Source organism: Amphibalanus amphitrite, unplaced genomic scaffold, assembly GCF_019059575.1.
Source record: "Amphibalanus amphitrite isolate SeventyFive unplaced genomic scaffold, NRLGWU_Aamphi_draft 000117F_arrow, whole genome shotgun sequence".
Lineage (NCBI taxonomy): Eukaryota > Metazoa > Arthropoda > Thecostraca > Balanomorpha > Balanidae > Amphibalanus > Amphibalanus amphitrite.
In genome coordinates this window covers 997,733-1,069,821 of record NW_024881612.1, presented here as the reverse complement: position 1 = coordinate 1,069,821, position 72,089 = coordinate 997,733, and the positions used below count along the sequence as shown (strand labels likewise).

General features: G+C 50.2%; 2 protein-coding genes across 2 annotated transcripts; one reads left to right on the top strand and one right to left on the bottom strand.

The window, feature by feature from the left end:
• Positions 1-37,420: 37,420 nt before the first annotated feature.
• LOC122381283 (branchpoint-bridging protein-like) lies at positions 37,421-39,317 on the bottom strand. The gene is made up of 2 exons (XM_043365274.1): positions 38,080-39,317; positions 37,421-37,884 (listed from the first exon to the last, which is right to left on the bottom strand). Exons 1-2 carry the CDS (start codon positions 39,251-39,253, stop codon positions 37,421-37,423), a joined length of 1,638 nt encoding a protein of 545 aa, XP_043221209.1. The 5' UTR covers positions 39,254-39,317.
• Positions 39,318-63,965: 24,648 nt separating this feature from the next.
• LOC122381298 (gastrula zinc finger protein XlCGF57.1-like) lies at positions 63,966-66,047 on the top strand. Its single transcript, XM_043365302.1, has one exon. The coding sequence runs from the start codon at positions 63,967-63,969 to the stop codon at positions 65,671-65,673; it is 1,707 nt and encodes a 568-aa protein (XP_043221237.1). The 5' UTR covers position 63,966; the 3' UTR covers positions 65,674-66,047.
• The last annotated feature ends 6,042 nt before the right edge of the window (positions 66,048-72,089 follow it).

Here is a 72,089-nt window from a genome sequence, read left to right as displayed (position 1 = left end):
TCGGCAACCACTGGGCTGATACACGTGCGGTTTTTTGTGTTGGGTAGCTTTTTTCCTTCTTTCACATAGTGTGCTACTCTCGATGCATATGGGTGACCCCTAACGCACGTTCCACGTGCAAAGCCAAGAGGTGCCTGTTTTGTAATAAGTGCAATAGCTCGCGGTAATTACTGGGCCGATTGCGCTAAAACTTGGCATGGAGGTAGACACATTCCAGGCGATGCATTTCCACGTGTCTTGGTAGGTAACCGCAGGTTGTTTGAAAAGACAAACACTATTCGTTAGAATTGTGTTTTTCTATTGAAAAACAACCGGAGCGGTCCTTCTCCGGGCTATGTTTTGCATGTCTGGCAGCGAATCGAGACAAGTTGAGCCTCTCCTAAACGAATCGCTCAATCTTCGTAAAAATTTCAGGGTATGGGCTCCCGCAGGCGAGCTACCTGATGGCACCGGTCGCTACTCGCTTTAAACCTCGTGGCACGTGGCACGTGCGATTTCATTTTCCCCATGTTAAGTCAATGGGGTTTTGGACACTTTTTTGCGCGATCGCCAATAGCGGGAAAACGAGCCAAGAAGCAGGTGGTTTTCTTCCTAGAATTTTATGGCAAACACGTTTGGGTACACGCTAGTGTGCGCCGTACTATACCCCTCAGAATTTCGTAACGTGTCTTTGCACGAGGTCAAAGTTGAACTTTTTTCGCTCCCCATGTTAATTAAGTCAATGGGCGTTTTTGCAGAGACATTTTCATTCGTTCATTGTACAAAATTATATGATACGATTTTGTTTAAACTTTCAGAACTTGTTGAGAAAAGACCATAGAACATGTTGTTATGTTTCGTTAAGCTGTCAGAATTCGTTTGTTGTCTTTAGGCTTCTTTACAAATGAAAAAATTTAACATGGAAAGTCAATGGGAGCGTCTTTGTTGCTTAATAACTTTTTACATTTGAGATATATTTAAGTGAAAAGTTGATAGGTTATACAACTTTTGATGCTCTTTCCAATGATATATAGAACGTTATTGCACGTCGTGCCGTTTTTGAGGAATTAAGTAAAAAAGCACGACATTACCGAGATTTGAGCTCAAACCTATATATGGTCTTGACTCAGACAGTATACGAACAGGTGACGGGGATACCTCCCATAGAAGGATGCGACACGAATTTAATGCTGAATATTAGCGGCCGGCAGCCGTGAGGACGTTTTTGTACGACCTATCTCCGCAACCGCTGGACCGATACACTTGCGGTTTTTTGTATGGGGTTGCGTATACCCTTCCGGAGAAGTATTTTACTATGGACGAAGCATGCGGGTGACCCCTACTGCACGTGACACGTGTAAAACGGAGAGGGGTCACTTTTGTTGTGATGACAATAACACGGTAATTACTGGTGAGATTCTGCTGAAACTACATACACAAGGATGTAGGCACCCGCCGGACCATGCCTTTCCATGTGCTACGGCTGGGGTGCAACTGCACGTGCGCACGTGCAGGGTGACGCTTCCAGATCTCGAGAACGGCCGGGCCGATTGTGCTTAGATTTGGCACACCGCTAGAGACCGCGCAGTATGGTGCCTTCCACAGGTCAGCTGGGCCCCAAGTTGCACGTGCGCACGTGCAGGGTGACGTTTCCAGATCTCAGGAACGGCTTGGCCGATTGCATTCAAGTTCGGCACACCTTTAGAGACTGGTTAGTAGGGTGCTGTGCACAAGTCAGTTAGTATGTATATTCATGTGTCACGGTTGGGGTGCAACTGCACGTGCGCACTTGTAGGGGTCGCTTCCGGATCTTGAAAACGGCTGGGCCGATTGAGCTTAAATTCGGTACACCGCTAGAGACCGGCAACTAGAGTGCCGTGCACAAGTCAGTTGGGACCCAGCTTGCACGTGCGCACGTGAAGGGTGCCGCTTCAATATCTCGAAAATGGCCGGGCCGATTGCACTCAAATTTTGCACACCGCTAGAGTGGTTAGTAGAGTGTCCTGTTCGTCAGTTCGTAGCACACCCACTCCGGTCTGCACGTGCCAATCTCATCCTCTCGTTTGGCGGCGGGTAACCGCAGGTTGTTTCTTCATTAGACAAACACCATTCGTTAGAATTGTGCTTTTCTATTGAAAAAAACAACCGGAGCAGTCCTTCACCGGGCTATGTTTTGCATGGTTGGCCGCGAATCGAAATGTGTTTGTGATTGCAGTAGAAGACTCGAACAGGGAACAATCGGCGAGTTTGCTACCAAAACACATTAACCTCCGCCCGAGTGGGGCGAAGGTGTTTTTAGCCACACCTATTAGCTTTTTTGCGTTTGTTAAGAAAATCACTACGCGCATTGTTATAAAGCTTTGTATGATAGATCAATTTCAGCGGCATGGTTGGACCTCTATGTAGGCACACACCGGCGAGAACGGCTGCGCCAATTGCGCTTAAATCTTCATCCATGCGGCTGCATACAGAAGAGGTGGCACTCCGGCGCAACATGCTTTCAGGCGTTTGACACTTCTGCGTCATCTAGCGAGTAAAACGGAATGTTTGGCTAAAATGCCAGACGCATTTACCATACTCGATAATCGTCCTCAAAAGCTCCAGTCTCGTGCGAGTCATCAGTTCTAAAGAGATAGTGGTTTTCCCGGATCCCTCATTACTCCGCCATTTATTTAGGCGGTTATATACAATAGAGCCGGCATTGCGGCACAGCATACATTCAGGCGTTTGACGCTTCTGCCATCTAGCGAGTAAAAAGGAATGTAAGGTGTTTTCGACTGATATACAGATCCGTTGAAGCATCAATCTTAAACTTGATATTCGGCACAATTCAATGACTCTGATTCGAATGGTGACGTCGACGGCGACCGTGACGTCACCATTGCGTCAATATTGATTAACCCTCGCCGGCAGAGGGGCAGCACCCGCCTCTTCCCATAGGGTTTTTCGTGATAGCTCGGGACACGCCGGAGACAAAAGTGCTGAAACTTGGAATACCTAACCTATGATTTAAGCCGGATCTTATGACTTCGACCACATTTTCTGGTTACGTAAGGTCACTGACCTATGACGTCATAAGTGAACTTCTGCACTGTCCTCAGAGGTCGCAACTTCGCACCGCCCTCAGTACCAGAGGAACTTTCACAGAAAGATGAAACTTACAGGACGTAGTAGCCTCCCAGGATGTCCAACTTGTATAACTCGTATTTTTCAAAGGTCACATGAGGTCAGGTCGGTCATGTGACCTCACTATTATAAGTCAATGGGGAAATATGAAAACTGGTATTTTGGCGCTGGAAATGATCTAAAACTATCTCAAGCGCATGAAATCGTGATTTCATGCATTCCTTGCAAGGTCCAATGTTCTATTTTTAATTGTTGACATTGCGTAACGTCATTTATGACGTCACTATAGTCAAAGGAGTTTTCTGTCAATAACTCCTGCTAAAATTGAGCTAGGGAGTCGAAAAAGCTACAAATGGACTCTGAAAGACCTGCCGAATCAAATGGTATGCGATATGACCTCCTTCGACCAGCCTCATGACCTGAGGGGCTCTGACCTGCCCTTGACCCGAGGTCAATACCTTAGGTTGACCTAAACCAAACAAAAAAAATATCATTCGACGCGCCTTAGCAAGGTAAGCACGATGATAGCGGTTAGTAGTGTCGTGCACGTCGGTTCGTAGCACACCCACTCGGGTCTGCACGTGCAAGGCTCGTCCTCCGTTTGGCGGCGGGCGTTTTTGCTGCGTGCACGGGTGAGTGGGTTACAGAGGTTAGAGTGCAGTGCACGTCAGTTCGTAGCACACCCACTCTGGTCTGCACGTGCAAGGCTCATCCTCTCGTTTGGCGGCGGGTGTTTTGGCGGCGTTACAGAGGTGCTTGCTCAAACAACCTGCGGTCCCGCGATGCGGAGCCCAGCATCGCAGATGCTTAACCGCAGGTTGTTTGAAAAGACAAACACTATTCGTTAGAATTGTGTTTTTCTATTGAAAAACAACCGGAGCGGTCGTTCTCCGGGCTATGTTTTGCAAGTCTGGCCGCGAATCAGTACAACTTGGTCGCAGCCTAGACGAATCGCTCAATCTCCGTAAAAATTTCAGTGTATGGGCTCTCGGGGGCGATCTACCTGATGGCATTAGTCGCTACTCGCTTAAAATCTCGTGGCACGTGGCACGTGCGATTCCATTTTTTCCATAGTAAGTCAATGGGGTTTTGGGGCACTTTTTGTGCGATCGCGAATAGCGGGAAAACGAGCCAAGGGAGAGGTGGTTTTCTTCCCAGCATTTTATGGGAAACACGTTCCGGTACACGCCAGTGTGCGCCGTACACCCCTTAGAAGTTCGTAACGTGTCTTTGCTCGAGGTCAAAGTTGAACTTTTTTCGCTCCCCATGTTAAGTCAATGGGCGCTTTTGCAGAGACATTTTCATTTGTTCATTGTACAAAACTATATGATACGATTTTGTTTAAACTGTCAGGACCTGTTGAGAAACGACCATAGAACATGTTGTTATGCTTCGTTAAGCTCTCAGAATTCGTTTGGTCTTTTTAAGCTCGTTTAGAAATGAAAAATTTTAACATGGAAAGTCAATGGGGGCGTCTTTGGTGCTTAATAACTTTGTACGTTGAAGATATATTTAAGTGAAAAGTTGATAGGATATACAACTTTTGATGCTCTTTCCAATGATATATAGAGCATTATTGCACGTTGTGCCGTTTTTGATGAATTTAGTAAAAAAGCACGACATTACCGAGATTTGAGCTCACACCTATATATGGTCTTGCTCAGACAGTATACGAACAGGTGACGGGGATACCTCCCAATGAAGGATGCGATTTAATGCTAAATATTAGCGGCCGGCCTCCGTGGGGACGTTTTTGCACGACTTATATCTCCGCAAGCAGGGGACCGATACACTTGCAGTTTTTTTGTAAGGGGTAGCGTATACCCTTCTTACAAGTACTTCACTATGGACGATGCATGCGGGTGACCCCTATTGCACGTGACACGTGTAAAACGGAGAGGTGTCAGTTTTGTAATAAGTGCAATAACTCGGTAATTACTGGGCCGATTGCGCTGAAACTTGGTATGGAGGTAGTCACCTACTAGGCGATTCATTTTTATGTGCCACGGTAGGGGTGCCGCTGCACGTGCGCACGTGCAGGGTGACGCTTCCAGATCTCGTGACCGGCCGGGCCGATTGAGTTCAAATTTGGTACACCGCTAGAGACCGGTTAGTAGGGTGCCGTGCGGAGGTCAGTAAGGACCAATCTTGCACGTGCGCACGTGCAGGGTGAGGCTTTCAGATCTCAGGAACGGCCGGGACGATTGAACTCAAATTCGGCACACTTCTAGGGACCGATCAGTAGGGTGCCGTGCACAAGTCAGTTAGTATGTATTTCCATGTGCCCAGACTGGGGTGCAGCTGCACGTGCGCACGTGCAGGGTGACGTTTTCAGATCTCGAGAACGGCCAGGCCGGATGAGCTCAAATTTGGTACACCGCTAGAGACCGGCGAATAGGGTGCCGTGCAAAAGTCAATTGGGGCCTAGGCTGCACGTGCGCACGTGCAGGGTGTCGCTTCCAGATCTCGAAAACGGCCGGGTCGATTGCACTCAAATTTGGCACACCGCTATAGACCGACGAATAGGGTGCCGTGCACGTCAGTCCGTAGCACACCGACTGCGGTCTGCACGTGCAAGGCTCATCCTCTCGTTTGGTGGCGGGCGTTTTTGCTGCGTTTACAAAGGTGCTTGCTCAAACAACCTGCGGTCCCGCGATGCGGAGCCCGGCATCGCAGATGCCGGTAACCGCAGGTTGTTTGAAAAGACAAACACTATTCGCTAGAATTGTGTTTTTCTATTGAAAAACAACCGGAGCAGTCGTTCACCGGGCTATGTTTTGCAAAGTTGGCCTGAGATTGGGGCAACTTGAGCGGGGCCTAGACGAAATGTACAATCTTCGTAAAAAGTTCAGTGTATGGGCTCCCGGAGGCGATCTACCTTATGGCACCGGTCGCTACTCGCTTAAAACCTCGTGGCACGTGGCACGTGCGATTCCATTTTCCCCATGTTAAGTCAATGGGGTTTTGGACACTTTTTGCGCCATCGGGAATGGCGGAAAAACGAGCCAAGAAAGAGGTAGTTTTCTTCCCAGCATTTTATGGCAAACACGTTCCGGTACACGCCAGTGTGCGCCGTATACCCCTCAGAAGTTCGTAACGTGTCTTTGCTCGAGGTCAAAGTTGGAATTTTGCTGCGTCCCATGTTAAGTCAATGGACGGCGATGTCGAGTCTTTGCAGAGACATTTTCATTCGATCTTTGTACAAAATTTTAGAGATAGATTTCGCCCAAACTCTTATATCTTGTAGAGGAAAGAGCATAGTACTTGCTGGTATGCTTCGTTAAGGTGGCAAAACTCATTTTTTCTTTTAAAGTTAATTTGAAATTTAAAATTTTTAACATGGAAAGTCAATGGGAGCGTCTTTATTTCTCTATAACTTTTATCTTTAGTAAGATATATAGGTGAAAAGTTAATATAATATACAACTTTTGATGCTCTTTCCACTGATGCATAGGACGTCACTGCACGATGTGCCGTTTTTAAGAAAAGCTGTAAAAAATCAGGGCTCGACTGTGACTTGAACCCAACCACATTAGAGTATACGAACAGGTGACGGGGATACCTCCCGTGTGCGGATGCGACACTGACAGGGCATATTTTAAGGATTTTTCACTGCGTCCCAAAGGTGGCATAGGGCACACGCTTTGATCGAAAAGGGCACATTGCAAGCGAAATAGTATATAATGCAAGTGAGATAATGTCCGGATACATTGTGTACTGTGCTGGTGGAGGGGCACTGCAAGCGGGATGTTGGGAGCGGGCTGTGATTGCTTTTGGCCAGTCTCGAAATTCGCCCAGTCGTAGCGCGTTCTTTATCCGCATTCAAAGGGCGGACCGGCGATTTAAAATGACATTTACATTGTTGTTAGTCACTCGTTTTCCTGAACGGCGTTGGGCGTGTTTGACCTCCCTTGACGCACTAAATTGTACCTATGCTTAGAGAATAAAAATGAATATGCACATGATTAAAATGTGATACATACGTCTCTTCATGCGTTTTTCACCCTTCTTATCAATCGATTCAAAATAGAGGTTGACGTGTGAAACATGGCCAATTTGCATTGAAGATACTATGTATTTGAAATAATTAGATGACGTAAGGTCAAACAGTACCCACCTAAGTTGTGACAAAAAATCATCGGATTTTAAAGCTACATAAAAAAATCCATCATAGATTAATGCTTTGGATGAACGGATGCTTTGGATGCTTCGGATTTCGCTTCCTTACTGCCTATCATGTAATATAACCCAAACTTTTCCCAATGGAAGTTCCTTTGCTTAATTATTATGCCCAGAAATGTGTCGATTTTGTGCCATTTCCGGGCGCTTTGGGGGGGGGGAGCATGGCCCCGTGGTCCCCTCTATATCCTCCTATGGCCAGACGGCAATGACGGCCCTGATCTGACCGTATGCCATCAAATGTCAAACTTCGCAATGATGCGATATTTTTTTCGGAAAACGTGCCGGTATCTCAAAAACTATGATGGCTAGGAGGGCGCAATCGACAGGAGAAAAGCAATCGATATATCTTGAACAGCTCTTTCGTCAATATTTCGTCAGGATTGAGTTCAGATCAACGGTTAAGGCTCCATAGCCAAAAACGGGTAAAATTACAATTTTTGTCAATATAGGTTTCATGAAAAGCTTTTGAACTAAAAAAGGTAGAGAATTTTCGTTTGCACAATCGTTCTTCTCTCATTTTTACCTCGAAATGTCAAGGTCAGAAGAACTTGACCTCACATTAAGGTCATTTCGTGACCAAGATAGATCATGTCGCATATCAGTCGATGTGTTTCGATGAGGTACCTCAAAACAATGATACAATCCACTGTGCATGCCAAAGCCCTGTAGGGCCGGATTTTGGGCCAGGCTCCGGGCCTGCGGGCTCCAACTTGACATCTCTAAACAGGACTTTAGGGAAGGCAGGACACAGAGTCTGAGCCGTAAGGACAGGGCAGGCACAGGCCATGAAGCTAAGCTAAGACGGATACTTGAGGGCTGGGTAGGATGCAGGGTCCGAGGGCAAGGCAAGGCGCGGGTCTGAGGCTATCATTACACAAGGCTGGAGAGTAGTGCAAGACACAGGGCCTTAGAACACCTGATGATCAACACACCTGATGGCAGGGCAACACGCAAGATCTTAGAGCAGGGCAAGAAATAGTACCTAAAGGTAGAGCAAGACATAAGACACAGGTATGGCACAAGGCCCGAAACACCGCCCACGTCTTGTCATACCTTCGGGCCCCGAAGGTATGACAAGACGTGGGCGGTGCTTCACGGACGCTGCTATCAAATTCCGCGAGCTGACGTCATACTTGTGGTAGTGTTTGAGCAATGGGCCTGTTGATGTCTCCATGGAAACCCATTTGACACGTGTAATTGCAGCGTGCTGCTATCACCGGTGAAACAGGGCCAGGGTATGGGGCCTGAGGGCAGGGCAAGGCTCAGGGCATGGAGGCAGAACAAAGCACGGGTTCTGAGGACAGGTAAGGGCACGGGGCATGAGGACGGGAAACGGCACGGGACCTGAGGGCGGGAGACACCACAGGGCCTGATGACAGGGCAGGGCACAGCGCCTGAGAGCGGGCATGGGACACGAGACCTTAGGGCAATGCAGAATACAGGGCTTGAGGGCAGAGTAGGACACAGGGTCTGATGGCATGGGACGGCACAAGGCCTGACGACAGGGCAGAGCACAACAACTTAGGGCGAGGCAGGGCACGGGCCTGAGGGCGATACAACGCATAAGGCTTAATGGCAGAATAGGACACAGGGTCTAATGGCAGGGCAATGCACATGAGGCCTGGAAGCAGAACAGGACAGGACAGGGCCTGAGGCAGGGCAAGGCATTAGGCTCGAGGATGGGCGCGGGGCCGGGGCATGAGGACATGGGAAGGTACAAGGCCTGATGGCAGGGCAGGGCACAGTACCTGAAGACAAGGCAGCGGCACGGGGTCTGATGGCAGGACGTGTCACAAGGCTTGAGGGCAGAGAAGGGCAGGGGCCCCAAACTAGGGTAGGGCAGGGCACGGGGCCAAAAGACGGGAAGGCAGCGCATCAAATTTCCAGGCAGAATATATAAAGTATCGTGTTTGAGGGCAGGGCAGAGCGGGGCACAGGGCCTGAAGAAAGGGCAGGGCAAGGTACAAGACCTAAGGACAGGGCACTGGGCAGGGCACATATCCTAGGTATAGTAGGGAAGAACATAATAAGGTGTATGAACAAGGGTAGGGCAGGGCACAAGGACTGGAGAGGGCATGTATGTGCTTAGGTACATAGTAAATCAGGGCACAAAGCAATCGGAAAGCCAACATCTTTTACACAGTAAAAGACCGAGGCATGTTACTTATTTTTGCTCGCACTTTTCGGCTGAAACCGTGGCATTTCAGTGTGGGACGCAGTGGTCCAAATTTCGCGAGGGCTACGTCCCAAAGGCAGGGGGCTGCGTCCCAAAATGGGACGCAGTCAGTATGTTAAAATATGCCCTGGACACTGATTATTGCTAAATATTAGCATTCGGCCGCCTTGGGGGCGCCTTGCAAAGCTTCTATCTCCACAACTACATGACCAATTCACTCGCGGTCTTTTGTGTGGGATAGCTTCTTCCTTTCTTACACGTAGTGTGCTATTCTCGATGTGTATGGGTGACCCCTAATGCACGTGCCACGTGCAAAACGATGAGAAGTCAGTTCAGTAACAAGTCTAATAACTCTGTAGTTAGTTTGCCGATTACGCTGGTACTTTGCATGGATGTTGGCACGCACCCGGCAATGCATTTCCATGTGTCACGGTTGGGGTGCCGCTGCACGTGCGCACGGGCAGGGTGACGCTTCCAGATCTCGAGAACGGCTGGGCCGATTGTGATCAAACTTGGCACACCGCTAGAGGCTGGTTAGTAGGGTGCCGTGCACAAGTCAGATGGGACCCGTTATGCACGTGCGCACGTGCAGGCTGACGCTTCCAGATCTCAAGAACGGCTGGGCCGACTGTGCTCAAAATTGGCATACCGCTAGAGACTGGTTAGTAGTGTGCCGTGCACAAGTCAGTTAGTATGTATTTTCATGTGCCACGGTTGGGGTGCAGCTGCACGTGCGCACGGGTAGGGGTCGTTTCCCGATCTTGGAAACGGCTGGGCCGATTCAGATTAAATTTGGTACATCGCTAGAAACCGGCGAATAGAGTGCCTTGCACAAGTCAATTGGGACCCAGGTTGCACGTGCGCACGTGCAGGGTGTCACTTCCAGATCTCGAAAACGGCCGGGTCGATTGCACTCAAATTTGGCAAACCGCTAGAGACCGGTTAGTAGAGTGCAGTGCACGTCAGTTCGTGACACACCCGCTCCGGGCTGCACGTGCAAGGCTCATCCTCTCGTTTGGCGGCGGGCGTTTTTGCGGCGTTACAGAGGTGCTTGCTCAAACAACCTGCGGTCCCGCGATGCGGAGCCCAGCATCGCAGATGCTGGTAACCGAAGGTTTGTTGTCAATAGTTAAAACACTATTCTTTAGAATTGTGTTTTTCTATTGAAAAACAAATCTGAGTTCCCTGACAATTTGGCAAAAGCTGCCTGAGATCAGTACAACTTGATGCTCTTGAAAACGGCTGCTCCAAAAATTCTGATTTTTTCAGGATTTCTAGTGGGCCAGGTGATCTACGTTCTGGTATGGGTCTCCCCTCCGCGGACCATCTGGTGCACGAGCCACGTGACTTTGAAAATTCCCGTGTTAAGCCAATGGGCAAAATGAAAAAATGCGTTCCACGGCAGATTGCTCGAAAACGATCCAAACGACCCCCCATTTTCTTCCATGCAGATCAACCACCATTCGGTGCACTACCCATGGGTATGTCGCAAAGTGGCCGGAAAAGTCCAGAACCACGTGCCACGTGCCGTTGAAAATGACCCTGCACACCGGAAATTGGGACTTTTGGTCATTTCGGCGCACCCATGATGCATACTATGGCGTGGGTGACCAAACAATGGGTGTCATCCGGTCGGCAACTGTTTAAGGTGTCGTCCAGTGGGCCAAAGTGGTAGCTTCAAACTTTTGGGATCCACCATTCTGGGGATTCTTTTTGACAATATACTTGCGTTTCTTGGCGCAATGTTCATTCCACCCAGCCGGTCGTCAATGCGTTAGGTGACCCAAATGACGATTGACCTGAAGGAAGTTGGGGGCGAGGAACACGCACGTGCCATCCGTTTTTTAATCGGGCGCTTTCATCTAGGAGATTTTTTGCAGATATCTTTTTGATTTGTGAAAATGACCAGCCTGGCGGTATGCCAGTCGTTGATAAATTATTATCTTGCTGCGGCCGGGCGCTTATTTGCGGTGTTTGCGTTTGGCGGCTGGCGGGCGACTTTTAGTCGTTTTCGGTTAGCAGTTAGCGTCGGTACGGTGCGGGCGGTTTTATTTTTTCGGCGTTTCGGCGTTTTTTTCTGTGTGGTTTGCGGCGGTCGGGCGATTTTTTTTGCCGTTTGCGTTGGCTTTTCGGGCGTGCGTTTTACACGTTTTGCGGTGTTTACGTTTTGCGGCGGGCGGGCATTTTTTGTTTTTGCGCTGTTTGTCTTTGGTGGCGGGCGGGCGGGCGGGCGATGCGGGCGGTTTTCTTTTTTTTTTGCGTCGTTTGCGGTGTTAAATTTGTTTGCGGTTGGCGGCCGCTTTTTCGTTTTTTTGCGGTGTTTTTTTTTGGCGGCGGGCGGGCGATTTTTATGCGTTTTCGGTTGGCGGTTAGCGGGCGTGCGATGCGGGCGGTTTTATTGTTTTGCGGCGTTTTGCGTTTTTTATTTGCGGTTTGCGGCGGGCGGGCGTTTGTTTATTTTTTGCGACCTTTGCGTTGGCGTTTCGGGCGTGCGTTTTGCGCGTTTTGCGGTGTTTGCGTTTTGCGGCGGGCGGGCGTTTTTCACAATTCAAAGTTCAAACCTTCGGGCCACAGCGCTCCTTGAAAAGCGCTGCCCTCGAGTAAACACAAAATTGTGATTGCCGCGTTTCCTGCGTCGGCCGATCCCGCCGCAGCGGGTGACATATTCTTTGCAGGCTTATAAATGTCATACTGATTGTTGAATTAATTAGAAACTTATCATACATACTCTGAAATGTCTGCTCTTTCATAAAGTGAAAGAAATCAGAAAATTGGCTCGTAACTTTTTGAGTTATCTGCGTGTAAACGCAAAACTGTCGCTAATATGGCAATTTCGATCACATTGGACCTCAGCTTACCTTGAAGATAATGACCTAGGTTCATGAAACTCACACACAACAGAGTTCCCCATGGCGTCTTCCTACCCTCCAAATGTCGTCTTTCTAGCTTCAGTGGGTGCTGAGATCTTAGGGTGGAGGCGACATTCCCCCCCTCATTCCACTGGACTTAGTACTCACAACCCTTCACCTACCGCTAAAACCGTGACCTGTACGTTCCATTCTCAAAAGACACATTCGAAAACACCAAGGTAGCGCTCGTACGCATGCTCAATCTGCCCTGCACAGTTGACTTCACGATCGCTGATCAACAGACACATGTGGACTCAGAGACAATGTGGACTACAAACAACGACCCACACGAGGGAGCAGGACATGTCTGCGGAGCGACATACATCTTTGCATCTTTTGAGCCTTAAATGTTAACATTTTTTTTACTGATTTCTTGTAGTTCAGTTATATGTACCCAACTTGCTGGCTGCTGCAATATACATTGTTGTTCAGGATCAGTTTTTGTTGTTCTCGTTGTTGTTACGATATTTGGGCGCCGTCTCTGAGTGCGCCTCCGATTTTCTGACCTACTCCAACTCCGCCTCTGGGAGCTGGTGGGAAATTGCATTATTAAAGGTTTAAAACACTGCATTCACAATGTGTTGACTGCTCTAAGTGTCGCAATTACGGAGCGTGTGTATCTTGAGGCTTGCAACATGGTATTTAATGTGTGAATGCCATTTTTATCCCAGGTACATTTTGTCACCAGACGCTTACATCTACTTCCCTAAATTAGCTTCGGAGTTCGGACGACACCTACGCTACGGTTACAGGACAATTTACCGAACTGCGTTTGGCAGAATGCTTATTCGCCGAATGTCAATATGTCGAATGCATTTTGCCGACGTGTCAGAAAGGCGAAGTGCTAAAAGTCGAAATGAAATTTGCGCACATGCCTTTTTGCCGACGTGCAAAAAGTCTAATTACATTTCGACTAATCGACATTTCAGCAAGCTGCCAATTCGGCAGATTGACATTTCGGCAAACTTACATTTCTACTAATTGACATTTCGACTAATGGGTAAATCGCATTTCGGCAAATTTACATTTCGGCTAATAAGCATTTCGGCAAATTGGCATTTCGGAAGAAAAGGCATGTCGGGAAATGGCATTTTGACATTTTGACACGTCGGCAAAAAGCACATCGGCAAAATGACGTTCGGCAAAATGACATTCGGCAAATCGCCTTTCGGGAATTTGTCCGGACACCTGCGCTACTGGCAACCAGTAGCGGCGGAACACCTTCAATTAAGGGGGGGGGGGGGGCACTGCTGACTTTTGGTCCCATTTTTCCATGCAACGCCCATAGGGCTAATGTTAGAATGCCAAAATCAAAGGGTCTTTCACGCTAGTGACAAAAGAGAGCACGGTTCGGCCAATGCTGAAGCGGACCGGAAGTAGTTTTGCTTTCAGTGACACACGTAGGTAAGTGAGAGCATTTGGCCGGGTTTAGAGTGATGTGCCAAGCCTGGGACCAGGGGCCCGGGAACGATTTTCAAGTTGGGGAGGGGGCGAGCCTAAAATGCCTGACATGATGCATTGAAACAGTGACGTAGCTAGGGGTCTAAGGAGACACGTACTCCCCCCCCCCCCCAATCGGGATAAAAGGGACCCTCGGGACCGAGGGGCCCTGCGGCGCCATTTGACCGCTGAGGGTTAACGATGGCCATATTTCTACTCAGAAGGGCCCCATGGGGCTCGTTAGAGCACCCCATGGGCCCTAAATAGCCAAACTAAGATCTCCATGAGGGACCCACGCCAGCTTCTGAGGGCCTCTTGCGGCTTTTAAGGGCACCTCGGTTGTCTCCAAAGGCCCGTTACTGGCCTCTGAGAGGTCTTACCGGCTTATGAGGGGCCAGTTCTAGGGGCATTTCCCGCCTGTGATGGTCCCACACTTATTTTTCTGAGGGCCCCATAACGGCAACTATGGGGCCCTCGTCGGCGCCTATGAGGGCCCACACCGGTGTCTATGAGGGTTTCACACCCCCAACTCTGAGTGCCTACACCAGTACCTATTAAAGCCCTATATCGGCGGTTCTGAGGACCCAACCAACACCTGCGCATCTAAAGGTCACCCACTGGTGACTTTTGAGGGCCCCACACCGGTGACTCTGAGGGCCCCACCGGCGTCCGACAGTACCATGCCGGTCTCTTAGGACCCCACAGGACTTCTTCTGCCGGCCTAACGACACCTTGCCGGCCACTGAGACCCCCTGCCGGCTTGTAGAGAGTTCGCGTCAGCAGCTCTAAAGGCCCAACACCCGTCTGTGACGGCTCCACACCAGCGTCTATGAGGGCCCAAAGCTACGCCTGTAAGGACCCTCATCGGCGCCTCTGAGAGAATCACACTAGCACCTCTGAGCGCCCACACCGGCACCTGCATGGGGGCCCCACACCGGTGCCTCTAAAGGCCCCTTACTCGACGGCTCTGAGGGCCCTACGCCGGTGATTCTGAGGGTGCTACCGATAACCCAAGGCACCACAGGGGCATTCCACGTCAAGTGGGACAAAAAATGATCATTTTGAACCTCACCTCCTCCGATTTTTGCGAAACTTTGTGAAACTACTCATCTATATGTGAAAAGAAAGGGGACATATTTTTGTCAAGATATGACGTCACGTTTCCGAGATACACGTCATCAAACATTGACTTAGGCAAGGCACATTATCATCTTTAAAGCGTCATAAGTATAACCATTGAAGTTTTCGACATATCACCACGAGACAAAGTGTGAAATGGAGGGAATAGGTCAGGCTTTAATTTGAGGATAACAATATTGACGTAATTAACTAATTAGTGAACTTAATTAAAATTCAAAAAATAAATTTTAATTTTCTGAAAAATGGGTACCCTTCGATTTCGCTGATTTTTACATATTTTATTCTCCTATACATTAGCTACATCATATAAAAAATCCAGAATGGGCCGACGTCTACGTAACTGTCTTTTGGACTTCGTAATGTCTGGCACTCGCGTGTTTCGTTTTAGCAACCAAGTAGAGGCGCTACCTGGAGATGCTTCTTTTTACCTACCCCAAACCAAAGCAAACCTAACCTGACCTGACGTGACCTGACCTAATCTAACATGCGTAAATATGTACAGCCCTCACGGCAGTTGCCGACTGGTCAAATGCTACCTAGATCCGAACATTAGCCCTCACAACTTTGCCGGCTGGCCAGATGCCACAAAAACAAAGGACGCCATTTAATTGCGTCCCAGAAAAGCTATTTCTGGCACCTAAAAGCTGACTCGCCCCAAAATTGGTCCTCAGCACCTATTTGGTGGATACCAGCACCAATCATGGAAAATGACCTTAATTAGCTGTTTCTGGCACCTATTCATCGGTACGCCTTACTCTTTTTTCTGAATCTGGCACCTAAAGGCTGAGCGTAGCACCAATCTAGTAGAAGAATGAACTACTGGCTGGTAGAATCATGTTGTTCTGGTATAATGACCCCTGGAGTCTAGCCTAAAGGTTGCCAGTGCAGCTACACTCTAAGACAGCCCCGTAGTGATCTCAGCATTGTATATGACGTTTAAGTAAGCAAATAATATTGATTTGTTCGAAAAAAAACAATGTCATTTAAATATTTAAAAGAATTTATTTGTAATGCTTAAAGGGAAACATTTTTGTGAGTAATTGTCTCGATTTTGACCATTAAAACGGGTATTGTATTTTTTGACGTCATCAAATAGCTCCAAAAAAGAAATGTAATGTTTTCATTCCGTTCAAGGCCGCTGAAGAAACGCGAGATCTTGCGTGGGACACTGTCCGTTGTTTGCCGCGCAGAGTTGTGCCGTGGTTGTGCCTTTTTCATCCGTTTCTTACTTATGTCATTTGTGTGCATGAAGCTTTGATTTTGTTTTTGGTTATTGTGTGGCCGGTCAGTCAAACACCCCTGTAGAAACCGGATGCTGCGTTTGATCGAGATGGAGTCAGACGATGATTGCAGAAAGCTAATAATATTGAAAAGAGGGCCGGTTGCATGGCATGTATGTTCAGAGTTTACATTTTGCTTTACTCCAGTTTATGACCTGAGAGCCTGGCTGGAAGTGACGGATCCAAACTTTTCACGTTAAAATGGCTGAGGGTGCAATAATCTCTAGTCTCGACATAGCGGGCTGGTATAGGAGCGTCTTGCTATGCTGCACCATAGCTGGCTAGTGATTCTCTTTTGGCTAGAAATGGCATTAATCATTATCTCCACTGGCGAAAATGGCACTTGACATCACCGAATGCAACGTTCATGTTTGTTAGGATACATAAAATCAGGAAGATTACGCGAATTTAGGTAGGCAAACGTGGAATAAAATAGGTGCTGGAAGTTTTGGTTTTGGTGCTGAATCAGCAAACAGCAAATACGGAGTTCAACTAGACGATCTGGCAACTTTAGGCTGTGTGGAAGCAATTAGGTGCCAGATTCAGATATTAGGGTCGAATAAGCATTTTGGGGCTGATCAGCAATTAGGTGCCAGAAACAGCTTTTTAGGGACCAGAAACAAATATTCCCCAAAAACAAATGTGTGTTAAACACTTCAGGGCTCAGGCTGACCCGCGCTGCGAGCCAGCGACCTTTAGATTTCGAGGTGGGTACATTCGGCACACTTACTACTAAGCCACGAAAATAGCTGGTCATCGTAAGCCAGTTTTTTGATGATGAAATTGGGCATTCTCCGGGCAGCGCCTCTCTTTTGTTGCAAAAAGAAAATACGCCAGACTCTCCCAGCGCTAGGGGAGAAAAGCCCGGTTTAGACAAAATAAGGTATTAAAAAACGGAATTTGAATTGCAGGTGGGGCGGTGGGGAACTTTATCGTGTGCCATTTTCATGGCCCTAGATCAATACATTCAAGATCAAATGAGGTTAAACGTGATCAAATTTGCTATAGTGACTATTCTGCGTTTATACGCCCATAGCTCTAAGAGATACTGGCCCATTTTCCTATTCCTTCCTTTATACGACATTTGTAGTGTTATGAGAATCTCTAGTTAATCTTACCATAAATTTGGCAGTTAGTGGCTTGCTAAGAGTAAGATGTCGCCGGCAGAGGCGGGGATCGGCCGACGCGGGAAACGTCATAGTCACATATTGTGTTTGCACCCTAATGGCTAATAGTTTAATTTTACCAGTTGATTTTCGTATTTATTTAAACATTAGATTGCCTGTATATTTTTAAGCCTTCACACAAAATTTGACACGAATCGATCATAATCAGCGGTAAGAAGCGCGGTGCAAAGATGGAACCGTCCTGCGCCGGCACAGTCTACCACTCAGGCGGCAACGGCCGGCGCCGGCCGCCGAGCCGCTCCGGCAGGAATGGTTGACTTTACACCGCTATAACTAGAAAAGTTGTGGACCGATTTACCTATTTCTTGCGCGGGAGGATTTGCAATTCGATTTTGGACAGATACTGAAAGTTTGACGCTAATATAATAATTATGGCGTGAGTTATTGGCGATAAACAGGTGGAGTTAGCGAAATCGGCCCCTTCCAACGCCCGTGCTACGTTGCACTACTTGTTGCTATATCATCCAAAGTTATCGTTGGCCCACTCTAATTTTCTCAGCACGTGTGCCTTACGTGTAGTGGAAGACAATATCTAAATTTGAGCAAAATCGAAGGGTACCCATTTTTCACAAATTACATTTTAAGAAATTAATTCAAAATAAAATAGATTCAAAATCACCAAAGAATGTAAAAATTGTCAAATTTTACTAGCATAACTCCTTATGTACCCGTTTCAGTTTGTTTGAAATTAATAGCTTCAAAAATGTTGAAGCTATAGATCTTTCAAGATTGCAATACACGTCCAATTCTGCTCAAAAAGCAGAAGTTTAGCGACTTGTATCTCTGTAGCCCGAGGGCATATGACAAAATCCTTTCACCCTCAGAGGTTTTACCCAATAGCGAATAAGTATACCAACTTTGAATAAAATCGCAGAGGTGACCGATTTTGGCTGTCCCGGTTGACATGGAATGCCCCCACACAAAGCCCTTAGTGTCACTGAGCTTCAATCCCATACCGGCCCTCCGAGGGCGCCACGTCAGTGCACTCATTGCCCCACACCCCTCCATCACACCCGGAGCGGGTAAACTGTGTTATACCTATAGCAACGATTTTACTGCACCGTTACTTGTACGTTATGTATTTCTCAAAGTTGACTCAAGCTGGTGCAGTATAAAATCTGTCCTGCCAAACTTATGGCCAAGGTCAGGCCCAAATCAAAGCGGGATGACAATAGCAGATGTTGTCAAATCGATACTGTATCAGCAGAAACCATTCAGATGGCAAGGAAAATGCCGTGTGTTGATGTGTAGATGCATAAAGGAAACAAGAAGGAAAGAAGTCCGGAAAAGGGAGGAAATTTCTTTTCTCGCTGCCTCAATGTTGAGGGGGTGCCGCCCCCTCGGCTCCCAAGTTGGGGGCAAGCGCCCCCCTGCCCCCCCCCCCCCTGTTCCCGGGTCTATGCCTGGCACCAAGAATGTAGCCGGAACATTTTGTTACTTGTTACATATTTGAGGGGGGGGGGCTGATTTGCCCCCACCGGCCAGTTTTTCTTCTCTGTGCGAAAAAATGGCATGAGCTGACGGCATTGAAATTGTCGACGTTTTCGTTGTCAGTCATTGAGTGTATTGGGTCAAAATGATTAGTTTGTATCGTGTTCAGAGGCGTCTCCACGGTCAGTTTCTGGGAGACATGTTTTCGGCAGACCTCATCAGTCATCCCCGCCGTCCTCGGTGTCTCCACCACCCTCGGCTCCACCGGCCACGGTGTCTCCACCACCCTTGGCTCCACCGTCCACAGTGTCTCCACCACCCTTGGCTCCACCGTCCACGGTGTCTCCACCACCCTCGGCTCCACCGGCCACGGTGTCTCCACCACCCTTGGCTCCACCGTCCACGTTGTCTCCACCATCCTCGGCTCCACCGTCCACGGTGTCTCCACCACCCTCGGCTCCACCGGCCACGGTGTCTCCACCACCCTTGGCTCCACCGTCCACGTTGTCTCCACCACCCTCGGCTCCACCGGCCACGGTGTCTCCACCACCCTCGGCTCCACCGGCCACGGTGTCTCCACCACCCTCGGCTCCACCGTCCACGTTGTCTCCACCACCCTCGGCTCCACCGGCCACGGTGTCTCCACCACCCTCGGCTCCACCGGCCACGGTGTCTCCACCACCCTTGGCTCCACCGTCCACGTTGTCTCCACCACCCTCGGCTCCACCGTCCACGTTGTCTCCACCACCCTCGGCTCCACCGGCCACGGTGTCTCCACCACCCTCGGCTCCACCGTCCACGTTGTCTCCACCACCCTCGGCTCCACCGTCCACGTTGTCTCCACCACCCTCGGCTCCACCGGCCACGGTGTCTCCACCACCCTCGGCTCCACCGGCCACGGTGTCTCCACCACCCTCGGCTCCACCGGCCACGGTGTCTCCACCACCCTTGGCTCCACCGTCCACGTTGTCTCCACCACCCTCGGCTCCACCGTCCACGTTGTCTCCACCACCCTCGGCTCCACCGGCCACGGTGTCTCCACCACCCTCGGCTCCACGGCGGTTAAGCATTGTGATATCCCACACAGGCCACACACCAGATCATAGACATTACGCCCTTGTCCTTGCCTTGTCGCCAGATTGATCGTGTTAAAAGATCCTACATAAAGTTTCAACTTAATATCTTGTATAACCAGGGCTCCTGTGATCTGCAATTCGTTGCAAGATCAATTGGGTTGGGATCATTGATGTCACTTACATGTCTATGCACTTGTTTGCTGATCGCTAACGTTTGTAGCGTCAATCAATATATGCAAATGTGCTCTCCAGGTTTTGGTGGCACTCTTCAGTGTCCCCACTGCGACTTCAGCTGTTTGGGACAACATCGTCTGGACAGACACTTGAAGAGACGACACGGCCAAAGCGTGAACGGCAGATACAAGTGCAAGTGGTGTTCTTACGTCACCGACCACTCCGGCAGCATGACGCGGCACCGAAGGACTCACGCGAAAGAACGGCCGTACCGCTGTGAAGTGTGCGGCAAAATGTTTTCTCAACAAGTCGGTCTGACCGCTCACCGTCGTGTGCACACCGGTCAGAGTCCGTACAAGTGTGATATCTGTGGGAAGGCGTTCACACGTTCTGGTGCTCTGGCGATGCACAGACGTGTCCACGCTGGCGAAAAGGTCCGGCAGTGTGAGCAGTCTGGTGCCGCGTGTTTAGCTACAACTAACGGCAAAGAACACAAGCCACCCGGTGTCCGTGTGAAGCCGCATCAGTGTCATGAATGTCGAGCCAGATTTGTTACACGCGCAGATCTCACTGTACACATACGAACCCATACCGGGGAGAAGCCGTACAGCTGCTCCATTTGCCCGGCACGGTTCGCTCAGCGGTCAAATCTCGTCAGACACACGCGGACCCACACAAAGGAGAAGTCGTTTGGCTGCTCCATTTGCCAGGCAAGATTCGCTTATCAGTCAACGCTCACCAAACACATGCGGACCCACACAGGGGAGAAGCCGTTTGGCTGCTCCATTTGCAAGGCACGGTTCACTCAGCGGTCAAATCTCGTCAGCCACATGCGGACCCACACAGGGGAGAAGCCCTTTGGCTGTTCCATTTGCCCGGCACGGTTCACTCATCAGTCGCATTTCATCAGGCACATGCGGGCCCACTCAGGGGAGAAGCCTTTTGGCTGCTCCATTTGCCCGGCACGGTTCACCCAGCGGTCAAATCTCGTCAGCCACATGAGGACCCACACAGGAGAGAAGCCGTTTGGCTGCTCCATTTGCCCGGCACGTTTTGCTCAGCGATCGGCTTTCACCGTACACACACATGCGGACCCACACAGGGGAGAAGCCTTTTGGCTGCTCCATTTGCCCGGCACGGTTTGCTCTTCGTTCAAATCTCACCAGGCACATGCGGACCCACACAGGGGAGAAGCGGTTTGGCTGCGTCATCTGCCCGGCACGGTTCATTCAGCAGTCAGACCTTATCGTACACCTGCGTACGCACGCACACGAGTAGCGCCCGCACAGCTGCTTCATCTCCCGGCACGTTTCTCTGCTGGGTCAGATCTCCCCAAACCCATGAGGAGCCACTCAGTATAGCGACCGTGCGGCTGCTCCATCTGACTGGCACGGTTCGCTTTCCGGTTAGGCCTCACGGGGGAGCATGCGAATCTACACAGGGGAGCGGCAGTTCGGCTGCTCCATGTGCCGGCACGATATTTGGATTCATCACATCTCAAAAGTCACCCGCTGTGTCATACGGGCGGCGGCTTAATTGTCGTCCATCATAAACAATCCTGCTGAAAAAGGTTCACAAACGCATCAGCTCTTACCGCACACAGGCAGAGGCATAATAAACAACGCAGTCAGAATCTTTTTCGGCTACGATAGATTTTGCAGTGCCTCGGCTATGTATGTGTCTGAAGGTCTCGATAACTTTGATGTCATGTTCCGAAAAGCAGCGTGGTGTTTCGTGCAGCGTTTATATGATTCGAAAAAATATCATTATCAGTGTTTTGGTTAAATGTGACATAGGGTGGCACTCACCCTTTAGAGTGGCATGGAACGCTGCTCTGATAGCGCCTTGATATGTGATGTTTGGTAGAATTGGACCAAGTGTCTGTAAATACAAAGTTCTCTCTATCTCTCATAATACACAGGGGAATGGCCGTACCATGGGCGTCGGAGACGGGGGAGGGGCTATTCGTGGGGGACGTCCCTCCCCAGAAAAAAACATCCATGGATATCTAAAAAAGTAACCAATTGCATCGGTCGTTCGCAACGAGTCGTTGCACATGTAGCACGCTACATCTTGACCATCTAACGTAGTAGCTTTTCGTCACGGCCGGCCCGGTGACGCGCAGCTGAGCAGAGCGCTGCCGCACGCTTCCCTCCCTTGTCATTATTCCCTCCTTCCTCCCACCAGTCCCCAGGTCCACCCTCCCCAATCATTTCTCACTGTCCGCACAGAATGGGCCGCCATTAAACTCCAATTAAGACAAGCACCTCTGAAGACAGTCACATCAGGATGAGTCATTGGTAGTCATTACAAAGCAGCTGAAGCTACAAGCAAACGTCGGCACACTGTGAGACCACGCGCAGGCTTAAGGCACGTAGCACATTGGGTCTCACGTAGCCGTGGTAGCACAACAGTGCGTCACCCTGCAACGGAATCTGATGACCTTAGCAAACAGCCTCCGAAACAGACGTAGTTCAGGACGTCTCCACCGCGGACAGAAAGCGCTGTTGTCCAAAACAGACGTAGTTCAGGACGTCCCCACCGCGGACAGAAAGCGCTGTTCTACGGACCCTCCCAACCAAGATGACGTCAGTGGGCGGAGCAAGAGTGACGTCACAAGGGGCGTTGCCGGCAGACGAAACGGAATTAAACAAAAGTTTGAATAAAATGAAATTGAAGAATCAAAATTAAAACTCGAAAATCACCAACCTTTCGGGGATTGGTTTATGCCAGCGACTACTAAGATGATAAAGCACTCAACACGAAGACGATTCGACGGCCAAAAATTGCAGACACAGAGGAGCAAGGGACTAAACAGGACAGAGGGCGCCATCTTACGGGCCCACCCACAAGAGGAAGGCAGAGGAAGATGACGGCGTAAGGGCGTGGCAGTCACCCCCCCCCCCCCCCCCAACTATAAAAGGGTGCGCCACCCAACCAGAGGGGGAGTCACAGTCGAGCAGCGGAGAGTCACAGTCGAGCAGCCGAGAGTCACAGTCTGCAGCCGGAGCCGGAGACGCCACCTGGAGGCCGCCGTCGGTCCGGGGTCACCCGCGAGAAGCCTCTTCAGTTCGACCGACCAGAGCCGGAGGACAAACGCCGACGCTTGTGACCACACTGAGAAGCGGAAGCGCAGAGAAACTCCAGAATGTGAGTGTTGTTGAAAAGTCTGCTGATCCCTGCCCCCTCCCCCCTCTGCCCAGCTTGCCGTGCCCGTGACGACTGCCAAACATTTTTGGTTGCCATAAAATGCACTCTCAGTTGGAATTGGAAAACTTAAATTACTTTGAACTTATTGGTCCAGACACCCTAGTAGCACATTAGGATCTGAATTTCGAAGTCATGTCAGAGCCGCCAGTAAATACGATATTGTCAGCTGGAGTGCGGGATACATCGCGATTAGGTCGAGAACGGGATGCTAAAATTTGAATAAGCAGCTCAGTGTCACGAACGCTGAAATTGATGACCGGATGCGTGACAGCGTTGAAATGTCTTCGTCTTTGGTCAAACTGGTTCGTTTGATTTATTATCGGCGGTGGCCAGGTGCAATTAGAGGTTGGAACGTTTGTGAAATTAAGGGTTTAGATTCGTGCTGTACTCACTAAAAGTTGCATTGCGAAATCAATGGTAATATTGCTGTAGGAATTAATTGCGAAGTCGAAATCAATTATAGAACAGGTAAATTAAATACGGTTGAAAAGGAATGTAATGTTTTAAGGTGGCGACTGATTCATGCAATCGATCTATGAATATGGCTATGAGTTATGATTTTCGACAGATACGAATGCTTGAGCTTACGGCGGAATTTCTTCTGTTACTTAGGTGCAGAGTTGAGAGTAGTGGTTTGAGGTCAACGGTCTGACACTTTGCGACTTGAGATGGTCCTTGTAGGTACTTTGCGTCATTGTAGTTGCGAAATGTCGAGTAATAGGTAGATGTAGAATTGTTTGTGGTTAGTACTAATATGCGACTAATATAGGTAACGGTCGTGATGCTTTTGTAGAATAAATACTGGAAAAATCATATCTTTTGGGAACAATCGAAGGGGTTACGGAGCTAGTTAGAAAACTTACCCTGAACAGAGCCTGTAAAAGAGTAGAATAGGTAATACTGCCACGTGTTCATTGTTTACCAGGTGCAACCGGTGTTGCACCAGCTTCACAGCCACTAGTCTATTCAGCAGTCAATAGGCATCATCCTCACCCGATTAATCAACGCGCAAACACAGAGAATCGCACCACGAGACACGGCGCGGTAGGTGAAGGTCATCGTATAGGAACATGGTTAGTTGTGGAAAGTTGCCACGGGATAAGAACGTAAACAGTTAATGTGTGATAACCGTTCAGACCAATCTGTGTAACTCAACCCACAGGTGACTCTTTATTGTCATCTTACTGAGCAGTGCGCATGCAGGCAGGTGCAGACGGGCAGACGCATATGAGCAGTAGGGCAAATGCAGTGCGCAGGTGCAGGCAGACAATCATGCCCTATGCTTAGGGGTCCATGCAGCGCCACTCGAAGCAGCCGTCAAGCCGATGCAGGCGTGCAGAGACAGACAGGCAATGCATATGCAGTGAGCAGACACCACGTGCAGTGGACACACCGCGTCCAATGGATAGACACCACGTCCGGTGGATAGACACCACGTCCGGTGGATAGGTTCCAACAATAATGGCGGAAAGATTATCACATAGTTTATATCTATCGGTCCAACCAAGATCCATAGACTCAAAGCCTCAGTAACATCAGCCAAGTTTTTGCGCCAAAAACGTCAATCCTCACACGACGAAAAAACCACATCCGGGCACTTCGAGCAAGAACTATAATAAAAACCTAACTCCTGAGCGGTTCCCTGTACGGTGGTGCCATCTCCAGGAAGGAAAGGAAAGCGATCACATGGTAGATGGCGCAACTGGGCTCACCGGAACGGTAAGTGCAGTGGCTGCGCTTACATAATGCATAATTCTAAATACGACATGCTATGTAATATATAGGACTGCAGTTCGTTTGATGTGGTATAGGTCAATAGTAGTCCATCAGAAGCTATCGAATGAGTTGCAATGAGTCAATTCCGTTTGAGCATTCAGTAATTTACTATGATACGGTGGATCACAACCAGACGGCAGATCGATGCGTGTTAATTGGTTCTAGATCATATGTCTAGAACCAATTAAAGCTCCCGGTTTCGTCGGTTGGGACGACCAGTGCCCTGAAGGCTCCGTGATTTATGCTAAACATTATGATATTTAGCGTCGCTTATGCTTGAAAGTGCATTCATTTGAAAGATAAGTAATCTTTCTACCAGTGGCCAAGTGGAAAACTTGTGAACTAGAAGGAGCTAGAAGATATAGGTGAATTATAAAAACCTATTTTTCCACAATTTTCGCTTTTTGATAGCTCCAGCGCCACTCGGAATTTTAGTCGATTTTTCGCGCGACAATCGTGACGCCCGACACTGTGATCCTCTACTTCGATATCGTCCATTGTGAAGTATTCATGATAGACAACCAAGCCAATGATAGACAACCAAGCTTACCGACTGAGAATCGGAATGTTCTACATTCGTGCGAGGTTAAAACCCAAATCAACAAGATCATTTCAACATAATTCCATTGCACTGGGGATAGCCTTGATCCTCACCCTTCTCGTCATAGGAGGTGTGGAGCAGAACCCGGGCCCTGATTCCTCGAATGAACATCCTGCTGGCCCATCCTTCTCTGGTGTAACGTTAATGGACGTAATGGAAGCAATTCGACTCAGCCAGCTCCAAATTGATCAGCTTACAAAACAAGTGAACAGCATGATGATGATGCTAGCAGGTACGTCAGGAGATGGCAAGCATGTAGCACCTGCGTCGATGACTTCGAATATGAGTCCCTATTCGACTCCTCACCGAACCCCGACGACTCCTCCCGACCGATCGTCTGCGAGACCGGCATCCAGCGCAACGAAAGAAACGAAGAAGCCGGTGGTCAAAACAGCTTCGCAATCACCATCTGCTGATGATCGAAAGACCCGACCAGTTTCCAGTCTGCGGAAAAGAGGCATGGACACCAGAACCAGTACGGTCCCGCGCGTTGGTGCAGTCATGCTCGGCTGTCAAAACGTGCGCCGTATTGCCGCGGCGGCCAGAGACGAGTTTCTTCTTGGAGCTCAGGTAGTGTTTGACAGCATCCGGGGAGGAACTGCTCGCAGCGCCCTGTCTGCTCTTCACGGCGCTGTGGCCGGCTGCAGGGCGATAACCGCTGACCTCGTCCTTCATCTGGGAGGAAATGATCTGTCGCGGCACAGCGTGGAGTATACGCTTGACTGCATAGTCGAGGTAATCAAGGCCGCCAAACAAGTCAAAAAGGTAAGAGACATTGTGATATGCTCGGTGCCTCAGGACATAAATGCGACAGAGAACTTTCTCACCATGAAACGCAGTCATTTGAATGATGAACTCGAAAGAATGTGCGTCAGCGAAGGTGTTCGTTTTATTGACCTGCGACCAAGACTCAATGAGTGTGCCCACAATGGATTAGATAGGTCGAGATTGAATTTGAACAGAGCAGGATGTAGAAACGTCTGGCAGATGCTGTCGAGCGAGGTAAACGGTTTTTTAGACTGAGGCCTTCCAATAGTGTGACCGATTGTAGCGACACCTGCTCAGCTAATTTTAACGTCTCGCACCATGTACATACTTCCAAATATGGGCTATCGATCGGCAATCTGAATGTCAGGTCACTGACACCATCAGCCGACCTCGTGTCTGACTATGTTAAACGTCACCAAATCGATGTCATGTGCTTTACTGAGACATGGCTAAGAAAAGGTGAGCCAAATGTCCCCATAGCTAATTTAGCGATAGCTGGCAGAGCTGATCGGGGACGCAAAGGTGGCGGTGTGGCCATTTACTGTCGCAGTGATCTGACTTTCAGTAAGATCACCGGCCCTAAAATGTCACAATCTGGGCGTCTTGAATTAATTTGGGTAAGCGTACAATGTGGACACAACCGGACATTGGTTGTTGGTTGTGTGTATAGACCACCTATATATGACTGTATAAAACAGGATCTCGAAGCACTAGAGCTCTCAGTCCAGACCTTGCTGTCGGAGGGCAAGCAAGTCGTTTTATGCGGAGACTTAAATTGTGATCTCTTGCGACCGAACCTCCCACATGTTCGACAACTACTAACTCTCATTGGCAATACTGGACTGCATCAGTGTGTGCAACTGCCGACCCGTATTGCTAGTTCCTCATCGACTCTCATTGACATTGTTCTTGTAAGTGATTTTTCTTTTGTGACAGGGTGCACTTCCGAAGATTGTATCGTATCTGATCATAACTTAGTAATAGTCAAAATGAAAGTTAAGAGGAAAAAGTTGAAACCGTTCCCAATAACGTTCCGCAGATGGAAAAATATTGATTTCCAATCCTTCTGCAGAGACCTGCATGACGCGATACCCTGGGCCCCCGGGGTTGATGTTTCTGATCCCGGCGAGGGTTGGAAATGCTGGGCAGAAGCAGTCATTCCAATCATTGATCGTCATGCTCCGTTTGTAACTGTCTCACTTAAGCACAAATCCGGATTTGGAATTTCAGCTGCCGCCAGGCAACTTATCCGCTTAACGACGGCCCAGTTACGTGTTTCGAGACGCACCAACGCTCAGTCCGATATCACCCTCTATAAGGATATGCGCCGTCAGGTTAAAAAAGTAATTTGCTTTGAACGACGAGCAAAATTTGAATCTAGTATCAGATCGCATAGGTCCAGCAGAGACACCTGGAATCTAATAAATGCAACGCTTGGCAAATCTAAAGTCGCCCAGCCATTGGATGAAAACACGGCACGTTCATTCAATGATTTCTTTTGCTCAGTAGGTGGAAACCTCGCTAGCAAAGTAAATATCAGTGCATGTGCAGGTGAGGTGTTTTTTGGTCCCCCAAGAGTATTATCAACTAGATTCGACCTTCGCCCAGCAACATTGGACGAATTACGCTTAGTTATTAGATCCTTAAAATCACACACGTCATGTGGGCCAGATAGACTCCCTGCTTTTTTATTCAAGTCTTTCTCTTCCAGGCTTCTTGGATCGCTTCTACGAGTGTTTAACTCATCCATTACCAGCGGTACTTTGCCATCCTGTTGGAAAATAGCGGAAGTAGTTCCCATTTACAAGGGAAAAGGTGACCCAAAGGAGGCGTCTAGCTTTAGACCTATATCCCTTTTAAGCGTCGCTTCCAAAATTCTCGAGAGACTTGTCTCTCTTCAGCTAAGTATGTACCTAGATGACTGCGATGTGTTGTCAGAAAATCAGTTTGGTTTCCGACCACGCTATTCCGTCGAGCATGCCCTGATTGCATTGACGGAATCCATCAGGGCTTCTATTGATAAGGGGAACATTTGCATTCTGGTATCGCTAGATTTGAGCAAGGCGTTTGATTGTGTAGATCATCGTATATTGCTAGCGAAACTCTCGCACTATGGTATTGAACACCCATGGTTCAAAAACTATCTTTCTGGCAGGCGCCAGTATGTGAGGGGTTGTAATGATGCGAAGGGTGATGTGCTGTCAGGTGTTCCACAGGGAAGTGTGTTGGGCCCGATGTTGTTTAACTTGTACATGAATGATTTACCCACCGTTGCGTCTGAATCAGGATCAATAATTCAATACGCCGATGACACTCAGGTGATGGTTTCGGGACCACCAAACGAACTAGATACTGTGATAGGTCGCCTTCAGACCCTTCTTCAAAGGCTTGGGGTGTGGTTTTCCCGGAACCGCCTTTCTGTAAATGCTGCCAAATCACAAGTCACTGTTTTTGGCACTAGATGTGTTTTGAAAAAGATTAATTTGAAGAGTGTACATGTATTTGATACTGTGGTACAAGTTAAGCCGTCTCTAATTAGTTTGGGCGTTACTTTAGACAGCTGTCTTACGTGGAGTAGCCATATCGACACTGTGGTTGGCAAATGCATAGGCATGCTGATACGCCTGAGTCACTTACGTCACATTATGCCCTTGAAAACTATTGCACTGCTTGTTAATTCGTTAGTTCTTCCACATATCCGTTTCTGTGTTTCTGTATGGGGGAATTGTGGCTTGACACAGGGGAAAAGGATATCTAAAATTGTAAAATTTGCTCGGCGTATCACGGGTCGCGAGAGTGCGAATGTGGCATGGCGAAGAGACTTAGCCTTCGAACATGACATTGCTGTATTGAATATAATTCGTCAGTGTCTGCTTTTTCCGGAGATTACAACACCATTGATATCCTCACTCTTTATAACGAGACGATCTGACCGTGAGACAAGACAGTCGGATAACCTAGATCTGGTTGCTCCGCGAACAGATTTTATGAAATATTCACTGTCATATCATGGCTCTAAATTGTGGAATAGTTTGCCCACTAGAATGAGGAATGCCTCAAAATTTGAACTGAAAAAGTACCTCCTAGCAAAAGCAAACACTGACAACTGATGATCACGTTTCACCCAATGTATGCGAATGTACTCGTATGTGCCCTGCAGTGTACAGTTAAACGTACCAACCATCACTGTTTACCGCATGTGAATTGGCAATGTTCCACTGTAACGCCCACCCGATGATCGTGGTTAGTGGAATAAACGATATAATAATAATAATAATAATAATGTCTGATTAAATCAAGAGCGGTTCAAGGTCTGCTAGATTGTATACGAGAACTGATGATTAGGTTCACGTGTGCAGCAGAAATTATGACTTGAGATTACGATTTGGTTTGGATAAATAATGCGTTTCTGTTATACGCGTTCTTGCGAGTTAGCGCCGATAATTACTCCACCAATATTGGCACAGGGCATTGTGAGGCACAGACGCATTGTTTGCCCGTCTCCTATGGCGTAACGTTTACCAGCATGACCGTATGAGACAATGCTCGGGGTTACATGAGCAGAGTTAATACGCATTACAAACGGACTACAATGGTGAGCGAATAGGAAAATCCGTTCCTGATACGCATTTAGGTACTTGCTCATGTAACCCCGGTAACAGATGCACTTCTCGAAACCCACGTCCAGACCGGAATAATAAGAGGGACACACCGTCACGTACGCAGGGCATATGCACGTTTTCCGCCAGTGGTACCGGCCACTTAATTTTCCCGCTTAGGTAACACTGGGTGAGAAGGCAGTGAGAGGTTTCTACGGCAGGGGGAAGGGAGAAGATTGGCACAGTGCAGTGGAGAGTAAGTATGCGAAAGGCAAGAAGCCGAGGGTCAGGGGTGAGTCACCCAAAGGGCGGATAAGGCGAGCCGTAGTGTCCCGGATAAGTCCTCATGCTTATTTCGTAAAGGTACTCTAATCGGTACTGGACAGCCTCAGGGGAGGGAAAGAATGTACTCCAGGACACGTAAGGCCTTGAAGAGTAAATCCCACGGTTTAAGGAGAGTTCCTGAGGAGAGTTCCAGGATATGAACGGTGGTCCCTGGGTCGTGAACGGAGGTGTTACACGCGTACCGGAAGAGGGCATAGGTAATCTCTCCCGGATAGAGAGATAACTCGGATATAAATCGTGTATGTGTGTACCATAAGTCTATCGGACGTGTAGTGAATCCCATAAATTAGTAGGGTGGATATTTGTGCAATTATTCTGGACGGCCCTGCAATAAGTATCTTTGTCGCCGGTTAGCGGAGCATGCATATGGATTTCGGAAAGAGACATTTATCTCGCCGGGGAGACCATGGTTTGTAAGACGCCTAACACTATCGGAGGGAATTTCGGGGGCTACCAATTAGATTTGGGTGAATACATGAAATGCGAACGTAATGCGAGCAAGGGTGTGTTCGGGTCTCGGCCAGACCCGTCGTCGGGCATGGCCGGACCTGCACTGCACCCGACGCGCGCGGCACTCACACAGATGCAGACACGTCCGTAGGTCGGAGCAGACTACTGCGCTGCCCGTTTATTGGCGCGCTTGGCACCGGGCCAAACGCGGCCGGTGCCGCCATCTCTTGGCTCGTACGGGAACTGCTAGTGCAGCCCCGCACACACCCTCACCAGTCGGTGGCCGGTCAATTACGCGCAGGTAAAACCGGTCACCGATTCAAACAAACATAGGGTAGCCTGGGGCAAGACGCCCCAGATAATTTATTTTGCTACATAAATTTTGTCCCACATCACCTGGAAGGCTAAATTTGTGCTCAATGCGTTCTTTGGACATTTTACTTCAAATTGCACCCCTCAAATTGATCCACTTATGATCGGACTCCAAGCTAGGAAGTGATTTGTGAAGCAACTGCAAATGGGGCATTTTGCCCCAACCCCAGGGCAAAACGCCCCACGGCCTGGGGCAAGTAGCCCCATACTTTATATTAAAGATTTAACATAGTAGTTGGCTAAATCTTATGTGGGAGGTCCGTTAGACCTCTGGAGGCACGGCACTGAAGTTAGCACATTCCATCCTGTCAGGTGCTCAGCTATGACACTATTGTATGAGCAGGTTTTTCACCTACCTCATAAGACCAAATAATAAATTATTGCAATGCAAATGTAAACAAAATACTTCCTTTGCCATCCAGTTGCTGAGAAAAATACACATAAAGGCATAGAAACTTACTGTTCGCCAGCTACCGAACATTAGAAAGTGGGTAGCCCGAACAACACATGAGGTAAAACGCCCCAGGGGCTTTTTGCCCCGCGACCTACTGGGGCGTTTTACCCCATCACGTAGTTCGGTCAGAGAACAAGGCCTTGCACTCCAGCAAGACATAATTTAACACGAACCAACCCGGCATGATAAGCGTTAGACAATAGTTGTTCAAAATACATAAAAGTCGTTAACCTAATGTGGACCATAAAAGAACGCCATGATACATAATCTGACAACAAAACATAAAAATCACTCAAAAAACACATTTTTGGCTATATCTCCCGAAAGAGTCATCACAATTTCTTTCCAGTCTGCTCATATAATGATCATATAGTGCACGTTTTATAGAAGAGATGATGTTTCCTTAGAACCCTGCCAGATCCGAGAAACATCGGTGAGGCGTTTTACCTCGGCGGGGCGACTTGCCCCGGTCTACCCTACAAACGGTGAATCGATGGCGAGCCCTTTGCACACACATGTTGCAGCTCGGCGCTGTGCAACTGCACACGCCACACACACACATGGGACATATCGCGACTAACTCAGTCGCGACTCAGCCCGTGCACATGTTACGCGGCGTTTCCGATCAATTGATTGATATTTCGATGTGATGATGCGATGTTGAGGTGTCGATGCCGATTTTGATTGGCATGTCGTGGTTTCCTTCCTTTCTCCTTTGGTTCTGGTCGTGATGCTCTCAACTAGTCTTCCTGTTTTCTTTGTTCGACATCATCGCCGCCGCGTAACGCCTCTCACGCTCGCCCGTCAGTTTGTCGGCAGATCATTAAGCAGTTTAGATTCCCAAAGCCCAAAATGCATAAAAGCAACAAGCTGTCGTGACTGACTAATTTTGTTAAAGTCTGAATTGTGTCAATTTGCACTCTCATATCTCGGTAAACGTTCAGTGCCTACGCATCATTGGTAAATTAAACCAAACAAAGCGCACCAATAATGCCAGGAAAACTCAATAGCCCCATTTACTGTTCCGCTACAAGCACGTTACGGAACTGTGAAGACAGAGGGAGGGAGAGAGAGGGAGAGTGAAAGAGAGAGAATAAGAGTGAGTGAGTGAGTGAGAGAGAGAGAGAGAGAGAGAGAGAGAGAGAGAGAGAGAGAGAGAGAGAGAGGGAGAGAGAGAGAGAGTGGGGTGGGAGAGAGGGGGAGAGAGAGAGAGAGAGGGAGAGAGAGAGAGAGAGTGGGAGAGAGGGAGAGAGAGAGAGAGAGAGTGGGAGAGAGGGAGAGAGAGAGAGAGAGAGAGAGAGAGAGAGGGAGAGAGAGAGGAGGCTGTTTAGTTTCGACAACTATCGATTCGGCGTTCATGCCATAAAACGGCTAGCGGACACGACGAGTGATCACGGCCACACTTGTCCAAGTACCGGTTTCCTCTCGAAACTTGTCGACTTTGGTGACCTGATGAGACTTTGTTAGACGCGCGGAGAGAACAGGCTAAAGGCAAGTTAATAATTCGTTCGTTCCGAGCTAAAGTTGTATCGGTCAAGTACGTGTGGTGACGCTTGTCAATTCTCTACTGGGTGGAACGAGACAACAATCACAATAAAATGACGCCTCGCCGGTCCTGCGGCGCGCGCGGCTCGGCGCGGCTGTAAAACTATTACCGATTTGGATTGTTACCAAGCGATGAGTGCAGTGGCACCTGCACACTGTCGGTCGGCTGTACTGAGAGCCGTGCTATTCTCTCTGGGATTGCGTATCGATTTCACTGTTCAGCGTCATAAACGAGCAGCTGGTGATGCTGTGCGACTGGTGGACACGCCCGGGCAATACAGGCCCACTCAGAGCGGTCATAAACAATATCGATCAAGGGTAGTTCATCTGACTTTTTGGCAAGTGTTTAATGGTCGGGATGGGCAGCTAGCGTCATTATCTCTGGGCTTCCGCAACTGACATTATTGCATGTATACACCTTTCGCTCATTATTTAGGTCATCCTGAAAGCAGCCTATGGCCAAAATTGACGACAGAGTTGGCCTACTCTGAAGGCAATTAGGAGCTTCCGGGACGAGCTAGTAATAACCACATTCACACAGCAACCATACTGCGGAAGTGGATCCCAGAAATTAGTAGCGCTCTCCATGCGGCTAATTATGGCACCACCATATAGCCCCGTTACATGCGATACCCCTTTGTCGTGACCTATTGCGGATCACGGAACTCTAACCACGCGGGACGTGACCGGAATGAATGATACCGCGGGACGCACCCGGAAAGACTGATACCGCGGGACGTACCCGGAATGAATGATACCGCGGGACATACCCGGAATGGATGATACCGCGGGACGCACCCGGAATGAATGATACCGCGGGACGTACCCTGAATGAATGATACCGCGGGACGTACCCGGAATGAATGATACCGCGGGACGTACCCGGAATGAATGATACCGCGGGACGCACCCGGAATGAATGATACCGCGGGACGTACCCGGAATGAATGATACCGCGGGACGTACCCGGAATGAATGATACCGCGGGACGTACCCGGAATGAATGATACCGCGGGACGCACCCGGAACGAATGATACCGCGGGACGTACCCGGAATGAATGACACCGCGGGACGCACCCGGAATGAATGATACCGCGGGACGTACCCGGAATGATAACCGCGGGACGCACCCGGAATATCCAACAACGGCGTCAACGTATCCTCACCCCCGTCTGGGCCAGTGAATGAGACACGCACACTGTACCGCCGCCCCTCACCAGCGGCAGCACAGGCAATCAAACAACGACGCTGGCCCGTTTCACTGCCGGCTCACGACAGTACGGGCCCCAGACTGGATCTGACCTTCAGCCAGCCAATAGCACGTCTCCAATCATTCGAAAATGTGTGGATGCATGCAAGTGGTATCTCCATGCAACGACCAACACTGCCTTGAGTAAAATTGCACTACCTTGACCAGGACAGGGAGGACAGCACTTATTTCTCATTCCCCGACAATTGAAAAAGTGTAATCCAGTCGATTGTGTATACCGTACCAACACGCTTCAGCTCGCTTCCATGGAGAGGTAATTACGGCCACGCATGGCCAGCCGTCGCTGTCTCATTTATGGGGGCAGTAAACCCAGCGCTCACAGAGCAGTCGGGAGATCTGGGCTGGTGCTGTAGAAACTTTACAGTAAATAAGCGTCACACACTATTACATGTGTCCTAGAAGTGTACTCGTCGCAGCTCTCACTGGTGCAGGGCATGATGCCAATATTGACTATTTGTAGTAATGATCTACCCTATTCGATATAATGGTAACGACTGAACTATTTTCCTGGTAAGGGCGGCCGGTGTAACGCCAGGCCGTTACGTCTCTCTTAACCACTACAATTGTTGTCCCGTAAATTAGTCGCTGAATAGAGGAATGGAGCCAACTGACAATGATTGTTTATCTTATTGACTTGGTCCCAAAATCGTTCGGTTATCTGCTGCACTTACAATTTACATGAATGATAACGATGCGGCGTCCCCCACCAAATGGCTGACGCTAAATAGGCGAACCGGCGCGCCTGGAATTCTGTTGAGTTTGGCGGAGTGATATTGACGTAGTTTACCAAATGTGCCAGACGCACTGAATGTCAATTAGGTGAACAGTCCTTAAGCAAGTATAGGACGTTACTAAATGATAATGATACGGCGTTCCCGAAACTAAGCGGCTGCGACTAATTGGGTGAACGGCGCGTCTGGAGTTTTACTGAATTAGGCAAAGTTATATTGACGTAGTTAACCAAATCTACCAGTCACACTGAATGACAATAGGAGGGTTCTTCAACAAAGACAACAGAACAGGTTGACAATAGAATAAATTGACTTCTACGTAATGCCCCTTTGGCATCAATTTCACTGCTGAGAGCTACTGTACCGAAATGTAGCATTCATCACAAAATTAAAGCTGGCGTCGCTTTACGTTTTAAGGGGAAGTTAACTAGTAATAAAACTAGACACTATATCTGTTCCTGATCATGCGTTTTCCATGCCTGGGTTTCATCTAGAAAACGTGCCTTTACCGAGAATTCTAGTAAGGTTGGAACCCAACGTACTCCGCACTTAACCATGCCGCATTATATGAAATAGAAGGCAAAACGTTCAGCCGCAAAACATTGAATGCGTGAAAGGTGTTCCATTTTGGACCTCCTTGAGCTGTAACTGATGAATAAGCGAACTGAGACCTACTAGCAAGTAACAACTATCCGGATTATTGCGACTGCATACAGGAGGACTACCGTCAAATGGCATGCTGAGCTCTGAAGATTTTTTTTTTTTTAACAAGATGTTGATTACTGAATTTATCTGGTATTGTCAGTTGACGTCATCCAAGCGTTAATATGAGCTAATGACGGCAGGTTAATAGCAAAGTAATAAAAGGACAACCCCCAGATCCTCAACGCTCAAATCGACCTACGCCCCTTGATATTTGACCAAGATATATCATTTGTTAGCCTTGCTACCCAATTATAGACCACAATTTCCGAACCCCGTTCTACTCTACTCATCTACCCGACCTCGTCAACCCATCGCTTCGATCGTTCCCCTTTCGTTATAGCCCCTCATTCACCATCATAGTCTAGTTTCGACAGTGGGTTATATTGTGTGTTACGTGCTAATTGCAGGAGGAGGGAGTAGGGGTGGCAGTGGGAGCACGACATATTTGACATGCACAATCCGCGTCATACACACGTGAATGCACACAGACATAAACTAACTTCAGAGCAAGCGAAGGCGTTATAGTGGGTACGAGATTTGCACAACTCTTTATGACGACGTTAACAGTACGCACACAAAAATGATGCAGAAGTCTGAACTCCACGAGTAAGTGACCATTTACCGAGATATTTGAATCAATTGACAGGTTCAGATTTTAAGTTAGTGGGCCAAAAATAAAGCATTCGATAGGCTGGAGAATCTAATGCCGCCGAATGACCGGCGACGCGCTGCCGGACTTACATGATAGTTGTCGGTCGCAGGGGGGGTCAAGAAGCCGACCAGTCAGCCCGGTATCGACGGCGATTCTCACATCGAACGATCACACACCGCGAATGACTGACAGTCCTCCAGCGTGAGTGAACGAATGCGTAGTCCCTAAGTGTCTTGACGTCCGGGACGAATGTCCCGGACCGAATGGTCCGGCGACCCACGCGGTGTACCGCCACCAGTAGAGTCCAGTGACGAGTGTCCGACTGAGAGACAGAGTGTGTGCGCGCTCGTGTCGCCGCTGCTTTTATATGGAGCAGCGAAGCGCATCGAGAATCGATCGGTCCACATGGCTCGGAGATAGGACAGCGTGTTACATGAAACTCGGTTCGAAAGAAAGTACGGCGTGTCACACACAAACGACTCACGAGTGTCGCCGCTCATTCCGAAACGGCGATAATCACGGTAGGATGGAGCACACACTCACTCTCCCACCCCTATGTCGGCGTCAGATCAGACAGCCGACACTCGGCGATCAGTCAGGCCCAGAGGTCGGCGCCGGTCGCGCTCGTAGCGGCGCTGGAGCACCGGCGGCGGTGGCGACGGTGGCGTGGCGGGCGGTTCTGAGAGCTGCCTGCCGACCAGAACCCCTCGGGGGCCACGCGAAAAATGCTGCGCAGCTCCTGCTTGAGCTGGGCAGTAGTGGCGGTCTTGCTGAGCGAGCGCACAACTTGCCACCCTGAGAAGGGGTCGACCGCTACCAGAAAGTACCGGCGAGAGTCCTCTTAAAGGTCGGCACACTGGTGCTGGAACGGCCGTGTCGGTGCCTCGTCGAGAGCGACGGGAGAAACGGAGATGGCCGGATCGTCCTCGGCCAGCTCGAGGTCGGCGGCGAGCGGAGATCCTGAGAGGACGCACTCCGGCTGCTCGCCGGGCGCCGGTCGCGCTCTGGGTGGCGCCGGCCGCTCGTGGCGCGCCGGTCGCGCGCTGAGGTGCACCGGCCGCGTGCTGGGTGGCACCGGCCGCGTGCTGCGTGGCACCGGCCGCGTGCTGGGTGGCACCGGCCGCGTGCTGGGTGGCACCGGCCGCGTGCTGGGCGGCACCGGCCGCGTACTGGAGGGCACCGGCCGCGTGCTGGGCGGCACCGGCCGCGTACTGGAGGGCACCGGCCGCGTGCTGGGTGGCACCGGCCGCGTGCTGGAGGGCGCCGGCCGCTCGCCGGTCGCCGGCCGCTCGCTGTGCGGCGGCCCTGCTCGGTGGGGCACCACCGCCGTTGGTCTCGGCGGCACTGAGGGCGGCGCTGCCGCTCGGGTGCCCACTTGGTCGGGCGTCGAAGTCGCCGATCTCGGGGGCACGGGTGGCGGGGAGGATCCCGGTTCGGACCTCGGCATCGCCGGTCGTGCGCTGAGGGGCGCCGGCGGCTCGCCGGCCACCGGCGGCTCGCCGGCCACCGGCCGCTCGCTGTGCGGCGGCCCTGCCCGGAAGGGCACCGGCCGCGTCGGGCGCCGAGTCACTGAAGGCGGCACTGCTGCTCGGGTGCTCGCTTGGTCTGGCGTTGAAGTCGCCGATCTCGGAGGCACTGGTGGCGGAGAGGTCACTGGACTGGTTCGGTCGCCTGCGCTGGTGCGGCACACAGCCGGAGCCCGCGCCGGCAGCTGCTGCGGGTACTGCTTGGACCCGAGTCTCGGCCCGCTCACTGTGCCGCGGGAAAGAGAGGCCACGGTAACTGCCGATGCAGTTTTTTCGCCGCGGCGGTCTGGGGCTTCCTGCGAGCGGCACACGATTGAAAAGTGTCCGGAGGAGCCGCATCTGTAGCACCGGCGGCCACGCGCCGGGCACTCGCCGTCTCGTCGATGCGCGCCCCGTCCGCATTTTCCACACGCGGCGGCCACCTGGCGGCCGCCATCTTGAAACCGGCCGGCCGACTGGCCGCCGAAGCCGCCATGTTGGCGGCGCCCGCGCCGGGCTCCAGCCGGGGCGCGGCACGCGGCGACGCTGACCCCCACAATGTCCTCAACGGCCCGGGACGAAGTTTCTTCAGCGCGGCACACGCGAACGGCCTCAGTTAGGCTTAGGTTCGGTATAGCACACAGCTTGCGCACAGTCTCTGGGTCGCGGAGGCCGACGACCACGCGGTCGCGCAACAGGGATTCACCGCAGTCGTCGCAAAATCCACATGAGCGGCTAAGGTCACGCAAGGCCGTCAAAAAATCGTCAAACGACTCTCCCTCGTGCTGACACCGCAGGTGAAAAGCTCGCCGCTGCAGTACTGGGTTGACTTGACCCACGGCGTGGGCCTCCAGGTGGCTCAGCACCACGGCGAGATCGGTGCGGTCGGAGGCGGATAGTGCGAAATTCGCAATCACCTTTACCGCCTCGTCCGACACGCACGAGCGGAGCACTGCCATTTGCACCGCGGGCGGCTGGGCAGCGAGGCCCGACAGCAGTGCGAAATCGTCCCATCGGGCCCGCCATGCCCGGAAGGACTCACCACGGTCGGTTGACAAATCGAGTCGCGGTGGCGCGAGCCTCGGCAGCATCGCGGCTATGGGAGTCGCACTCGGATTAGCAGTCGGCTGCGCCATGTTCGGGTCTCGGCCAGACCCCTCGTCGGTCATGGCCGGACCTGCACTGCTTCCGACGCGCGCGGCACTCACACAGATGCAGACACGTCCGTAGGTCGGAGCAAGGCCCTAAATACAGGTCGGAGCAGACTACTGCGCTGCCCGTTTATTGGCGCGCTTGGCACCGGGCCAAACGCGGCCGGTGCCGCCATCTCTTGGCTCGTACGGGAACTGCTAGTGCAGCCCCGCACAGGGTGTGAGAATGATGACGCATGAATCATATGGCCCTTTCACACGTAGCAACTTTTCAGTCGCCGGCGACAGCAGCAGTCGCCGGCGACCGCCAGCGACCGCCAGCCAACGATCGTGTGTGACGTAGGTATGACGTAAGCAAGTCGGTGGCGATCGCCGGGCCACGGCCGGGCAATCGCCAGCAACTGGTGACGTCAGATCCGCGTCACAGGCCAGTCGCCGGCGACTCTTCTCGAGCAGCGGACGCCGCCATGACAGTTTTGTCCTTGGTGAGTGGTTTAGGTGATTTGTGATGCATTTTTGGTTGGTGTGGCTACCTTAAATTTGTTGCACAGTAGCATAGGGATTATTATCTTGTAGTTTGCCTGTCGTGAAGCTGTTGTGACTTGAATTTAAGCTTGATTCGACAATATTGGAGGGTTTATGTCATTTGTGGCGCACTTGCCCATGATCACCCATGATTTTTATTTGTGATAAATATGCATTTTTTCATCAAAATTGAATATTTTAATGACATTGAAATTGACACTAGTTTCATAAGGTAATGAAAACTTGCTTGTTGTGTCACAAGAACATTGTTTACATTCAGTATCAGTGCCCTTGAGGACAAAGTGCCTACCTATCAGTCAGCTATTTGCCTACCTATTCGTGCGACACAAGGAAATATTTGATAGCAACAAAATATTATATTGCTGCTCATTAATTAGCATGATCAAAATCAAACAGGTAGCTTTGCAATTTTGTTATTGTTTCTGCTGGAGTTTTCCTTGGTACCATGGATAAACAACCCAGGCCAAACTTAATCCGCATTGGGTTCGCATGTGTGTGCGTGCTCACATGGCAAATGATAATCCATGGCTTATTAGTACATAAATAATTGCATTATGCACAGTAGGTGGTAGGTATGTCATGTATTTTGGCAAGGTATTAGGTGGTATGTATTTTGGCCCTGGAGCTGTTTCCTATTCATTGCAGCAATGCTGCCGGCATGGCTTCCCAGGTGAAAAAATCTTACAAGATCTTGCAAGAATCTTCTCGATCTTGCAAGATCTTATATGATTCTGAGGACAGTCTTGCAAGACCTAGGGAATCTTGTACAAGACTGTCCCAATCTTGCAAGAGTCTTGTAAGAATGCGGTGGTTTCCTTGCAAGAATCTTTCTTGCAAGATTCTGGCAAGTCTGTTGGTTACTTCATACTTGTAAGATTTTTTTACAGCTCGCTGATCGGTCATGACCATTGATAAGCCTCATACTAAAGTATGAGGAGTACCTTGGGATTGGGAGAAATGCCTCGCCCCGGTGCGTTGATAAGTTGGACTGGACATTTCTTCTCAATCTGCAACCTACCGGGATTTATTCACCTAGTCCTCAGGACGTCACATCTCATTATTAGAACTGGCGGGACATCAACATTCGAATGTTGTTGTCAACATTGTCCCGATATATAGGGAATTACGAATTGTGAATTGATCCCTATAAAAGAATCGATTCACTTCATAACTCCCAAATCCCTTCATAACATTCTCAGCTTAATTTGACGCATTACTGTATTGTATTATTCGGGGACTTGAGCGTGCATTTGTGCGCAGTGGTGATCTTTGGAGACTGTACCGACTGGAATTTAGCGACCGCTGACCGTTTTAGAGACCGTACGGTCGGCGGCGGGCGTCCCCTCCCAGTCCCGATCCTCGCCTGGGGCGAAGGCCGGAGACGCCGGAGAGGGGAGCGCGCGTCGCGCGCGCCCCCCTCCGCCGCATTCCATCCGTCCCATTCACTGCCCGCTCGCGATGTGCGGACGGCTGACGGGGGTGTCGAGTGTGTGCCGTGCGGTGTTGGTGTCGTCTGCCGTCTCCTCTTCCGACCTAAAGGTAAGGTTCTGCCATGCTGTATTGCTGTGTAACAATATTCTCAATATTTTCAGCATTACAGAAAAAGCCCCGAAACGTTCACTCAAAAATAGCTGATCGCCTGTCATTCTTGTGCATGCCACAAAGGGAATAGTGCTGACGGTAACGTCATACGGTGAAACTGGGCCCAGGGATAGTAGATACGTGAGGATGATAGCTATGATATGCTGAATTATCTTTAATCGAAAATGAGCCCCATCAATTCTAGTTTTTGACTGAGAGGTACTGGCTCACCTTTTCACATCTGGCTTTGGATATTACCTGATTATATAATGGCATTTCATTTCAGCATTCGAGAATCTCGGCTCACCAATAATATGCGATGCAAGGCTCGACGGGCGACATCCTCGCTCAAGATGTGTACGAGTATAGCTGGATGCAGACGGAACGTCGGCCTCGACAATCGTGACATGACGTGACGTCAACGGTGTGATGGTGTGATGTGACTGTGACGTGTGGATGACTCGAAAAGTAAAGGGCTGTTCATATGTGCATTCTCAGCTATACATTTTTTATGAATATATATTGATTTTGACGTTTACGCTGGCATATTATCCATTTCACTTTGCGGATTTCGTACACATGGGTCTCGACATGAATACAATCGAAACAATATCTTAGGGCAACGATGTGTCTGGAAGTCTTGCACAAGGCTTGCAAGTCTTCGATAAGACTTCCAAGTCTTGCTGAAGATTTGTCAGAGTCTTAGCAAGCCTTGTAGAAGGTTTGCAAGAGTCTGGTACAAAACTTGTTGAAGTCTTGTACAATACTCTTGCGACAGTCTGGTAAGACTCTAGCAAAAGCTTTGTACAAGACATGCAAGAGTCTTGTACAAGACTCCTGCAAGATTCTTATACAGTACACGTAAAGTCTTACAAGACTCTTGCAAGAGCCTTGTGCAAGACATGCAAGAATCTTGTACCAGACCAGCAAGATTCTTTATAAGAATCTTGTATAAGATGTGCAAGATTCTTGTAAAAGATTTGCAAGAATCTTGCACCAGACTTGCAAGATTCTTGCACAAGATTTATTAGAATCTTGTATAAGATGTGCAAGATTCTTGTAAAAGATTTGCAAGAATCTTGCACCAGACTTGCAAGATTCTTGCACAAGATTTATAAGAATCTTGTATAAGAAGTGCAAGATTCTTGTAAAAGATTTACAAGAATCTTTTACCAGACTTGCAAGATTCTTGCACAAGATTTATAAGAATCTTGTATAAGATGTGCAAGATTCTTGTAAAAGATTTACAAGAATCTTGTACAAGACATGCAAGATTCATACACAATATCTTACAAGAAAGTGGGCCAATTTCTTGCAAGATTGTCTTGCATAATAATGCCTGACAATCTTGTAAGATTTTTTCACCTGGGTTATGTGTACCATGCGCACACAAGCTCCACCAATGTAAAAATGTCATTTTCACACAAAACTCATAATTGGAGGAAGGTAGAGCAGACCAAGAATAAGCGGGCATTTGCTGCAGTGTGGAAAAAGTCACTAGAGGCTTGATACTTTTTTACATGCAGCAGCCGAGATGTCCACAGAGGCATGCCTGAGGATGTCCACAGAGGTGGATCCAGGCAATAGTTTTTACAATCTTCTCCCCTTGTGCCCGCTGTGTGTTGTGCTGACTGCTTGTCCCCCTTCTGGTGGTGCCTAGACTTGCCTCTGCATATCTCCCTGCAGGCTGCTGCATAATGTCTAAAAAAACCCTCAAGCCTCTAGTGACTTTAATCACTCCAGTCTCTACAGCATATGGCCACTCATGCTACAGCTGCCTTAATAATACCAAAATTAGTAACAATGGTCTCATAACCATATTCAGTAGGAATTGAATTACCTAGAAAATTATATTAAAAAATACAATTGCTTTCAAAAAGAATGAGCACTGCTAAAATGCTATTATTTCAAATAATGCTAGGTTTCTGAACCACAAATTCCAATTCTGTGTCACTGAATACTGATTGCCAATTGTACAAGACAAAAAGCATCAACAATGCTACATCAAGGATAATGATGCTAAGATAGTTCTCATTTTAGCCTGAAGTGTAAAAACCAAACCTAACCTGATTTGGGTATTTGGGTAAACCAAGCCTAACCTGATTTGGGTATTTGGGTAGTTTTTATGATGCTAAGCAATAGCCTATTCCAGGCTTCCTAATTTGCAGAGCTTTTGGTTAAAAAATGATTTTTAAAAATGTATTTGAGGTATGTTCTGACATGTCCGCCCTCTGTGCCTGGCAGACAAGTCACAGCGTTACCTGATGAGTCAAGAGGTTCTGTACCTGATGTACCTGATCAAGAGTACCTGATGATTCTGCAACACCACCTGATGGCCAACTCGACGGCATTGCTGACCCGAAAAGGAGTCTAGCAGCTGAATGTTCAACTTCTGCCGTTGACTCTGCCTAGAGACAGCATCTGCACCACGGCCCACAGACGATCTTCCGTGGGACGGTGTGCTGCGCACCAGTCACCACACTGACGGCGTTCACCTGTGTGCTGCACAACTTTCTGTGAGGTCAGGAGATCGACACTGACGGCCCCGGACGGTGTGCTCTGATTGCGCCGAGTGTGCTCCCTCGTGTCCGGGCCTTGATGCCAATACCGCACGCGAGGCGGCGCGCGTCCGCCAAGCCCTCACATACTGCGTCCAAGGTGCAGGTGGTGTTCGGTGACAGTGTGCAGCTTCTGCCGGCCCCGTGGACGGCACCGCGTGTGACCATGGCATGTGCAGTCGATTTTCTGACATAAGTGCAGTGAATTCATTTGTCATTTTGCTTCTGAATGCTGTCGCCGCTCGGTAGGGTCGATTCTGCCAGAGTAAAGAGGTCGCCACGATCGGGGGCAAGGAGCAAGGCACTCAGCAATCAGCTGCCGGGAGGTGGCGGCGGCGGCGGCGGCTGACGACTCGGGCCTCGAAAATCCTGTCGTGTGCGTTGCTGGCTATTATGCGTTGTTGGTGTGCGCTGTTTTGCAAGGCCTTTGGAGCGGCATGTCGAGTTTTGAGTTTTGGACGAAGGAGCCTTGGTGTTTTGTTGGTCTATTTTCGATAAAAACGGTCATGAAGAGTGAGCTGTGTCCAGGCTGATTTTAAGATTTCTGTCACAGTATTGTCACCTTTGACCTTTGACCTAGGCTTGTGTCTTCTTGGGTATCGGCATATTGTGCCACCGTCCTTGCCCCGTGTCCGCGCGTGCTGCATTTTTATGTGGTTGCGCGTATGGTGTCATATACTGTCACCTCGCCATGTTTAGTGATATCCACTGTGTGGAAAAATGCATTTTGTTATAAGGGGGGGGGGGGTACACTTGTGTTCCCCAATCCAGCGCTTTAGATAATACAGCATCTGTTTTTGACATAATGAAAGCCTGTGTTTTATGTGGGTGGTAGGCTTCGCCGTTCCTCAGGTCCGTTTCTGGCATTTGAATTTCTGCTACATTTCTAGAATGCCTTTTTTCTGTTTTTCACATACAAAGCACGGTTCAAATGTGTGACCACAAATCACTGTGATTGTCCCATGCTTACCACCAACCATTCCTTCAATGCTAATGTCGTTACAGCGAAGTTATTCATTTATTGAGAACAGGGTTGTAGTTGAATAAACAAGACAGGTGAGCAAAATCTGCAGCACTCGTAATCTTGGCTGATGCGTTAGGAAAAATGGAGGAACTGCAAGTACACATCACTTTTCAGTTTTATGCTTGAGTGCATTGAATTCCAATGTAGAAGAATCGCAGTTTGATTGTATTTTCATTGATATTATGTATTGTTTCAATAATAGATCTAATAAATATTATTCCAATATTACCTAGACGGTAGTTATCATCCTGCAAAACACGTCCAAATATTTAGTACCTTGAATAATGCAGTAAAATAAGCTGCGCCGCTGCATGTATCAGCAGCGCAATATCTGGTGCCAACTCAAGGTCAAGCGGGTCACGTGACAGTTGAGCGGCGGCTGGCTAGAACAGTCGCCGGCGACTTCAAAATGTTGGAAAAATTGAACTTTCTCGGCAACGCCGACAACTCTTCAATGATTGGCTGACACGACTGCTACGTCACACCCCGGCGACTGGTCAGCTGATATCGACAACTGCGGAGTTGCCGGCGACTGACCCCGGTCGCTGGCGATCGCCGGCGACTGACCCGGTCGCTGGCGATCGCCGGCGACAGTTGCCGTCGCCGGCGACCGGAAAAGTTGCTACGTGTGAAAGGGCCATTAGAGTAAGGCCGATAGGAATTTGGTAGAATTCGGTTACGGCAGTCGAACAAATGATCCTCTAGGGCAACTGAAAACTAGCAACGCTAATACGAATTAAGTGGGCAATTTTCTTAATGGGGAGGCCAGTGATATAGGAATGGGTAACTGGACGAATGATCACATTCAATTTATCAATGTAATTACCACCCATATGTTTGGCAGTGGTCATCGGGACTTCGAATGCCCTGTCCTTCACCTGCCCAACTGTGCCGCAAACCCAGCTGATCGGATCCCTCTATCCCTAATCCGAGCAGTGAAGAAGCATCTCGTGCATCATGGTCTATACAATGAACAGAATCATCAAGCCTCTAAATTACAAGCATCTTCCATCAGATGTATTTGTGCGAGGTGGATCTGGATCTACATCTCTCCCAGGTGGACGTCATCTCAAGATCCCTATCAGGTGGATCACATCTCCCTCAGGCGGGTCTTGAGATCTCTATCTGGATCCCTGCATCACTATCAAGATCCCTCTCTAAAGCTATCTCAGGATCTCTTCAACGACTCTCAAGCCCCCCTGTATCACAAGCTTACAGCAGCAATATGTTCTCTCTTCGGCTACAACAGCCAAATGACAGTGGACCGCGGCGTTTGATGAACTGCAAGATCTACCTTTTCTTTATTTTCTTCTTTTTTTCTTTAATTCCCTTGCTACACTATACACAGAAATAAAACTTCTTCGAAAGAATGTTGATGATGTTCAGTTCGACGGTAGGGTAAGGCGCCTAATTAGCGACACCCTTAATTTGAACCGTCATTGCTCACGCTCTGTGGGTGCCACTGTATTACTGGCTTGATTTTCGGAGAGGTCGTTCATTTTTCTATTAAAATATAGTCATTTTCTGCTCCAATATTCACTAACTTATTTGTAGTGAGCATTTTGGCAAACCATTGCAAAAAAACGCTAATAGGGAACTCTTCCCGATTAGCGACCGGGGAGGGTCGCACTCGCTAATATGTCTATGGGTTTCCCCATATTAAAAATGGCAAAAAAATGCGACGCCTGAAAAGATGAAATATTGTCTCAAAAAGGTAACCTGTACGCAAAGCACTCAATCACTCGAACAGGAACGTTTATCCAACACATGTATGTAAGTAAAAACTGATCACGTGATGCACCGAAGGCGATAAGAAGGCGGAAACCCAAATTTTGCGGGCTGTCTCGTATGATATTCGAGGTCCGCGCTGAATTCGGCACCCCTGCAGTCGGTGACGACATTTGACATCCCCTGCCACACATTGCAAGCTTCAGCAACACCTCATTTTCATTTCTCTCTTTTCCCCTTTCTTTCCCTTCTTGAGCTATTTGCGACCATGTCAGGCGCAAATAGGAAATATGAGTTGCGACACATTTTTAACCGCCATGCTCTGCACAGTTAAGCGATTCACTATGGGAAAACGGCAATCAATTGAAAAAGGAATGTCGATTGAGATTCAGAATAAAAAAGGTGCATCATCCTAATGTGCATCGCTTTTCATCAGAGAGGGCCCAAACACACACGTTTTGGATAAGAAACTCGTCATTTTCATTTAAACTCACCTGAAACGTCCCACCAGAAACATCGACAACCGTAAAATAATTTAATTTGATAACCAAAGTATGGCTGACCTTTTGACGACGTTTTTACCCCGTTTTCTCCCGCCAGTTTTTCTGTAGGGAGGTAGGTCGCAAATCGGAAAGGGTCCCTAATTACGCACCTTACCCTATACCCAAAACTCAGGTAAAATATAAATGTATTTTAGCATCTTGTGAAATTCGGACCCGTCGGATACCAGTGAGCAAACGTGGCCACAGAGAAGGACGGTGGACGGAGGGATATTGTCCCCAAGTAGACGGAATGTAGGCGTTTTCCCTTCCAGTTTTAGTAAATGCTTCTGGTCTATAAATGCTTCGCTTTTAATTCAAATGCGTAGCACCATGAGACCTAAAATTCCTCTACATATGGGTAAGATACATAATTAGCGACTCCCTTCATTTGAACCATCACTGCTCACGCTTTATGTGTGCCACCGTATTATTGGATTGATTTTTGGAGAGACCGTTCATTTTCCTATCAGAATCTATTCATTTTCTGCCCCAATGTCCACAAATTTATTTGTAGTGAGCATTTTAGCAAACCATTGCAAAAAAAGTTGGGGGCAAGTTGGGGGCAAGCGCCCCCGCTGCCCCCCCCCCCCCTGTTCCCGGGTCTATGCCTGGGACCAAGAATGTAGCCGGAACATTTTGTTACTATATAACATATTTGAGGGGGGCTGATTTGTCCCCACCGGCCAGTTTTTCTTCTCTGTGCGAAAAATGGCATGAGCTGACGGCATTGAAATTGTCGACGTTTTCGTTGTCAGTCATTGAGGGTATTGGGTCAAAATGATGAGTATGTATCGTGTTCAGAGGCGTCTCCACGGTCAGTTTCTGGGAGACATGTTTTCGGCAGACCTCATCAGTCATCCCCGCCGTCCACGGTGTCTCCACCACCCTCGGCTCCACCGGCCACGGTGTCTCCACCACCCTTGGCTCCACCGTCCACGGTGTCTCCACCACCCTCGGCTCCACCGGCCACGGTGTCTCCACCACCCTTGGCTCAACCGGCCACGGTGTCTCCACCACCCTCGGCTCCACCGGCCACGATGTCTCCACCACCCTCGGCTCCACCGGCCACGGTGTCTCCACCAACCTCGGCTCCACCGGCCACGGTGTCTCCACCACCCTTGGCTCCACCGTACACGGTGTCTCCACCACCCTCGGCTCCACCCTCCACGGTGTCTCCACCACCCTTGGCTCCACCGTCCACGGTGTCTCCACCACCCTCGGCTCCACCGTCCACGGTGTCTCCACCACCCTCGGCTCCACCGGCCACGGTGTCTCCACCACCCTTGACTCAACCGGCCACGGTGTCTCCACCACCCTCGGCTCCACCGGCCACGGTGTCTCCACCACCCTTGGCTCCACCGGCCACGGTGTCTCCACCAACCTCGGCTCCACCGGCCACGGTGTCTCCACCACCCTTGGCTCCACCGTACACGGTGTCTCCACCACCCTCGGCTCCACCCTCCACGGTGTCTCCACCACCCTTGGCTCCACCGTCCACGGTGTCTCCACCACCCTCGGCTCCACCGGCCACGGTGTCTCCACCACCCTCGGCTCCACCGGCCACGGTGTCTCCACCACCCTCGGCTCCACCGGCCACGGTGTCTCCACCACCCTCGGCTCCACGGCGGTTAAGCATTGTGATATCCCACACAGGCCACACACCAGATCATAGACATTACGCCCTTGTCCTTGCCTTGTCGCCAGATTGATCGTGTTAAAAGATCCTACATAAAGTTTCAACTTAATATCTTGTAAAACCAGGGCTCCTGTGATCTGCAATTCGTTGCAAGAACAATTGGGTTGGGATCATTGATGTCACTCACATGTTTATGCACTTGTTTGCTGATCGCTAACGTTTGTAGCGTCAATCAATATATGCAAATGTGCTCTCCAGGTTTTGGTGGCACTCTTCAGTGTCCCCACTGCGACTTCAGCTGTTTGGGACAACATCGTCTGGACAGACACTTGAAGAGACGACACGGCCAAAGCGTGAACGGCAGATACAAGTGCAAGTGGTGTTCTTACGTCACCGACCACTCCGGCAGCATGACGCGGCACCGAAGGACTCACGCGAAAGAACGGCCGTACCGCTGTGAAGTGTGCGGCAAAACGTTTTCTCAACAAGTCGGTCTGACCGCTCACCGTCGTGTGCACACCGGTCAGAGTCCGTACAAGTGTGATATCTGTGGGAAGGCGTTCACACGTTCTGGTGCTCTGGCGATGCACAGACGTGTCCACGCTGGCGAAAAGGTCCGGCAGTGTGAGCAGTCTGGTGCCGCGCGTTTAGCTAGAACTAACGGCAACGAACACAAGACACCCGGTGTCCGTGTGAAGCCGCATCAGTGTCATGAATGTCGAGCCAGATTTGTTACACGCGCAGATCTCACTGTACACATACGAACCCATACCGGGGAGAAGCCGTACAGCTGCTCCATTTGCCCGGCACGGTTCGCTGAGCGGTCACATCTCGTCAGACACATGCTGACCCACACAGGGGAGAAGCCTTTTGGCTGCTCTATTTGCCAGGCACGATTCACTGAGCGGCGGCATCTCACCGTACACATGCGAACCCATACAGGAGAGAAGCCGTTTGGCTGCTCTATTTGCCCGGCACGGTTCACCCAGCGTTCAACCCTCACCAACCACATGCGGACCCACACAGGGGAGAAGCCTTTTGGCTGCTCCATTTGCCCGGCACGTTATGCTCAGCAATCGGCTCTCACCGTACACATGCGAACCCATACAGGAGAGAAGCCGTTTGGCTGCTCCATTTGCCCGGCACGGTTTGCTCTTCGTTCAATTCTCACCATTCACATGCGGTCCCACACAGGGGAGAAGCCGTTTGGCTGCTCCGTTTGTCCGGCACGTTTTGCTCAGCGATCGGGTCTCAGCGGCCACATCAGGACCCACACAGGAGAGAAGCCGTTTGGCTGCTCCATTTGCCCGGCACGGTTTGCTCTTCGTTCAAATCTCACCAGTCACATGCGGACCCACACATGGTAGAGGCCTTTTGACTGCTCCATGTGTCCGGCACGGTTTGCTCAGCTTTCGCATCTCACCAGTCACATGAGGACCCATACAGGGTAGAAGCCGTTTGGCCGCTCCATATGCCCGGCACGGTTCGTTCAACGGTCGGCCCGAATAGCTCATATGCGAATCCACACAGGAGAGTGGCCGCAACGGCTGTTTCATATGCCCGCAGGGGGCTGACCGTGGTCAGAGCTGCTGCTTAGCCGGGGTCATCTGGCTCCGGCTGTGCGGCGGCTGTGACTTCGGCCAGTAAGGGGAGTAGCGCCCCCTCGGCCCCAGCTTGACGCGCGTTTTGACCTGGACTTGCCTTGCTTACTGGATGGATTGTCTGCAGGATTGGCCCCGCAGGGGGTTGGCAGTGGCCGGGGTGCGTATTCGCCAATAGTATTACACGAATCGGCCCACCAACTAGCGACATCTCTAGTGCGACGTCATAGCCATCCGACGTGACAATCATGCATTGAGGCCAGATTTGAGTTGAGACTTTTTTTAATTGTATATGGCAATTCAATTGACAGTGTGTCGTCGTAGCCGAGTGGTTAGAGTCTCGGTGTGATGAGCGAAAGGTCGATGGATCGATTCCTGCTTTTGCGGTTCTTTTCTAAGAAGTCGGTTTTAGACACGCATTTTTTGGCCCCTAGGCCCTAAGTTCGCACGCCAATATCGTACGCCCAATAAATCTATGACAAGTATTCATCTGATTAGGGAATAAGTTGCAAAAGAACTGCAGTTGCAGTCTGTACCTGAAATACCAATTGTGTTACGGTACTGTCGATACTGTCGATCCCCTGGTGGCAGAAATGTTAAAGTTATAGTTAAGGCATAGCTCCTATAGATGACGCCTTTGACGGCTGGAAAATGATAATCTCGTCCCCTGATTACGCTAACAGCTATGCCCAACTTTTTTGTGCATGGTGATTCTTACATGAAAACTATCTAATTGCATGCTAACCAGCGTGCGATTTTTAGCTTAGTTTTCGCTACTTTTAGGTACTTTACCTTGCCAAGTGCCACCTACTTTCAAAAGGTCAGCGCCACCCCTGTCATATCCAGCAGGAGCTGCGTGATCGGTGCTATCACCCATTGGCAGTGAGAAATATTGATCAATGGTCATCGCCCAGCACCATTTGTCTTTCCATTGGCTACGTTCGCATAGTATGCACTATGCATTAGTGATGTCAATTGTCAATCACAAAAAATCAGAACACCGATACCAAACCAAATTCAAACAAAAACCATTGGAAAATACCGAAACCGAACCAATCGGTTGGACTGCAAATATTTCTCTTAGGTATGCAACATATTCATTTGAAGAATGCTTACCTCTGATTTCTTAGGTGCACGCCGTTGCAAATGTATCCAAAAAAACGCACAATGACAGATAACACGAAAATTGATGTCGCCGAGTGGATTCGAACCACCTACCTCCATTTCATCATTCCGATACTCTACCCATTGCGCCACGGCGGCAACACGTTCAAGGAAGTTTAAATGTCGTTAAGTTAAAACTTAGCTTCAATAGACTCCACCAAGGGCGAGGACCGAACGTATGACGCCACGCTGACGTCACTCAAGAGGCACGCTATTGGTCGGGCCGATTCGTGTAATACTATTGGCGAATACGCGGCCGGGGTCGCTGTCGGACTGGGTTCCTTGGGCCTTTGCCCCGCGGCGGCCTTGGCCTCGGCCAGCAAGGGGAGTAGCGCCCCCTCGGCCCCAGCTTGACCCATGCTTGCTTGCGACTTGCTTTGATCGCTGGTTGGACAGATGGTACGGCCCGACTTTTCTTGGTTTTCGTGGTTTTGTTTCTCTTGAGCGGTCTCTGTTTGCTTTTGCTTTGCTTTTCACCGGATGTCCGCGTTTCTTTCGATCACAGCTTTCTGATTCTTTTCCTACCTTTTTCGTTGTTTTTGCACCCGCAGGAACACAGCCGAGTTGGGCTAGTGTAAGGGGAGTGGCGTCCCCTCGGGTACCAGCCGGTTTTACTAGGCTAGGCGAGCCGACCCGTACCCCAGGACAACGGGATCCTGGAGGTTGAGCCCCCCACCGTGCGGAGCCAGTCGCGGTGGCTGGGCAACACGCCTCTTTGGCCCTGAGTTCTGTAAGGGCGGGACACTCAGTGGGGCGCCGCACTTGAGGAGCCATTCCCAGTCGTGACGCCGCCGGGGGTGGTGTCTGAGAGGTGTCGCCGGCGGGGTTCGGGCACTTGTGCTCGTCCTCCGTCGGTGGGACTGATCCGTCGCTGCCCCTGGCGGTGACTCGGCTAGGCGTCAAGGGAGGAGGCGGTATCCGACCGTGGGGGGTGGTGAGTCTCTCTCTCCCCCGCGGAAGGTGCCGCCAAGTCCCGTACAGTCAGCTCGGCCGTCCCAGGCCTTGTAGCGGCGCCGTTGCGGAGCGTCGGCGGCCGAGCTGGCGGAGACCAAGCACACTCCATGGATAACTCGACCAACCCCCCTTCCCCCACTCTTACCAATCCTTCGGCCTCGGCCGATCCTCGCCCGTTGGCCTCGGCCGACAGGCGAACGGTGCTTGAAAAAGGTCCACGATCTCCTAAGATCCTCATCTTCCGGAGCGCAGACAGGGAGCTGAGCTCTCTGTCGCCCTTCCAGCGGAAGGATGGCTGCGACCGGTTTGGTTCGATAGTTCGTTGTGACCGGATGCGTGATGGCGCGCTGGAGGTCGAGTTCAGGAAAAGCGAGGAGGCGGCGAAAGCATTGGACGCTACTCGCTTCGTGTTCTCCGAGGGACGAGCATCCGGCCGGAGGCTCGTTTCCATCCCGCTTACAGTGGAGCCCCACCGTTCTAAGAACTCCTCACGAGGGGTCATTAACTGTTTCGATTTGAGGGGAGTGAGCGACGAGGATATTGCGGACGGGCTCGCCGATTTCGGCGTGACAGCGGCTCGCCGCATCATGACGAAGAGAGGCACGGTCTCGACCAACAACATCATTCTGACATTTGACTCTACCGACTTGCCGAGTGAGATTCGCGTGGGCTACGTGAAGGTTCGCGTGCGGCCTTTCGTCCCAGCGCCCATGCGCTGCTTCTGCTGCCAACGTTTCGGCCACACAAAGGACAACTGCCGAGGAAGACCCACGTGCTCCAAGTGTGCTTCGCAGGACCACACTGACGAAACCTGTGACTCGGAGACCCCCCGATGCGTCAACTGCGGAGAGGGGCAGACGCCGCACTCCGCGTATGATAGGTCTTGCCCTGCATACGTCAAGGAGAAAGAGATCATGACCATCAAGGCTACCAGAAATCTGTCTTTCAAAGAGGCCCGGGAGGTGTACAACCAGAGTCACCCGAAGACCTCGTATGCCCAGAAGGTGAGAGTCACAAACTCTACCGATGCCTCCCAGATGAGCGTAGCACAGCTCGTGCAGCTTCTCAAACGATTCGGCCTCACCGTCGTAGCCACTGGTGACTCAGCGGACAACACGGCGCCTCGTGCGCCGCCGAGCAACACAGAGCAGGCTGCTCAAGAGTCAGTGTGGGGTCCACCCAGTCCCGCTCCAGCCGCGAACGGTAATGGAGACGATTGGATCGTCGTCCAGCGCCGACAGGGTGGTCGGCGCCCCCCGGCGCAGGGTAAGGCGCCACCCACCCCGCCCCGCCCCCGACCGTCTACGGCGGTGCAGGAGGCTCTGCGGCGGGGGGAGGAGGAGAGAAGGGCACGTGAGGCGAGGAGGGCTCGCCTCGTCCAGAAGGCCCTCGAGGCTAAGGAAGCCTCGTCTGCCGACTCCGCCTCCGGGAGTGCCAATGCGGCTGTCGCCGCTGACACCCCGGAGACACCTGAGGCGGGGACTCGGCCCATCATGGGTCCCCCGCCGCCTCCTCCACCTCCGCAGCGGCGGCCACCACCGCCGCTGCCAGAGACGCCTGTGTCGAGGACACAGGCCGCCGCCTCGACATCCCCGTCGGGGCGGCAACAGCCCTCCGCGGCTCCAGGGCGCCTCGCCAAGCGGCAGACGCCCCCGAGCTGGTCACCTTCGGAGGGCGACGCCCCCCGGTCGAAAAGGCCCCAGCCGGGCCCGAGCCATGCCCGATCTGCCTCTGCTGAAGGGAGGCTTCACCGAGAGGGCTCAGGGCACCCCCGTATCCGCTACGGGGGGAGCGCCTCCTCGGAGTTAGAGGACCTAGTCTAGTCTTTCAGTCTAGTCATTTCCTCTTTTATCCTTTTATCTTTTTCGCGCTATTGCGCTTTTTTACCAGGTGCATTTCTCTCGGTGCTTTTTACCTTTTTTGTGGTCAGTCAGGTATCTGTGTGCGCCTTTGCCTCATGTTATACGCGCCCTTTTTGCGCCTTTTTAACCACGCCTTTTATTCTACAGTGGAACTGTAGAGGCCTCCGGGCCAACTACCAGGACCTACAGTCTCTTATCCGTTGGCGCACACCCCTTGTTTTAGGTCTCCAGGAGACCAAGCTAGCGCCAAACGTTACCTTTGCCATCAAGGGCTACTCTGTTTTTAGAAGAGACCTGGACACCCCTACCATTGCCCATGGAGGTGTGCTTCTGGCGGTTCACCACAGCGTACCTGCTCGCCAGGTGCCGCTGCAGACTCCTCTGCAGGCGGTGGCCGCCAGAGTTGATTTCAACCACCGGGAACTGACAGTGTGCTCTTTATACCTACCACCAGGTATAGCGCTCCCGGTGGTTGAGCTGCATCGACTTGTCGATGAGCTTCCACCTCCGGTCCTGGTAGTCGGCGATTTTAATGCCCATAGCCTGGCGTGGGGATGCGACACGACTGGCACTCGTGGTCGACTTTTAGAATCTTTTATCCGCGATGAGGCGCTGTGTATTTTAAATACAGGACAGCGCACCCATTTTACAACACCCTCCGGTCAAACATCGGCTCTGGACCTGAGCTTAGTCAGTCCGCGGCTAGCTCAGCTTTTTACCTGGTCCGTCCATGACGACCCACTCGGGAGCGACCACTTCCCAGTGTGGCTGGAGCACCAGGAGTCCCCAGTGTCAGGCAACCGTCCACCTAGGTGGAATGTTCGGAAGGCCGACTGGGGCGAATTCCAGGCCGCCGTAGAGGCCACGGTTTTATCCAGAGCCGACCCCTCTGTGATGTCTACAGAGGATTTTACATGTTTACTCATTGACTCCGCAAACGGGTGCATACCCAAGACGTCGAGTCAGCCTCGTCGTCCTCCGGTCCCGTGGTGGACCAAGGAATGCGGAGATGCGATTCGTGCCAGGAAGCGCGCTTTTAGAAAGTTTGACCGGAGTAGTACTACTGAGAACCTCATCGCTTTTAAGAAAGCGCGGGCTTTTGCCCGTCGCGTTTTAAAAGAGGCAAAGGCTGTTTCATGGCGCACGTACGTTAGTTCCTTAAACCGTTTTACTCCTACGACCCAGATATGGGCACGCATGAAGCGCATTGAAGGCCGGTTCAGCTCTGTTCCGCTTCCGGTTTTAAGAGTGAACAACACGGACATATCCCACCCTTTAGACGTCGCAGAGACGATAGGCCGTGCACTCTATCAGCGCTGCCGAGGAGAGCCGTCCTCACGACCTGCACCAGCCGCCGTGGACTTCAGCACAGCTGAAAATTTGATGTACAATGAGCCTTTCTCTATGGCTGAGCTCACGTCTGCCATCAGCTCGTTGCGCAGCGTCTCAGAAGGTCCGGATGCTGTCCACAACGACATGCTCCGTCATCTCCCAGCAGTTGCCCTCGAGGCGCTGCTAGCAACTTTCAATTCGCTTTGGGAGACTAGCACTTTCCCTGAGACCTGGCGGGAAGCCACTATCATTCCTATCTTGAAGGCTGGCAAGTCGGGACATGACCCTCTCCACTATCGGCCCATCTCTCTCACATCATCGCTTTCAAAGCTGATGGAGAAGATGGTCAATGTGCGTCTTAGCTGGTTTTTGGAACATCACGGTGTTTTTACAAACGCCCAGTGCGGCTTTAGAAAGCACCGCAGCCCTGTTGACCACATTTTAGCCCTCGACACCGAGATACGCACCTGTTTTACTGAAAAGAAGCACCTTGGAGCACTGTTCTTTGATATTGAGGCGGCCTATGATACAGTGTTACGACACAGAATACTTTCCAAAGTACACAAGTACGGCATACGCGGCCGGATGGGCCTCTTTATTAAGAACTTTTTATCGGGTCGTCGGTTCAAAGTCCGAGTTGGCAGTAGTCTTTCGAGCAGTTTTACCCAAGATAACGGAGTTCCCCAGGGCGGGGTGCTTAGTGTGGCGCTCTTTGCAGTGGCGATCAATGACATCGCTGATGATCTGCCGGTCTCGATCGGTAGATCGCTCTTCGTGGATGATTTTGCCATTTGGTTTGCCGCTTCAAGCGCTCGGCATATGGCCAGACAGCTGCAGCTTGCAGTGACGCGGTTGGAGAGATGGAGTCGAGACAACGGTCTTCGTTTTTCAACAACGAAGACCGTCGCTATGCACTTTTGCCGCCGCCGCTGCGGCGACCTTCCCTTGGGAATCCAGCTCTATGGACAGATGATTCCTACTCGTCCGGTGGCGAAGTTTCTTGGGATCTTTTTTGACAGTCGTTTAACGTATAAAGAACATTTTAGAACGCTTCGGGAACGATGTTTTAAATCCCTGAACGTTTTAAAATGTGTCGCCCGCACATCTTATGGTGCGGACCGCAGGACCCTTCTTCTTCTATATCGATCTATTGTACGATCGAAGCTAGATTACGCTTCTTTTGTCTACGATTCAGCGAGTGAATCTAGCAAGAGGGTCCTGGATACAGTCCATCATGCAGCACTCCGAGTAGCCACCGGAGCATTCCGCACCTCGCCCAGGAGCAGCATTCTTGCTGAGGCGCATGAACCGCCACTTTCACTCCGCCGTCAGATGTTGGGTATGCGGTACGCGCTGAAACTGCGCCAATTTCCTATGCACCCGACGTACCCATACGTTTTTTACGGCATGCCACCCGATGTAACGGAAGGTTACGACCCTCGTTCGGAGTGCGCATGAAAGAACTGTTTTCAATAGCTGACATAGCATTGCGTAACGTTCGTCGTACCTGGGCTGCGCCCCCTCCACCGTGGAAAAGTGTCAGTCCACAGGTGGATCTTTCGCTTTCTGCAGTTCCAAAGGGCAAGTTGCTGCCTGCAGAGGCACGAGTCCGAGCCTTGGAACACCTTGCCTCTTACGATGGTTTTATTCCTGTATTCACAGACGGCTCTAAAACACCTGAGGGAGCGGGCTGTTCTTTCGTCGCTGGCGACGATACCCGTTCATTTTCGTTGCCATCTTTCGCCTCGGTGTTTTCATCGGAACTTGTTGCCATCGAGAAGGCTTTGTGTTTTATTGAGGTATCGGACGGACCTTTTTACTTGATTTTATCGGACTCCCTAAGCAGCCTGTTGGCCCTACGGAGTTTTAATCCAGCCGACCCGATCGTTCAAGACATTTTAGCTCGGCTTCAGTCAGTAGAACAATCGGGTAAATCTGTTCAGTTCTGCTGGATTCCCAGTCACGTTGGCGTTCATGGCAATGAGCTGGCAGACGCGGCTGCAAGGCGTGCTGCTGCAGCACCCTGCACTCGTCGGTTGCCATTGCCGGCGCGTGATTTTTACCCTGCTGTACGATCTTTTATTCTAACGGAGTGGCAGGCAGAGTGGCGCCTGCGTGGAGGCAGGAAGCTCCGAGAGGTGAAGCCGACTCTGGAGCATTGGAGGTCTTGCTCGCAAGACAACAGGTCAAACGAAGTGATTTTATGCAGGCTCCGCATCGGTCATACGTATGCGACGCATGGCCACCTTCTCCGCGGAGATGAGCAGCCCGTTTGCGGCGGGTGCGCCGTGCCTCTCACCGTCGCCCACGTGCTTTTATCTTGTCGACGCTTGGAACCGGACCGGACTCGCTACCTGGGCCGCATCGCTCCGGATATCACCGTCCGCCACTTGCTGGGTGACGAGTCACCCTGGGTTTTATCTGGCAACATCTTTTCCTTTATCCGTTCAATCAAATTGCAAGTAATCTACTCGATCTGATACCAAACCAACTAGTCCATACGTCTATTCTAATCTAGTCCTTACGCCTAGTCAGCTGTCTTTTACGATACGCTTGGAGTATTTTACCCTTCTTTGCTCTTTTTAACCAGCTTTTAGGCTTTTTTAAGCCTTTTATTACGTCGGTTTTCTTGTGACACACTTGCTTTACTTGTATATAGTTATGGGCGCAAAATGACCTTGTAGTCGGCGCGCCCTTAAGCCCCAATAAACAAACAAACAAGGCTGTTTCATATGCCCCGCTCGATTTTCAGTTTCATCACATCTTTAAACTCACCTGTCGACTCACAAGGGGGAGCGGCCGCTAGGTCGTCCATTACAAATAACCCTGCTCACAGTGGCGCAGGAACTATTTTCTGTCTGGGAGGCTCATTACGCGCCGCCGGAATGTACACTGTGGCAGGTCTGGACGCTTCCGTCTTTACATCGTGCTCCTTACCGCTGAATGCGTTTGATTCGCGTCAAATCTTGTGTGAAGACTTAGAACTGTACTAGCAATCTTATGGTCAAAGAATTTTAGAAATCGACTGATAAAAATTTGAGTTATGAGCGTGTAAACACAAAATTGTGATTGCCGCGTTTCCTGCGTCGGCCGATCCCGCCGCAGCGGGTGACATATTCTTTGCAGGCTTCTAAATGTCATACTGATTGTTGAATTAATTAGAAACTTATCATACATACTCTGAAATGTCTGTTCTTTCATAAAGTGAAAGAAATCAGAAAATTGGCTCGTAACTTTTTGGGTTATCTGCGTGTAAACGCAAAACTGTCGCTAATATGGCAATTTCGATCACATTGGACCTCAGCTTACCTTGAAGATAATGACCTAGGTTCATGAAACTCACACACAACAGAGTTCCCCATGGCGTCTTCCTACCCTCCAAATGTCGTCTTTCTAGCTTCAGTGGGTGCTGAGATCTTAGGGTGGAGGCGACATTCCCCCCCCCCCCCCCCTCATTCCACTGGACTTAGTACTCACAACCCTTCACCTACCGCTAAAACCGTGACCTGTACGTTCCATTCTCAAAAGACACATTCGAAAACACCAAGGTAGTGCTCGTACGCATGCTCAATCTGCCGTGCACAGTTGACTTCACGATCGCTGATCAACAGACACATGTGGACTCAGAGACAATGTGGACTACAAACAACGACCCACACGAGGGAGCAGGACATGTCTGCGGAGCGGCATACATCTTTGCATCTTTTGAGCCTTAAATGTTAACATTTTTTTTTTACTGATTTCTTGTAGTTCAGTTATATGTACCCAACTTGCTGGCTGCTGCAATACATTGTTGTTCAGGATCAGTTTTTGTTGTTGTCGTTGTTGTTACGATATTTGGGCGCCGTCTCTTGAGTGTGCCTCCGATTTTCTGACCTACTCCAACTCCGCCTCTGGGAGCTGGTGGGAAATTGCATTGTTAAAGGTTTAAAACACTGCATTCACAATGTGTTGACTGCTCTAAGTGTCGCAATTACGGAGCGTGTGTATCTTGAGGCTTGCAACATGGTATTTAATGTGTGAATGCCATTTTTATCCCAGGTACATTTTGTCACCAGACGCTTACATCTACTTCCCTAAATTAGCTTCGGAGTTCGGACGACACCTAAGCTACGGTTACAGAACAATTTACCGAACTGCGTTTTGCCGAATGCTTATTCGCCGAATGTCAATATGTCGAATGCATTTTGCGGACGTGTCAGAAAGGCGAAGTGCTAAAAGTCGAAATGAAATTTGCGGACATGCCTTTTTGCCGACGTGCAAAAAGTCTTATTACATTTCGACTAATCGACATTTCAGCAAGCTGCCAATTCGGCAAATTTACATTTCAACTAATTGACATTTCGACTAATGGGCAAATCGCATTTCGGCAAATTTACATTTCGGCTAATAAGCATTTCGGCAAATTGGCATTTCGGAAGAAAAGGCATGTCGAGAAATGGCATTTTGACATTTTGACACGTCGGCAAAAAGCACATCGGCAAAATGACGTTCGGCAAAATGACATTCGGCAAATCGCCTTTCGGGAATTTGTCCGGACACCTGCGCTACTATGGCAACCAGTAGCGGCGGAACACCTTCAATTAAGGGGGGGGGGCACTGCTGACTTTTGGTCCCATTTTTCAATGCAACGCCCATATGGCTAATGTTAGAATGCCAAAATCAAAGGGTCTTCATTGTCTTCCGAAATGGTGGCACGGTGCCTCGGTGCCCTCCCCGTTCCGCCGCCTATGCTGGCAACAAATTATATGGTTTATAATTATTGAACCAGTTTGGGGTAAAATATCATTAAACCAGTAAATAAATTTAAATAGTTATTCTTTGAGTTGCATTCAACATGTTCCTCCTTAGAGCACTTCATTATGTTCATTTCATTTTCTCATTTGTTGAATGCACTCTAGTCTTTCTAGATGCGAGCGTGCTGCTCCGGCCCAAATCACACTTCCGTACTCTAGGACCGATCGGACATTAGCACAATACGCTGCGATAACTCCTATTACAACAGCCGCATCGTACGCCCTGCAGACTCCTTATAAGGAGAGCTGACGCCCGATTACAACTGAATCAATGTAATCGGAAAAGTTCAGTTTGCCGTCAATGATGACGCCTAGGTCTTTCACGCTAGTGACAAAAGAGAGCACGGTTCCGCCAATGCTGAAGCGGACCGGAAGTAGTTTTGCTTTCAGTGACACACGTAGGGGAGAGTGGGGCAAAGCGGCCACCCGGGGCAAAGCGGCCACCCATCGTTTTAGCCCTTCATAGCTGGCGTCAGTTCCAATTTATGGTTTCCAATTATACTTCTCTTCACGGTCGTTCGAATGAGCCAGACCGGAGTTTCAGGCCCATCACCATTGTTCTGTGAAACACAGAAAAGCCTTTCTTGCCAGGTTACCAACTATGTTTACAATTTTTAAATGTTATGTTATTCCATAACCGTTTGGAATTTTTATAAGAGCTCTGGTCCATGCATTGCATGGTTATCGTATATGTATTCTACCAATTTTAATGTTTTTTACTCCACTAATAGCTAAGCTGGAATATTTTTATCTCGGACGGTATGCGCGGGGCAAAGTGGCCGGGGCAAAGTGGCCACCCTCCAATTTGCCATAAGTTGTTTCCATCTGGATAAACAACATTATTTATATTCAAATGTGTCCTCATGCATTCATCTTGGGCACTTTTCAGTTGCATGAGTTACCAAATAATGCAATTAAATGTTTTTCATGAAAATCCTTTCTTTCTTTACCTACAGGTGGAAGATGATAAAGTTAACATCCATCCTCGCTTAAACCTTGTCACCATTAAATACCCTAGTCGTACATGAGGCAAATATTTTGTTCTTCATATCGGGACTTGAGAAGACGCCGGTGGCCGCTTTGCCCCAGGGTATGGGGCAAAATGGCCAATATGCATAGGTTTAAAGTTTTGTCAATATCTTCCATATGCGAACGCCTTTGGAAATAAAACGCAGTTGAAATAAAAGGCAACTTAATAGGGATCACATTGGTATAGAAAGGATCTTTCCAAGTTTAAAAATCAAGCGTTGGCAGCGTGAGAAGCGTTAGGGTGGCCGCTTTGCCCCACTCTCCCCTAAGTGAGAGCATTTGGCCGGGTTTAGAGTGATGTGCCAAGCCTGGGACCAGGGGCCCGGGAACGATTTTCCAGTTGGGGGGGGGGGGGGCGAGCCTAAAATGCCTGACATGATGCATTGAAACAGTGACGTAGCTAGGGGTCTAAGGGGACACGTACCCCCCCCCCCCCCAATCGGGATAAAAGGGATCCTCGGGACCGAGGGGCCCTGCGGCGCCATTTGACCGCTGAGGGTTAACGATGGCCATATTTCTACTCAGAAGGGCCCCATGGGGCTCGTTAGAGCACCTCATGGGCCCTAAATAGCCAAACTAAGATCTCCATGAGGGACCCACGCCGGCTTCTGAGGGCCTCTTGCGGCCTTTAAGGGCACCTCGATTGTCTCCAAAGGCCCGTTACTGGCCTCTGAGAGGTCTTACCGGCCTATGAGGGGCCAGTTCTAGGGGCATTTCCCGCCTGTGATGGTCCCACACTTATTTTTCTGAGGGCCCCATAACGGCAACTATGGGGCCCTCGTCGGCGCCTATGAGGGCCCACACCGGTGTCTCTGAGGGTTACACCCCCAACTCTGAGTGCCTACACCAGTACCTATTAAAGCCCTATATCGGCGGTTCTGAGGACCCAACCAACACCTGCGCATCTGAAGGTCACCCACTGGTGACTTTTGAGGGCCCCACACCGGTGACTCTGAGGGCCCCACCGGCGTCTGACAGTACCATGCCGGTCTCTAAGGACCCGACAGGACTTCTTCTGCCGGCCTAACGACCCCTTGCCGGCCACTGAGATCCCCTGCCGGCTTGTAGAGAGTTCGCGTCAGCAGCTCTAAAGGCCCAACACCCGTCTGTAACGGCTCCACACCAGCGTCTATGAGGGCCCAAAGCTACGCCTGTAAGGACCCTCATCGGCGCCTCTGAGAGAATCACACTAGCACCTCTGAGCGCCCACACCGGCACCTGCATGGGGGCCCCACACCGGTGCCTCTAAAGGTCCCTTACCGACGGCTCTGAGGGCTACGCCGGTGATTCTGAGGGTGCTACCGATAACCGAAGGCACCACACAAGCCCTTAGTGTCACTGAGCTTTAATCCCATACCGGCCCTCCGAGGGCGCCACGTCAGTGCACTCATTGCCCCACACCCCTCCATCACACCCGGAGCGGGTAAACTGTGTTATACCTATAGCAACGATTTTACTGCACCGTTGTACGTTATGTATTTCTCAAAGTTGACTCAAGCTGGTGCAGTATAAAATCTGGCCTGCCAAACTTAGGCCAAGGTCAGGCCCAAATCAAAGCGGGATGACAATAGCAGATGTTGTCAAATCGATACTGTATCAGCAGAAACCATTCAGATGGCAAGGAAAATGTCGTGTGTTGATGTGTAGATGTATAAAGGAAAAAAGAAGGAAAGAAGTCCGGAAAAGGGAGGAAATATCTTTTCTCGCTGCCTCAATGTTGAGGGGGTGCCGCCCCCTCGGCTCCCAAGTTGGGGGCAAGCGCCCCCGCTGCCCCCCCCCCCCCTGTTCCCGGGTCTATGCCTGGGACCAAGAATGTAGCCGGAACATTTTGTTACTATATAACATATTTGAGGGGGGGGGGCTGATTTGCCCCCACCGGCCAGTTTTTCTTCTCTGTGCGAAAAATGGCATGAGCTGACGGCATTGAAATTGTCGACGTTTTCGTTGTCAGTCATTGAGGGTATTGGGTCAAAATGATGAGTTTGTATAGTGTTCAGAGGCGTCTCCACGGTCAGTTTCTGGGACACATGTTTTCGGCAGACCTCATCAGTCATCCCCGCCGTCCACGGTGTCTCCACCACCCTCGGCTCCACCGGCCACGGTGTCTCCACCACCCTCGGCTCCACCGCGGCCACGGTGTCTCCACCAACCTCGGCTCCACCGTCCACGGTGTCTCCACGACCCTCGGCTCCACGGCGGTTAAGCATTGTGATATCCCACACAGGCCACACACCAGATCATAGACATTACGCCCTTGTCCTTGTCGCCAGATTGATCGTGTTAAAAGATCCAACATAAAGTTTCAACTTAATGTCTTGTATAACCAGGGCTCCTGTGATCTGCAATTCGTTGCAAGATCAATTGGGTTGTGATCATTGATGTCACTCACATGTCTATGCACTTGTTTGCTGATCGCTAACGTTTGTAGCGTCAATCAATATATGCAAATGTGTTCTCCAGGTTTTGGTGGCACTCTTCAGTGTCCCCACTGCGACTTCAGCTGTTTGGGACAACATTGTCTGGACAGACACTTGAAGAGACGACACGGCCAAAGCGTGAACGGCAGATACAAGTGCAAGTGGTGTTCTTACGTCACCGACCACTCCGGCAGCATGACGCGGCACCGAAGGACTCACGCGAAAGAACGGCCGTACCGCTGTGAAGTGTGCGGCAAAACGTTTGCTCAACAAGTCGGTCTGACCGCTCACCGTCGTGTGCACACCGGTCAGAGTCCGTGCAAGTGTGATATCTGTGGGAAGGCGTTCACACGTTCTGGTGATCTGGCGATGCACAGACGTGTCCACGCTGGCGAAAAGGTCCGGCAGTGTGAGCAGTCTGGTGCCGCGTGTTTAGCTACAACTAACGGCAAAGAACACAAGACACACGGTGTCCGTGTGAAGCCGCATCAGTGTCATGAATGTCGAGCCAGATTTGTTACACGCGCAGATCTCACTGTACACATACGAACCCATACCGGGGAGAAGCCGTACAGCTGCTCCATTTGCCCGGCACGGTTCGCTGAGCGGTCACATCTCGTCAGACACGTGCAGACCCTTACAAAGGAGAAGTCGTTTGGCTGCTCCATTTGCCAGGCAAGATTCGCTTATCAGTCAACGCTCACCATACACATGCGGACCCACACAGGGGAGAAGCCTTTTGACTGCTCCATTTGCAAGGCACGGTTCGCTCTTCGTTCAACTCTCATCAGTCACATGCGAACCCATACAGGGGAGAAGCCTTTTGACTGCTCCATTTGCAAGGCACGGTTCGCTCAGCGGCATATCCTCACCGAACACATGCGGACCCACACAGGGGAGAAGCCTTTTGGCTGCTCCATTTGTCCGGCACGTTTTGCTCAGCGATCGGCTCTCAGCATCCACATGAGGACCCACACAGGAGAGAAGCCGTACAGCTGCTCCATTTGCCCGGCACGGTTCGCTGAGCGGTCACATCTCGTCAGACACATGCGGACCCACACAGGGGAGAAGCCGTATGGCTGCCCCGTTTGCCCGGCACGGTTTGCTCTTCGGTCAAGCGTCACCGAGCACATGCGGACCCACTCAGGAGAGAAACCGTTTGGCTGCTCTATTTGCCCGGCACGGTTCGCCCAGCGTTCAACCCTCACCAGGCACATGCGGACCCACACAGGGGAGAAGCCTTTTGGCTGCTCCATTTGCCAGGCACGATTTGCTCATCGGTCAGCCCTCATCAATCACATGCGTATCCATACAGGGGAGAAGCCGTATGGCTGCTCTATTTGCCCAGCCCGGTTCACTAATCGGTCAAGCCTCACTGCACACATGCGTACGCACGCACGCGGGGAGCGCCCGCACAGCAGTCCCTCATCTACCCGGCGCGTTTTTTCTGTTGGGTCAGATGTCACCAAACAAATGACACCACACAGAATAGCGACCCTACTGCTGCTCCGTCAAACAGACGCGGTTTGCTTTTCGGTAAGGTCTCAAGGGAAACATACGAACCCACACATGAGAGCGGCCGTAGGGCTGCTCCATCTGCACTGTACGATTTTCGGTTTCATCACAACTCAAAAGCCAGCTGCTGATTCACACGGGGAAACGACCTAATGGTCGTGTATACTAAATGAAAATCATGCTTAACCCGCGTCCCGCTGGCGGTCCTGTATTTCCAGGCTCTGATGGGGGCCCTATAACTCGGCCTCTGGGCCATGTATCGGCACGCCGTAGGCGGTGTTCCAAAGAGCGTCCAAATAATGAGAAAAATACTCTTGTCACTTTTTATGTCAGATAAAAGGTAAGGTCGCTAAAGGTCAACAAAGGTGAAATTTGTCACTTTCTAGGTCAAACTTCGATAATTTTCGACAAATGGGCAGTGTGAGCAGTCTGGAACCGCGTGTTCAGCTACATCTAACGACAAAGAACACAGGGCACCTCGTATTCTTGTGAAGCCCCACCACTTTCCTGAGTGTTTGGCATGTTTTTTTTAGATGTGCATGATGTACGGCTCTCCAATGAAACAGTGGTTGGTCTTGCTTTTTAGGTTATATCTGGTCTTATATGAAATCCAAAGGCGTAAGCATTAACCCGATTCGTATGTATGCATATTTGTCACGAACTGTGAGATTGCATCTTTGTATGCCGAATACTTTCCGAGATATTAAACAAAAACCTCATTTTTTGGCGTTTGGGGTATTCTGGCCGCAGTCTTCCTGGGACCGCCTATGAGAGCAGTGGAGCCATCGAACGAGAGGGACGCGGAAACACAGAATCATGAATGAATCGAGCGTGTAGTAAACGGAGCATGGAAGGGAGACTCAGCAGAGGCTATCCGGGTGGCCGGCGCGCGCCGCGCCCTCAGGCACCGGCTGACCCTCCGGACCGCGTGGGGTCAGAGGTCGCGCTCGGGAAGTCTCGGCTCTGGGTTTTAGCGCTGTGAAACAGGAAGGCGGGGGAGGATAACGCCAGCCCGACTGACCTATAGCTTGGCTGATTTGTGTGGAGTGGAGGGGAACACAGAACTGGATTGTTGCTTGTGCGTATGACGGAACGGATGTATTGTCTGCATAACCTGTGATATAATATTCGTAGGTAATTATTCCAGGACTTAAAAAAGGGAATTGACGCTGGCCCGAGAGAGCGGACGGGTACCGTCCTACCCCCCTCCCCCCCCCGTATGGCCTTTGTCTAGATTTCTTTGAACGTGAGGCCGATGGAAAGCTTAAGGTTGACACTCCCGACCTTGGTTTCAGCTTATTTGGGTTGGTATTGGGTGGTTCCTTCGGCACAAAGATGTTTTCATGTCAGGCCAGGTCACTGACCGACATAAATTAGACTTTGCACGGTCTTAACCCGCGCCGGGCCGGTGCTCCGCGACTTACGCGCCGGGCCGGGGGGAGGGTCTGAACACCCCCCCCCCGTCTAACTCGGCTCCTGGCCGACACGTGGTAAGCGACATTCGAAAGAGCGTCAAAAATGATGATGGAAACACTTCGCTCATTTTTTGGTCAGGTCAAAGGTCAGGTCGCCAGAGGTCAACAAAGGTCAAATGTAGTCCATTTCAACAATCTTGGAAAATGCCAACGCTAACTCGGAAACCGATAGAGCTACAGCGCCACGGAAAAGCGCATTCGATAGCCCTTTTACATACCTTTCTGAATATTGCTCTCAGATTTGACCTCAGGTCAAGGTTTAGCCTCCAGAGGGCAAAAACTAAAATAGCAGTTTTCACGAAAACTGTTTTAACTTTTGACTCAATAGTGCCACGACATTACTTTTGGCAGCGTCGTGTTCCTCTCGTCGAGACGCGTCGGAGGAGCTATTTGTTGACCTTGAAAGGTCATTTTGAAAATTTGACCTCTGGTCAAGGTCATGACCTGACCGAAAAGGGTCATGTTGCATATCAGTCGATCCGTATCGTCGAGCTGAATACATTTAACGTGTTTCCATTGCTCTAGCACGTCTTTATCAAAAGTTATAGCAAAAAAAAACTGCTGGTGACCGTTCATGACCTGAGATGACCTCAGGGTTACACAGAGGGGTCGCAGGTGCATTTTTCCGATTCAGTGTGTCATTTTTACCTATGAACCGATGTTTGAGTGGGTTTTGAACAACATTCGTCCAAAATAGACACATTTCAGTTTTCTCCCTTTGACTTATAATGGAGAGGTCGTAAAATTGGCCTGACCTTAGGTCACCGACATCAAAATTCCGAGATATTTTAAATACTGTTACTCTTATCAATCGCCGAAAGTTTCTAGGTGATTGTACAGTCGGTGCACCTATGACGAGGATTGCAACTTTTCTGAGGTGAGGTCACTTGCCGTGAGGTGAGGTCACCTATGAACCGATGTTTGAGTGGGTTTTGAACAACATTCGTCCAAAATAGACACATTTCAGTTTTCTCCCTTTGACTTATAATGGAGAGGTCGTAAAATTGGCCTGACCTTAGGTCACCGACATCAAAATTCCGAGATATTTTAAATACTGTTACTCTTATCAATCGCCGAAAGTTTCTAGGTGATTGTACAGTCGGTGCACCTATGACGAGGATTGCAACTTTTCTGAGGTGAGGTCACTTGCCGTGACCTGGTGACCTGACCTTGAGAGCCCTGGGTCTGAAATTTTCACAGCCTGTGTAGAAAAGATGCATGAACACTGAACAGGTGTGCCAAAAACCTAAGGGGGTGTTTAAATACCCCCCGGTCCGGCGCGGTTTGAAATGTTTGAGCTTTACAATGCCTTCAGTACTAGAGGATCATTTACAAGGAATTAAAGCTTACGCTTTACAGGATTTAGAACGTACACGTGCGGACACAGGTGAGAAGCGTTTTGGATGCTCCATTTGCACGGCACGGTTCGTTCAACGGTCGGCCCGAATAGCTCATATGCGAATCCACACAGGAGAGTGGCCGCAACGGCTGCTCCAACTGCCCCGCACGATTTTCTGTTTCATCACATCTTAACCCTCGCATGTGTAGGGGGGGGGGGGTCGGATGGACCCCCCCCCATGGTTTTTCGCGAATAACTCAAGTAAAAAGCGGCCGATCGCGACGAAACTTTCAGTACCCTCGCATTGATCAATTTTACACCTACCCTGAAAATTTCATGACCCTGACCCAAATGACCTTTGACCTGTGACCTCTTTTCCGAGACCATGTTTGGCCGGAATCGCGATTTCACGTATGTCGGCTCGCACTAGCCGCGTGTTTGCAAGCTTTTCGTGGTTTCAAACGTTCAAACATGTGATTTGATGTTACTCCCGTGTGTGTCAAGGTCACCTGAAGGTCAGGTCAGGTCATTGACCTTTGGTGACCTCGGGTGACCTCGGTTCACTTTTTCGAGTTTTACATGTTTCTAAGCTAGTTTTTGGAGCTGAATTCGAATTTAGCAACCATTTGAACATTTACGAAGTAGTTTTGGTGACTTCGTAACATGTTACGAAGCTGTCAGAGGCGGTTGACACGTACTACGAATACCCGTCACGACGCCTACTGGTTGACCTGACCTGACCTGACCCGACCTGGTCTAAATGCTTCAAGACATCATCTGTGATCAAAACTAACACGATATTCGTGATCAGCACCCCGAAAAACCCCTTAGAAGCCACACTTTACGACTTTCTAACAGGTCCCGATTTTCCCGACTTTGGGTCATTGACCTGACCTGGAAGGTCAACCAATGACCTAGGACCTTAAAATTGGGTATCATCGGCTTTCCCCTACACGCCGTCTGAGTGACATTGAACGTGGGGTAGATCTGGGGGTACCTTACAGGTTGATCTCTATTATGGTGTGCCCCCTCCCCCCCCCCCAACTGAGAGTAGTTCCCGCGCCCCTGTCAGGGCTTGGCCAAAATCACGCCGGAGGCGAACAAAATACACGGGAATCACAAAAATCACGTCGGGACAATCACGGCCCTCTGACCCAGGGTCAGTGGCGTATCCAGGGGGGAGGCCAAGAGGCCATGGCCTCCCCCTTTGGGATCAGACACGCAAGTGGGCCCTTTGCACTGTAAACCAAATTGACAAGTCTTGTGTAATATAACCAATCATCTCTTGGTATGTTTACCAACTGATAATTTTTAAACAAGCCGTTGTCTGGTGCATTGCTTGTCAGGTGACAACTACGAGTCAATAGTTACTATGCACACCAACTTCTCAGTATCCAGACCAACTCTACATTTGTTTCAACGTTTGTTTCTTAACCAGTTTTGGAAACTTGTTGCCGCATGGTTATTTAACCGGCGCCTAACTTGTACTAGTCAGCTGGTCAGCAAACACATGGTCAGCTGCGCCTATGACGTCAGACTTGGCGGACCAATCAGCGGTCGCCGCCAGCCGTTATCGGGCCCCGGCGCGGCGGTTTCGAACCAGCAGTTGTCGCGCGGCCGCCGTGCAGCCTGGAGCAGCGACGAGGGCTGTTCCAGCATTTGTGCAGTAAAAAGTGAAATCTGTGAACTGTGGTGTTCGTGCTGTGGGTGAGGCCCCCTCTGGCCTGCGGGATGCACTAATCGTGCCTATACCCGCGTTCGAGACGCCTCCCTTCCCCTGCGCGCGCAATGTAAGTGGGCCAGACGCATGCACATGTGAGCAGATGTTTTGCGGTCGGTGTTTTTTATATACGAGTATAAATACATTTATTTGCCTTTAATTCAACTCTTTGTGTTTTTAACTTAACTGATGGACATATATGAACTGTAAAAGCTAATCTGGTTGGCGATCATGATTTATTCGAATTATCTGCGTGATCGTGCAACTGCCATGATTGTTATGGTCAATGTTCAGGAAATATTCGTCATACGGGCATGTTATACTTCTGGCTTGATGCGGTGCACAAAACCATGTTCTTCCACATACGCAGCAGTTCTTGCTTCAAAGACTTATATGCTGACGGTGCACGATAGGTATACCCACTGGGTATACCTACCTCATGCATTTACCACATCCATTCGAAAATATGCAGTCGGAATTGTCTCCAGTCAATAGTATTAATTACGTGACCGTAATAAATAGTAATGATCCCAGAAACTTCCGAATGGATGTGATGTATGCATTCATTGATTATATAACCCATCAGTAGGTATTTCGTTTCTTGTCAGCGCAAGCCTTTGAGCAATAACTGATGCCAGTCATGGTATTGTGCACCACTTCCAGGCAAAAAATAACCGGTCCGTATAGAAAATATTTCCTGAATCAGTATCGTCGCAATTGAAAACGAACGCGAATCGTAAGTTCTTAATGTTATCAACGCAAACAAAGCGATTGTTGACAAGTTCGAACAGAGCGTTAGTACACTTACTTGTTGACAATTTGTAAGCTAGCAATGCCCAGTCAAAGGCTAGTTCATCAACAAACCAGGGGTTGGTGAACCGACAAGGAAACGAATATGCCTATCCAGAAGTTGGTAGGTCCACAAGGCCCAGACTAGTACTCAACAAGGTGACGCCTATGCGAATTGGAACCAAACTTGTAGACAAACTGTTAGTTTGTTGGCCAACAAGCCTGGGGTTGGTGAATCGACAAGGTGACGCCTATGCGAATTGGAACCAAACTTGTAGACAAACTGTTAGTTTGTTGGCCAACAAGCCTGGGGTTGGTGAATCGACAAGGTGACGCCTATGCGAATTGGAACCAAACTTGTAACAAGGAGCCAACTTGTAGATTTGGTTTACAGTGTGGGTCACTTGAGTGCAGTGACGTACCCAAGGGGGCCTCGAGGGCCCCTGAGGTCTAAGGATAACTCAGTGGGACCAGCGTGACGAGGACTTTCTGGGTCTCCCTGCCTTAATTCCAGTACCAGACAGAACGTCTTTTACTCGGAAGAAAAACTAATATCAAAGAGCGATATCTATCACAGTGACGAACACAGAGGGCCCCTAACCACCTGAGAGCTCCTGGCTACCTGAAGGGCCCCTGGTTACCTGGGGGTCCCCCTGGTCACCTGAGGAGCCCCTAGTTACCTGAGGGGCCCCTAGTTACCTGAGGGGTCCCTAGTTATCTGAGGGGCCCCTGGTTGTCTGAGAGGTTCCTGGTTGTCTAAGGGACCCCCTGGCTACCCGAGGGGCCCCTGGTCGCCTGAGGGCCCCTGGTTACCTGAGGGCTCCTGGTCACGGGTCCCCTGTTTACGTGAGGGTCCCCTGGTTACCTGAGTGACCCCTGGTTATCTGTAGGACTCCTGGTAAAGGACCCCTGGTTATGAGGGCCCCTGGTTACCTGAAGGGCCCTGGTTACCCGAGGGGCCTCTGGTTACCTGAGGGGCCCCTGGTTATCTGAGGGCCCCTAGTTACCCAAGGGGCCCCTGATCCCCTGGATGGCCCCTGGCCAGTCATCTGAAGAAGCCCTGGTCACCTGAGGGGCCATGCTTACCCGGGAAGTACCTGGTTATCTGAAGGGCCTCTGTAGTCACATGAAGGCCCTTAGTTGTCCGAGGAGCCCCTGGTATGACCGGCCCCTGATTATCAGAAGGTCCCTGGTCACGGTAACCTGGTGGGCCCCTGATCAATTGAAAAGCCCCTGCAGTCACCTG

Coding starts and splice junctions, on each gene's coding strand:
- LOC122381298 (XM_043365302.1), top strand. CDS start 63,967: ATGTCACTCACATGTCTATGCACTTGTTTGCTGATCGCTAACGTTTGT.
- LOC122381283 (XM_043365274.1), bottom strand. CDS start 39,253: ATGACCGACGAGGGGTCTGGCCGAGACCCGAACATGGCGCAGCCGACT. Junction 37,885..38,079: donor CAGCGAGCGGCCGGTGGCCG/GCGAGCCGCCGG, acceptor CCCACCGAGCAG/GGCCGCCGCACAGCGAGCGG.